The sequence below is a fragment of the Rousettus aegyptiacus genome, unplaced genomic scaffold, assembly GCF_014176215.1.
Source record: "Rousettus aegyptiacus isolate mRouAeg1 unplaced genomic scaffold, mRouAeg1.p scaffold_m13_p_9, whole genome shotgun sequence".
NCBI classification, from domain to species: Eukaryota; Metazoa; Chordata; class Mammalia; order Chiroptera; family Pteropodidae; genus Rousettus; species Rousettus aegyptiacus.
The window spans coordinates 10,257,831-10,329,919 of NW_023416312.1; the positions used below are offsets into that span (position 1 = coordinate 10,257,831).

At 40.8% G+C, this 72,089-nt stretch overlaps 1 protein-coding gene across 1 annotated transcript; it reads left to right on the forward strand.

Annotated features, from left to right (window-relative positions):
* The first annotated feature begins 9,308 nt into the window (after window positions 1-9,308).
* PTCHD1 (patched domain containing 1) lies at window positions 9,309-60,305 on the forward strand. Its single transcript, XM_016136116.2, has 3 exons — window positions 9,309-9,670; window positions 45,889-46,549; window positions 57,944-60,305. Exons 1-3 carry the CDS (start codon window positions 9,320-9,322, stop codon window positions 59,596-59,598), a joined length of 2,667 nt encoding a protein of 888 aa, XP_015991602.1. The 5' UTR covers window positions 9,309-9,319; the 3' UTR covers window positions 59,599-60,305.
* The last annotated feature ends 11,784 nt before the right edge of the window (window positions 60,306-72,089 follow it).

Here is a 72,089-nt window from a genome sequence, read left to right on the forward strand (position 1 = left end):
GCAGTGGGCAACTGGAGGTCAGCTCTGCTGGGAAGCCTTTGAGAGCCTGTGTGGAGCACATCTCTAAGTTGTTCCACAGAGAGGTGAAGTTTAGGTATTTATTTTCCTGTCCCTCATTAATTGAGGGTCACTTCTGGGTATGTTCGCTCCATGGCACTTCCTGCCTGCACCATGGCCAGAGAATATCTCAGAGAGAAAGAGACAGGAAGCCATCAGGGTATGTGGGAACTACCTAGGGTGAACTTCTAGAGTGGCCCAAGAGGATAAAGATAGAGCACTAAACAGCATCACAGTAAATCCTCTTAAAAGCTTTTCCAACCCCTGCCTCTGCCTTATAGGCCAGGCTAGAGGAACCTTTTCACTGGTCCCATAGCATCATGCCCTTGCTACACTACACAATTTTATTGTTTCACTTGTTGGCCTCAATGCACTGCACTTTGGACACCTCACAGGCAAGATCTTTATGTGTTTTCATGTTCCACATTTAGCAAAGTGTTTTGGATATATTAGGCCCAATAACGTGTGTGATTGTTTCAAAGCACTTCACATTCATTACCATGGTTTACATCTGAAAATCTCCTTAACAGGAAGATATCATCACCTTTATTATTCTGATTTTACGGACAGAAATTTGAAATACAGCGATGAGACAGAGCTAGATGAAAGACATGATTTGCTAATGGCCCAGCCAATAACCAAACTACTTTAGTTTCTGTTGCTTGGCACACAGGAGGTAATGGCATTCATCTGAAGCTAAACCTTTCCACCCATGGCAGAACAGACTTTTCCGTATGTAGAATAATCCCCTTTATAATATTCAGAAGATGCCTGGAGGTAGAAGCAAAGCATCCTTATAAATACCAAATCCTGTGCTTTGTCTGAAAAAGGAAACTTCGATTTTGTTTTCTTCTCTCATTTAACCTCTCCTAGCTGCCTCCTGATGTAACTTTCCTACAACTCTAACATATGTGAATACGAAAACCAGATTTTACTATTAATTAATTCACAAACATAATGCCATTCACTAGAAGGAAGTGATCAGCCATGGGGAACAGAATGCCTTGTAGCTCTCTGTTATTTTTTAAGTCAAAGCAATAAGTACACAGTTCTAATAACAGAAGGGATGAAGTGCTTTGTTCTTAGGTTATGCTCTGGAGTATAATTTTTAAAGGGATTAAATATATAAACATCAAAGAAAGACTGCCCTGAAGCTAAGAGTTGTATCAGGAAAGCCCCTGCTATCCTATGTCCCCTATGCTTAAACATAAGACAATGGATCTGGTGTTTATAATGATCTCTGTTCACTTCACACAGCAAAGTTAAGGAAGAAAATTAAAGAATCTTTCCCTTTGCAGTATAGGCACTACCGTTGAACCACTAAAAAAGGGAAGAATTTCAACAGGCACAAGGTCAGAGTCTATTTGGTTGCTTTTTCTGTTATGTATTTTGGAACCACTTGACAGTTTTCAATTTTAACATTTTGAGGAATTTTTTTCATGGTAGAATCCAGACAAGAACTACAGAAGTTTTGCCATCTGCAAAAAGAGTGGGTTGGATTAGATCAGCAAACACGTTGGGTTCCATAACAATATTTTTGTTGGTCCACAGAACTCCTCTAAGGAATACCAACATCAGAAATGAATCCAAACACAGAAAGACTGATTAATGGCTGGGCTACAACATTGCCACTTTACAACACTATTAAATGAATAGCCAATACAGAAATAGCATTAAATTGTTTACAATATTCATGGTATATTGTGTTATATGATTAAGATGTTTTTAACACATTTTGATATCCAGTCTAGGAATCTTAGAAAAGTGATCAAGTAATTTTCTGCTCAAAAGAATGAATGTCAGAAAAACATGGATTTTGATATCAGATAGGCCTGGGTTCTATTTATATTTCCATCATAGTAACCCTACACAAGATATTTAATCTCCTTAATCCTCAGTTTCCTCTCTTTAAAATGGGGTTGGCAATACTTAATAGCCTACAAAGTGATTTTGCAAACAGAGGGTAAAATACATGAAAGTACCTAGGGCTTAATTTAGCAGATAAAACACATAATGTTCTTTCCCCCTTTTTCTGTCATTCCTATAAGTCTTCAGCACTATTACTCCTAAAATTCAAAAGATTATATTTTAGAGTCAGTTCTAACATCTACCTTTAAATGTACCCCTCCCCACACAAACATACCACGAGGGCATAAAAGTATTGGGCACAATTTTAAATATGATCAAATTAGATTTAGTGATCCACCAACTTAAATTTATTTTCACTTTAGTTGGCATTCATTATATAAAGATGATCAACCCCCTAAATTATATTAGCTTAAATAACCTCTTTAGCTCTAAAATTTCTCTAAAACCAACTCAGAAGTGATGGGGGCTGGAAGCCAGAAGAGAAACGTGGCTCTGTCCCTAGTGCTGAAACTGGATAACGTATCTAAACTGTCCTCATTTAGATGCAGTAGAGAGAAATCTAGTTTGACTTAATAATAATAAAAAAACCTCAGTTGCACTTAATTTAATATCAAAAAAGTGGCATTATTCAAGAATTTCCAGAATGAGGAATTATCATTTTCTTTGACCAAGCTCAAAATTTTAGGACTATCCCAAGGGAAGAGAGAATGGGACCTCCACCAGCGCAACCCAGTGATCAAAAGGCTATTAAAAAACTGATATGCAATATTTATGTCATATATTTATAGATGAAGATATTTATAGATACTATAAATAAAACACTAGCTAACAAAGAAGCTCCAAATAGCAGGATACTAACTCGAGGCTAAAGGTATTCTAAGACTAGAGACAAACCAGATATCATCTATGTCTTTTTGAGCTTTCAAACATTGTTGTGACCTCTCCTCTGGCATTTCCTTTCACTTGGGTTTATATTTTAAGCCTTGGCATATTTATTCAACCCTACTAGACTACAAATTCTTTAATAGCACAGAAACCCTTGCTTGATTTCTCCTAGTTTTCAATCACAGTAGGAACTTGCTCGCCAAAATAATTCAAATAAAATTGCTCACTACAGTTAAATTAATCAATGGTGGTGTGACCGTCAGAGAAAGCTTATTAGATATGTGAGCTAGGATTTTAAGAGAACCTTGAATGATGGAAGAATTTTGAAAGGTGGAGAGAAGGTAAAGTCATGCTTTCTGTTAGAAGGGTAAAGCAAAGATTTGGACCTGGCCACCACAACCTACTATAGGCATGGTGAGCACAGACACCAAGATAGTGTGCTCCAAAATGTTTCTCCCTAAATCGATAAATGAAATATCACTGTCTTAGCCCTGAGTTCTATGTTTACTCAGGAAAAAAAAAATGATTTTGCATGACTTTTTTCCTTACGTCATGATGGGCCATTCTTCTAAAAGATTCACAATGATATTGAGAGCTTACTGAGTTGGCAGAATATCCTGAAAGACTCAGATATTCAACCAGCACATTTTTGAGTGATGAATCATGTATACATTGCAGTGTGTCCCTTTACTTTATTAGGACTTGCCACATGTGTTCTCTCTTCAAATGCAAGTTTAAACTTCCTTCAGTAGTCTCCCTTTGGGCAAAATTTCAAAAGTATAGTAGTGCTCTGCATAAAACAGCTTCTTGGTCAAAACAGGGTAGATGTTTCATGGAGCTATCCCCACTCAAGGCAATGCTGATGTTTGCCAGGGAGCTTCCCTACTCTAAAAGGATAATCCTTGTTATACTTTGGCCTTCCCTGTATGTGTTTCCATTCTCCAAGAAATCTTACCTAGATCTTTTACAATGGTAGAAACACCCACCACTCAGACATATGTGGGTGGTATTGAGATCAGAAGAGCATAAGTAATAACAAAATCACTATACTAAGCACCATCCTCAATTGCAGCTGCCCAAATATCCTTTGCATGATCCTGCTACTCATAATGATTTCACAGTTGACACAGACCTATTTAGTTTAAGATACACACATGAAAATACTTTTGTTGTTTCTCAGGCAGAAAATGGTGGTATGATTACCAAAAGCTAATGCTTGACACACCTGCTAGACAAAAGTAGATTCTTGTTTTTAACTTTATCAAACTCTTTTTGAGTCCTCACTCCTTCCACACTCTGATCAATCTCTCTGGCATCTCTGAGCAAAACTGAACTAAGAGACTGATAGAAATCCACCCAACTTGAATACTTGATTTATTTTGTCAATAAATTTAATCCCCGTAAAAGAGTGCCCTTGTCCCTTACACCTGAACAATAATGAGAAAGGCTTCTGACAGGAGTTCATTCAAAATGTAGTGGTGGTTATTTGACCCTAAGAAAATACAGATGCAGTCAGAGGTTCATATACAGGATGTTCATCTCGGTATTATTTATAATAGCTATATTTTTAAAAACCTAATGTCCAACAATATGGTATAAGTTAAGTTTCAGCCATATGATGGAATTCTATACAGCTATTAAATGTTTTATAGCAATATTACTTAACATGAGAAAATGCTCATGATCTACTTAATGGAAAAAATGGTTACCAAACAGAATGTTTATTATGACCCTCAATTTTAGGGGGAAAAATGTGTATTAACATTTCATATACATTGCCAAAGCCCTCCTGCCAAAGACCACCAGAAACACACCAGTAGTTGAACAAACTGGGTGTATTTTTTGTTGCAGTGAGGTTAACATGCACTCTACAGGACTGAGGAATAACTCAGTAAGAAGATGTTAGAAAGTATTTGGCATAGGATTTGGGGTTTGTGCTAAGTGATTCTCAGGAAGGTTTAAGGCAGTGGGGCTCATTCTGAATTGGCTGCTGTCAGGAAGCAAGGGTAGCTTTATAATTGGGTGCCTTCATAAATTTTTATCTAGAGGAAGAAAAAACTAGACCAAGGCTAAAGCTGTATTTTGTTTTTGTTTTTGTTTTTGTTTTTGTTTTAAAAAACACAAGTGTTACTTATATTGGCCAGGATAGGGATCTGTTTGGCCATTTTTGTGGTCTGGAGAAGGTTCATGGTTTGTCTGTGTTCAGACATGATTATGGAATGGGCTTAATTTTGTCTGGATCCATTAGTTACAGAATGACTTTATCTGACATTAGTGCTGTGGGGAATGGTTTTTGTTCAACAGGAGAACACCAAAGCTCAGTTATGAATACCAGGGCAGCTCCTAGCAACACGAAGTCCCAGCTGACAATATTCAGGCGAACAACTTCTGGATGGCATAGACTGATTTTCTTTCACACACACACACACACACACACACACACACACACACTCATAAAAAAGTAGAATTATAACAAATATCATTTACTGGGTGTTTGTGATATTCCAGGCTGAGTTTTCAGTGCCTTACATCTTTCAAGCTATTTAATCCTCACCGCAACTCTATGGAGTCAGTACTATTCTTATTTTTCCAGAAGAGAAAAGTGTGACAATAAAGAGTTTAAGTCACTCACCCAAAGCATCATAGTAAATAGTGGAGCAAGGATTCCACTTACTGGCTATGGAACCAATGCTAACCTCTATACTATGTTGCTTATGTGTGCAATAAATTATCAACGGAAGTTACCCTTGGAAGGTGGTGGGAGTACCAGGATACAGGTATCTTTGTTTCCTTCTTTCTCTTATTTTCTAAATTTTCTACAATTAATATGTATTATTTTTAATCCGAAAAAGTAATAATTTACAAATGTACCAATACAAGCTCCATTCCCAAGATCACTGTCCCAAATGCAAACTCAAGTCTTTGGTGGTGGCAATGCTCCCCTGAGCATATGAATTAAAAGAGACGAAAAATCCAGAAGAGGCTATGTCCTCCTCTCTCCCCTGTCTTCTCCCTCTCCCTCCCTCTCTCAATCTTTCTCTTTCTTTCTTTTCTTTCTTTCTTTCTTTCTTTCTTTCTTTCTTTCTTTCTTTCTTTCTTTCTTTTCGTTCTCTCACTCTCGCTCTCTCTTTCTCTTTCTATTTCTTTCTCTCTTTCTCTCTCTTTCTCCTCCCACCCCCCCCCACCCGCCCCGACTCAATTTACAATACTAAGTGGACTGTCCGCAATAAAACGTGGCAGAAAGATTCATTCTCAGGCCATTCTGTATCTCTGATTTAAAACAGAAGGGTGGAAGTTCCCCCCAAATATGCATAAGAACAATTAGCAGTAGTTGGGAGGACTAGAAGCTAATGCCTTGGTTTCAAGGGAAAGGCCCTTTCCGCGTGGGAGAGCAACACCCCCACCTGGGTCAACTGAGCGACGCCGGGTTTCTCCGGCTCTAAGATTCAGCCCAGGCGGGGAGAAAGGGGATGCCTGTGCTTCAGCCTGCCTCAGCGCTTACATTCAAAGGCCGGAAATTCTAGGGATGAGAGAGAACCAAGGTTAGGAAGGAACTATTTGGAGGGACAAAGACTTCAGAATGAAAAGAGCTTCGCTGAAATGTTAAAGGCTCCCAAAGAGACTTGTCGGCTGGTTTCCCTTCTCTTCTGTAGCTACGCTTGCATCAGGGCACATGAAACATTTCTGTTCACTTTCCGCACAGAGACCGACTTTAGGCCTCCTGAGACGTGCCCACCCACCAGCTGTCTCCCGCTCAGCGGCAAAGAACTGGGCTCGCAGTATTTCCCAATGCCACTCCCCATCCCTTTGGGTCTTTCTGTCTGCCCAACGAGATCCAAGCAGGGCATCCACCCTGCCATTTAGCACCTTAGCTGCGTAGCGGCGGGTGGTTTCCCAAAGCGTGTGCCCTCGCAGCCACTCACGCTCGCCTCACCACTTGCAGGTCTACAAGTCAATGAGGCTTTTCCCTCCGCGATCACCGTGAATCAGCAAAGCGCTGCAGAGCAGCGGCGTCTCCGCAATCAGAAATTAAGATGCTGGGGGAAGGGCACAAGTGGAGTGGTGCAAGGGAATTTCTAGCCCCTCTCAATATGTACCTCCCGGGGAAGGTAATACAGAGTGGTGGGGGGAGGCGTCCGGTGCAAGCTGCTGGAGCACCTAGGCACCCAGGGGGAGCCTTTGGAAGCAGTGAGCAGTGTGGGGAATAGCGAGGGTGAGCAGAGAAAGTGAACGAGAGTACAATGGACCGAAGGATCTAGGGAGTGCAAGCAGAACAGAGCAGGTGCACCCCTGGGCTGCGCAGCACAGCAGTTGCAGGTGTTGCTGAGAGAATATAGGAAGGAGGGTCTGGTGTGGGGGAAGGGAGGAGAGAAACCAAAAAAAAAGGAGGATTTCCCGGCCCATGACTTCTTGTCTCCAACGTGCAAGTTCCCAAGTTCAGTTTGAGAAGTGCAGGGCCGCTTGGCGTTGGGGAGTCTGGGGTGGGAACATTCAGGAAATACCTGAGTCGCGTCCTCCCACCCATTTCCCTCTCCCTCTCTTCTTCCCCTCGCTTCCTCCTCCTTCTCCTCCTCCTCCCCTTCTTCCCTTCCTCCTCCTCGCCCCATTCCATCTTCCTTCAGTTTTGATTAATATGTACGTCCATGCTCAGTAGTGCGGGCCACACTCCGGGGACCGCGCCTCCATTCGAGGCCACCTCTCGCTTGACCATTGGCACTAGGAGGCCAAGCAGGAGCTACTGGAGGCGTGGGATGGGAAGGCCGAGCGCTCAGAGTGCGAAGCCTGGGGACCCCCCCCCCTCACCACGCCCTGGTCCCCACCCCCATAGCCGGACAGAGCACCTCAGTGGCCCCGACTCTGATATTCCGCTCCTTCTCCTTTGCAATGGATGGACCCCGAGGCTTGGAGCGCGCCACGAAACACGCTAAATTGTACCTGTGCGTGGCCGTTCCCGCCGCCGCCGCAGGTCTATCCCGGGCCCGAAGCCGGCGCCCGCCTTCTCGGGGAATTCTCTGGAGGGGGAGTGCGAGGGGAACCACAGTGGCTGCCTGCTAGCTCACGGCTGGCGCGCACACGTACACGCCCAACTTTGCTGAGCAGTCGGCGCCCCCCGGGCTCCCCCGCGCCCCCTGCGGCTCGGCACGCTCAGAGACCGGTATCTCTCCAGGTCCGAGATAAGGTGTCCCCCACTCCCACGCATGTGAGGAGGAGAGGGCGGGGTGGAGAAGAGAAGGGGAGTAACGCTACCGACTCCCTGACCAGCTGTTCACAAACACTCTACGGCCGCAGGGGCGCCCGCTCCAGCCCCGCCGCACCAGGTCCCCCAGACCCGCGTGTGACGACAGAGAGGGAGGGAGGAGGAGGCAGAGGAGGCAGCGGCAGCGGCAGGGCGGAGAGCTGGGAGTCCAGGAGCACCGGAGCCCTGGCGACTGAATGACAGTCATTATCAGCACTTTTAGTACTGGGGGACGGGGTGAGGAGGTTGAGGGGCGCGTAGCACAACTGCCAAATCGCAATCCACTCTGGAGCGACCCTAAATGAGGGCGAGAAGAAAGATTCTCCACAGCCGCCTTTTGGGTGGACGTGCCCCAGACGCACACCCGGACCCTGTGGTCCCGCGGAAGCTGCAGTGTTGGGGATATTTTAAATGGCTCTTACTTGAAAGGAGGCGTGATTTCCACGTTCGAGCGTCTTCGCTCCCCACCCCCTCTCCGCACCAGCCAGTGCGCGCCACCACCTGAGCCTGGCGAGAGCCGGGGCGCACGCAGTCTTCGGCCTCCTCCGTTCCGCCTCTGGGGGCACTCAGCTCTGAGTGCGTCCGCCCGACGCCCCCTGGGAGAACTCTTTACTTTTTGTTTGGAAAATCGGGGCCATTTCTTTATTCATCTCTGGGTCTCCCCGGAGGAGGACGGGGAGGGGAGGGCGTGAGTGGCGGGCCGGGCCGGGGGAGGGGAGCGCGGGGAGGGGAGGGAACTGGGTGTAGCCTGGAATTCTCCGTCCTCGTGTTCCTAGGCTGGCGCGCAGAGTCTCCCCGCGATAGCGCCGCCGCCGCTCCCCGCGCCACCCCATCGTTGGCCTTGGGGGTCGGGTGAGTGGGGTCATGACGCGCCGTGGGGGCTGCCCCGGGCCCTTCCCGCGCTGAGCCGGGACGCGGCCCCGCTGCGCGAAGCCCCTCGGGCGGGGAGGCGGCGGAGGGTGGGGAGGGCGCACGGGGTAGTGCGGGGTGGGGGCGGCGCGGGGGCCGCCAAGCTGGGGGGCTCTCCGGGTCGGCGCGGCCGCGGGCAGGAGGGCGTGTCTCCGGCCCGAGGGGACCCTCCCGAGGCGCGGCGCGGGACTCCCCGATGGTGGTGCCGCGGCTCCGGGAGAGCTCCGGGTCTCGCCTCCGCCGCCGCCGCCGCCGCCGCCGTCGCCACCGCGGGCGCCGCCACCGCCGCCGCCGCCGCCGTCGCCGCCCGAGCCCGCGCCGAGCGTGCGCCTCGCCCTCCTCCCGCGCCCGCTCTGCTCTAGGATGCTGCGGCAGGTTCTGCACAGGGGCTTGAGGACGTGTTTCTCCCGGCTCGGCCACTTCATTGCCAGTCACCCGGTCTTCTTCGCCTCGGCGCCCGTGCTCATCTCCATCCTGCTCGGCGCCAGCTTCAGCCGCTACCAGGTCGAAGAGAGCGTGGAGCACCTGCTGGCGCCCCAGCACAGCCTCGCCAAGATCGAGCGCAACCTTGTCAACAGCCTCTTCCCGGTCAACCGCTCCAAGCACCGGCTCTACTCGGACCTACAGACCCCCGGGCGCTACGGCCGGGTCATCGTCACCTCCTTCCAGAAAGCAAACATGCTGGACCAGCATCACACCGACCTGATCTTAAAGGTGAGAATGGGGCAGAAGCGGGCAGCCTCCGCGGCTACCGCGGCTGGGCTGGCTGCGCGCGGGGTCCGGGCTGAGAGCGCCGCCTCTCCCATCCCAGGCGGCTGCCGCAGGGGCTCCCCTGAACCGCGCGCCCCTCGAAGGCTGCCTGGAGCCACCCAGCCTCCTGGGTGAGGAGCGTCTGGGTCCGGGCCCGGCCCTGCCCTCGCCGCCACCCCAGCAGCAGCTGCAACAGTTGGGGCGGCGGCAGCCACGGTGCTGTGGTCAGTGCGCTTGTTTTGGTTGCAGTGGTCTTGGGGGCGGGGAAGCTTTGGGGTAACTGGGCCAGGAAAGAGCAGAACAAGAAAAGACCTTTTAGGAAGTCCTGCTAATTGAAAACAAAAGACTATGCTTGTGGGGATTTGGAGACCCCTCTCCCCTTCCTCTCCTTTTCTCTCCTTCCTCTGGCCCCCAGAGTGTTTTGGGAAGGCTGCTCAGAAGGGCTGTGAGGGAGCAGAGGAACATGAGGTGGGATGATGAGGAAAATGCCTCCCACCCACCCAGAAAGAAGTATGGTCCCTGGTGAGGACAGGGGCTGCCCTCTTCCCCAGAGCCAGGAAGCCATCTCTGTCTTCTAGAGTGGGAAATGATGCTTGTAATTCGCAGTTATTTCATCTTTCACATAGCTTCTCTCCTCTGAAATGCAAAAACTTATTTGGCAAAAGAGGGTTTCAGTTGATCCACTTTTATTTGGGTACATTCGGGCGTGAGGGTGAGGGGCAGAGCCAGAAGGGTGAGGACAGAAGCCAGGCTGCATGGCCTCGAAAAGAGCACAGGAAATCAAGCAGGCTGGTTAGAGGGTGACACTCCAAGAAACAGGTTGTGCCCTCAGCCTGCGGTGGGAATTTGATGTGAAAAGTGAGGTTAATGGTGATAACTTTCAGGAAGTTTGTAAGAAAAGTAGAGAAGTGAAGATTAGAGATGGAAAAGGGAGACCTTGGGAGAGAAAAGCAAAAATAGGTGAGATTGTTCCATCCAAGTCCCTGGTGGGGATTATGGGGCTTGTTTACTTAAGGTGCTCCTCTGGGAGGGCAGGAAGGAACCAGTCCCAGGCTGGGGCTCTGGGACAGAGGGGTGGAAGGTGCTGCTTTTGTGTGGGTCTCTGGTCTAGATCAGGGATTAGAGGCTAGTTAGATCTCTAGTCTTCTTATCCCAAGAGGAGTCTGCCAGTGAATCTAGGGAACTCTTTCCTTCTCTTTTTCTGTACAGGTAACCTTTTATCCCTAGAGACAAGCTTATTTTCCTACATTATTTCCTTCTCTCTATTTGTTGACATGTTATCAATCAGTGATTAATCATGAGAACCTGACTAGGGACTCAATGGAATTAGAACCTTCCCTCATTGGGTGGCTCATGATATTTTTAATGGCACACACATGTCACACATACTCACTCATCACAGAACCTTAGTATCATTATCCCAAGATGTTCACTTTTCTCATGATTATACATCTAACACCGAAGTGTTCCCCCCCCCAATACTTCAGTGAACATGTTGACACACAAATATTGCTCCAAATACTTTCTCAAAAAAACACATAGTAGTCTCATCACGGGCTTAAGGAAACTATAACTCAGCCAGTCCTAACAGTTGATCTGTTTTGATAGATGATCTACTAAATGATATTTCTCTTTGTATTTCTCCCCCTTACCCACCCCAGGTGATGTTTCCACTGGCTTTTTTTTCCATAACAAATCCTCACACCACTGTGACGGTAGTCACCAGTTACATTCACTCTCAAGGTTAATGAGACATCAACAGGAACACTGGATCTCTTTTCCATTGGATTGTGTCTCTCCTATTTAATTGTGCTCTGTTCGAGAGAGAAGACCATATTATAAGAGAACGTTGGAGAGAGAGAGGGGCTGGCTTTGCCACCATGTCTAAAGGGCAATTTTAAAGGACAGCGGTCTTGTCGATGAACTGTTTTAAGAAGTGGGATGGTTTTTCATTTTCTAGGTAATCTAGAGAAAATCAAAACCAAGTTGAACAGTGGTCAGAATTCATTTCTAGCTGACAGCTTTCTGGTTAAATTCACACAGCTTATAAAAACTCAGATTTATAAAACTGAGGGTGTTGCCCTTGATTTTATATACCTATTTTCTTTCTCTTTCTACATCCAACCCCTATATTTGGTAGGTATGGAGCCAGGAGACAGAAAAATGGACCATCAGTGGTCATGGTAATGTAAAGTGTGGGAACAAGCACTTATTATTTTTTCTTTTATTCCTTTAGAGATTGATGAAGACTTGTCCTTTACAAAAGGTGTTAGGAGTGAGAGCCACTGTTTCTGCCCTCACTAGTGTTATTCAGATACTTTGTTGCTGGCATCAGGAATAGCACTGACAGTTAACATTGTACACAATACCAGCCAGCCCCTGCCCATTTTATGGCATCACATTGGAAGTGAAGTGGACAAAGCATAAGCAGGGTTTGAGTGTTTCTCAGGCCCCACTAGGAATCTGGAGGAAGTAACTTGCTGGGCTGTGTGGTTTACTCATCATAGTGCTCTTGATCATACCTATTCGATGAAGGCAATCCTTCTTGGGATATTAGTCCAGCTACTTTCTGATCAAAAATAGACTGGGAAAGGATGATGACAAAAAATAAAAAGCTAGGTTGATTTTTTAAATATAATTGAGAGTATCACAGAAAAATATAATCCATGTTTGAAAATCCAGCTGATCTGGTTTGGAGGAGCTTTCTCAAATCTGTACAAGGGAGATGATTGCCTTACTCTGCTGCATAGAATTTGACCCCAAACTATGAGAGGGGTGACTCCCCTTCTCAATAGATGCTCTAAAGGCTGCGTGACAAAGATGTAATTTGGGGTGAAAGTAGGTGCGGCCTGATGGTTCTGATAGGAGTCAACATTGATTTCTGAACTTCTTTAAATGTTGATCTTCAAAAGTCTTCATTTCACTAGGTTAAATTTAGCTCATTATCATAGTTTAACAGAAAATCCATGATGTATCTTTCAAAGCAAATTTCCGGGCAGTGCCTCACAAGCTTTTATAGATGTTTCTTCTTAATCACCTAAAATGAAGTGTAAGAAGGTCTTGTTTATAATTGATCTGGGCTGTGACCAAGACAATACTTGATTTATTCTGGAATCATCCATGTAAAGAACCAGTTTCGCCCAGTCCTTATAATAATGCTATCACCTTTGTAGCACTTTGGAAAATATAAACATATATTATGTTTAAATACATTAAATACCTCAAGTAGGCAGGAAAATATTGTGTTCCCATTTTACAGATGAGAAAACTGCTCTGTAGAAATTAACTAACTTGTCCATGGAAAAAAGACAAGGACAGAACCAGAACTAAAACCCATGGTTTTTGACTCCCAGCACAGTGCTCTAATCACTATAATTTACTGCCTCCCATATGATAAACTACTTGAATGATTTAAAAGTACATGTTTGTTATCCAAATGAAGTATATTTGACCAAAGTCTCATACCCATCCCATACCGTTGTTCTAACTGTGGTAATTGGATAAGAACATTCTCTTGACTGATTCTTCCTGGTGTCAATAAAAATCCATATATAGAAACTCTAAATGACCAAAGTAAAGCATAAAATATTAGTAATTAGCAATATACAAAGATAGATCAAATATTTTACTGGGAAAAAAATCTCTGGATCACGTTTGAACGCTGTTCATTAGCCAGGTTCAGGTGGATTCAGTTCCAGCGCCTCACACAGTCCCTGGCACACAGTGGACCCTCAATAAATACTTGTCAAATGGACCCGTCCTGATTTACTCAGACATTTATGCCATAGACTACTTTAAAATACATTTTCAAAATGGCAATTTTATTTTTACAAATTTACAGGCAGTTTCTAGGCTTCTCATTTTCCAAGATGCCATTTTTTCCTTCCTCGTTAACCTCTGTAGTCACATCAAAACATATTACAGTTCTAAAATGGGTAGGGGCATCTCCTTTGCACAATGTCCTCTTCAGGAGAACCTCATATAGTATTTTATCCCAAACCCAGGGAAGGACACACCCTTGCCATTCAGACCTTCTTCCACTTACTGGGGTATTTCATTTTGTTCAAATATTGAGTTTCTATTTTATTTAAACTTTTTACGTTGAAATACATTAAGTAGAATGAAGTTGCAAAATGGGATTGATAGAATTTAACTTGGAATCATTTAATTCAGGGTTTCCAAGAAGGGCAGCATAATTGCTAGCTCAGGGTCACAAAAACCTGGTAGCTGGATCAAGATCCCAGTTTTTCCAAATGCTGTCTCAGCACTTTCAATCATTACGGGAATCACCATTATTCCTTCTCTACAATATAAGGATCAGCAAATTCCAGCCTATTTTCAAGCTTAGAAGGAAATTTAACAGTTTTAAAAAATTGTAACAGAATGAAACAAAAACAAGAAAATGAGGCAAAGACAGCATGTGTCATTCAAAGGAAAAAATATTTACTCTGTACTTTTACATAACGAAATTCCTACACTGTATTCCAAAACTTCTTTTTCTTTTTCCAAAACTTTACTAGAGCAATTTCAGGAAATTAATACTATTAACTTCTAAGGCAGTGGTTCTCAACCCGGATGATTGCACCCCCCCCCACCCCCAGGGTCCATTTGGCAATGGTTAGAGACATTTTTGATTGTCGTAACTGGCAGTGGGTTGCTACTGGCATCTAGTGGGTGGAGATCATGGATGCTGTTAAACATCCTGTGTGCACAGGACAGCCCCCCACAGCAAAGAATTACCTCGCCCCAAACACTGCTTGAAGGGGTTCATTTGTATTTTTCTTCTGTTTTATTGGGACTTTTGTTTTGCAGCCGCATTGATTATGTAAAATGAAAAAATGCCAAGATCTTATTGAACTTCGAGGACAAAAACTATGACCTCTGAGGAAATGCTCTTAGGAGCAATTGGGCAGAGACAAGATCTTCCAGTGTAACCTTCCCCAAGATGCAGTTATCTTGCTTTCTCCTACTGTTCTGTCCTTTATGGTCTAAATCTCACTGTAGAGAACTCAAGAAACTGAATGCAGTCTTAACTGCTTGAATGGCAAAGCTGCTGAATTGACCCTGGCCTTGAGACTTTGTGGAGTGACCATTATTGGTAGGCCTGACCCTCAATCTGTAGCAGTCACCCACTATGCCGAGCTTCTCCTGACAGTGTGTAAGACCCCACTGTGAGTGGTGACCTGCCAAGGAGACAGGAGGCAGTGCTTTGTTGCCTAGTCCGGCTGCTTTGCCTTCCTGAACATAAAATGACAAAAGAAGAGCTTGTATCCAAGGAACAGAGGATCAAAGACCCTTGGGTTTGGAAGGTAGTTTAAAGGTCATCTCCACAGATGCTGATGCTGGAATCTGCTCTTAGCATCTCAGAGTACTTTGTCCAGTGACAGGTGCTATGACACCTTATGCAGTGCAATCCATTCAGTGAGTTTTCTGAGTGGCAGATACTCTTAGAAAATATTGAGCCTAGGCCTAAAAAGGCAGCATTCATGCATCTACTGGGCCAGTCAATTGCATTTGCACTTTATTTTTGCACTAGGGGAAAATTAAAAAGATCAAGATTGCTTTTAATTTTCCTTTCATTTCATAGGGCATATATCCAAATAATCCAAGTATAATATTATTCTAGGGTTGTCTGATTCTAAGCACATTTCATTTATATGACTAATATCCTTAAATGCTCACCCTGCTTCTCTCATTTAGATTTGGGGAAAAAAATCTTTTACTTCCCTGTGCAGATCAGGGACAAACTTGAGTAAACTGCTAATTTAAAATGAAATTTAAATATAAAGCTGTAGTGTGAGAGAAAGTCTACCTTTTTAATGATTCATAGTATCTTGATAGATGCTAAATTAGAGCTAGAGAAGGATGATTTTTTTTTAAATTAAGACCAAAACAACCTATTAGAATTCACTAAACTTACAAACCTCACAGAACAGCTGAGCATTTCACTGGTGACTCCTTATGATAACCAAGAGAAGAAGTAAGCTAAATGTAATTATTCATTTCCTGTCTAAGAGATTGCAGCATCCTTTGGCACAGGAGCTAGAGAGATACGAGGTGCTGGGGATATGATCAACTTTGACTTTGTGAGATGCGCCATCTGGTACCTGACTTTGGGGCTCAGTGTGAGCCCCAACTGATACTTGAGATAGGCTTGAAGCAGACCTTTGAAGTCACCTGCTTGGTACCATATCACAGCAAGCAGGCCTGTCTGCAGCACTGCCTGTGCTACCACCACATGCCCGGAAGGCCACAGAACTTCCGAGGAATCCTGCCAGACTGATTTAATGACCAGCAGGGGAGGTGAGTAATCTCTAACCTTTAAAAGACAAAAAAAGAAAGAAAGAAAAAAAAAGAAAATCAACACCAGGTGTTATTTTATATGGGAAGCCCTGAAAAATATGTCGTGCCTTCAACTTCAGAATTCATATTTTGAACAAAAGGAGATAATGAGGGGATTGTGAAGCTATTTTTATCTTCTTGCTCTCTAAGAAATCCTCTTGAGAATATTGTTTCTGGTATTTTGAAAGATCCCCATTGCTAGGTCTTCCACTTTAACTTGTGAGCTCCATGTAAAGTCAAGATGAGAATTTGAGTGCAGTTATCTTGGGAGGTAATATCCAAAAACACTGGTAAAGAAGGGAGGACATGAAAGAGAGGGTAGCAGGAAGCCAGTCAAGTGAGTATTCTCAAGCAAGCGTCCACTGTGGGTACCCAGGACTCAGTCTCACTGGAGAACTCTGGGAGACACTATAGAACATGTGTCCAAGTTCTCCCAACTGTGGGTGAAGAAGCCAGATATTTATCCCCCAACCTTCCAGCCACCGTTAATTCATCCAGCTGCATCCGGTGCATTAAATAAATCTCATGATTCCATGGTGCTATATGTATCCCTATAACCAGAATTGTTGTTGTTGTTTTATAAAAGCCTCAGGCAGAGCTGTAGAGGTTTGCAGGAAGTGGCCTTGGCACATAGAGGTGTGAGCTGAGAGCACCTGCACTAAAGGTATTGCACCCATCTGGAGTTATGCATGTTAAGAGTTGAGGGCCCAGATTCCTAGAGGACATTCATCCCTTGACTCAACAAGATGGCCATGACCCCATCTCCAAGAAGCTTACAGGCAAGAGTGATCCAGCATAGCTGTTTAGTTTATTCTTGAATTTGATAAGCAACTGACATTTTCAGTTTTGTCACTGGATAGTGGTTCCAAAGATTATTCCAAACAGGGCCTGGACCCACAAGTATCCAGCCCCTCTTTTCCTTATGAAAACAAGAGAAGTCTGCAGGTCCCCATCTTCACACAACTACTTTTGTTGCTCTCCTCCCTAGAAATGCACTCACTCTTTACTTTGAGGTCATGATCACATGCCTCCTACTTTATGAGGGCTTCCCAGATTCCTGGCTCCTTCCCTCCTTTAAATCTATCTGGCTTTTAGTTCTTTAATGCTTAACTATACACTTGTATATCATTTGCTGTTCTGTCACGTGATAGTTTTTCTTGTGTGAGATCATAAGCTCTTCAAGTGCAGGAACAATGTCTCATACTCTCAAATCTCTTAGAACCTACCATAATGTGGAGTGTACAGCAGGTGCTTAATAAAATTGTTGCTGGTCGATGCCTTATAGGATGGAAAATGTGCTCTCCTTTTCCTATTGATTTATTTTGGTCAAATACAATTTTGCCTGGTTGCATGACCATGCGATTTCTTTAGATCTGCTTTCATTTTTCATCCTTGATAAATCTTGCTTCCAAACCTGACGATAAGCATAAGTATCCATTCTGTTTCCAAATCATCTGACATTTACTTTATATGAGAAGAAATTCTTAGGAAACCAAACACCTGACCACCTCCTCTGGTCCACGTACAGTTTGGAAAGGTGTAAACTTGACCTCAGTCTCCAGTGGTCCATTCCCGTGTGAGAGGGCAGAGCACTCTGCGGTTCCCAGGGAGCACCCTGGAAGTTAGCTCTCCAATACACATATCCTTATTTGCCCTTATTTGCATGAAGTAAAATTTCAAAACACTGACCACAACCATACTCAAATATAAACATGAAACACATTTCAAGTGGTTTTCCCAGCTGTAGCATCAATATTCCAGATATCACCATCCTATGTTATTTAACACCCCTCTTCTTAAGAGGGAGCCTATGGTAACAGAAAGATTTGTTCTAAGAGGTAAACTTAAAAATGATACTGGCACAAAATCAGTGTTTCTCCAGTAAGATTAACAGAAGCACTAGACCTACTAATTTCTCAGCATTGAAGGTCAGATTCTTTTGCCCATTCTTTCATGGACTCCAGAAATTTATCAAATAACACAGCCTTGTCAACCTAATTGTCAAGAAAAAGGGCATCTCTGGTATATGGAAATGTTTTAATTGCTCAAAAAAATTGTTGTGATGTTCAATATCTTAATTTTAATTTTGTGAGGTTTGTATCGTTGCCTTTTGTTTTTGTTCTCATTTTGGTATAACATCTAGGCAAGCAATCATACTGAGTAAAGATCAATTGCTCTTAGTCTCTTTAAGGTACCCATACATCACCTGAGCATCTTGTGAAACTATACTCTAATTAAGCCTAAGATGGGACCTGCAATTCTGAATTTATAACAAGGTCTCAGGTGATGCTGATGCTGCTGGTCAGTGGAACACACTTTGAGTAGCAAGGCTCGTATTTAGCTACTGTGAACAGAACACTGGATTTGTAGTCAGGAAAGCCAAGCTCAAGTCCCAGTTCTCCTAAGTATGTGACTGGGTAAGACGCCTAACCTCCCTGAGAATCAGGGTCCTCATCTGCACTGAGTGTAACAGCATCTGCTGCACCCACTACGGTAAAGATGCAATGAAATAAGGTATGTGAAGGCACTGTGTGACTATATCCTTCGGCATTCTGTAAGGTGTGTTATTGCTATTTGCTTTGAAACTGGATGTTACTTCCTCATATGTGCCAGCTCTTTCAGAGCCATTATTGCTTGTTGAGTAAATACACATGTAGGCATTTTTTTTCCTTTAATCCAACAGGCAATAATGGGTGCTCAATCTGCATTCTCAACACTCAGATTGGCAATTTGTTGGTCTTTAATGACTCCATCTGAGTCATTACAGACGATAGGATTCATCCTACTGCTGAGCATGCAGCTCCTAAATTCTTAGCCAGGCAGAGCTGTCAGTGGGGATAGGCAGATTGCATTCCAGCTCATTAAGGTGGTTTCTCAGGGCTCAGAACCTCATCTTACTCTTGACAGTGCTTTGCACACAAAGGAAGCCTTCACTTCCTGCCCAGGGAAGTGTCTGGAATTAAAAGCTCTGGGAGTCTGTGGGCGCCTGTTTCAAGGTTCTCTTCACCACTCCTCACAGCAGGGCATCCAGAAAGGGATTCTCTGGCAATTTAGGTGAGAGAGTTGATAACTCTCCACTCTCACTTAATTTACATGACTGCCGAGTTTCCCTGGGGAATCTTGCCTGCCCAAAGTAGATCTGCAAGCACTTCAAAGAAAGAACGTCCTCGGAATTGCCAGAGATCAGGAAGACCAGGCAAAGTGATAATTGTAAAGCCCCTTGAAACTGTGAAATGTAAAATTTTGCTTAATTGGGGTTTTAATCATTTAGGTCAGTGCTTTCCCTTCTCCTTTCTAAAATTTCTTTTTTATAGGGTATAAAGGAAATCTATAATTATTTAGGATCAAAACGAAACCCACCAAAGAAAATTTCTTTGCCTACCTGGTTCTCTATGCCTAAACTCTTCAAACAAAACTACCCTCACTGTGAGGATTAGCAGTTCTCAAATTTCAGTGTGCTTTCGAATTCCCTGGGAATTCTATTAACATGCATATTCCGATTCAGTAGGTCTGGGAGAGCAGGCCTGAGATTCTGCACTTCTAACAAGCTCCCAGGGCTACTGCTGCTATTGCTGCTGCTGGTCTGAGGAGCACACTGACAAGAGCAGTGGATTTGTGGACCTAAGGAACCTTTGTGTGTCCTAATTACTCAGTAACGTATCATTGCCTCCATACTCTAAAGCAGTGCTCTCCAACTTGAACAGATATTCTCTGAAGGGCTTATCCAAACACAGATTTCAGGTCTTATAGAAGAGTTTCTGATTCTGTAGTCTGGGGTGGGTGCTGAGAATTTGCATTTCTAATAGGTTCCCAAGGTGATGCAGTTCATGCTGGTCCAGGGACCACATTTTGAGAGACACTGCTATAAAGCATCCTAGTAATTGGCTGCCAGGACTAATTCCAAAAATGCAGCCTCTCTCTCTGTAGAACCTGGCCAACAGACACAAGCAGGGTGCAAAAGTTATTTGTTCAGCAGTTAATCATGAATGATGCTGCAATAGTGAGTGTGCCAAGGGTACTATGTAGGTCTGAACCTCTTAAGTTTGCAGTTTCAGGCAAGTGTATTACACAGAGGAGTCTGCTCCACTGCCTGTCTCCAGGTGCTGGAGTTTAGGAGAAAGGGGCTGAATAGAAGAAAGTACACTCTGAGATGAAGGGAAGAGGGGGAAGCCCCACTCACACACACATACACTGTGGATGTTGCTACCATCACTGTGTGATTGCCAAAGCTGTCTTTCTTCTAAAGACTCCCCACACAGGGTCACCTGCCATTTGCCTTTACAGAACCTTTCTTTACATCAAACCAGAAGGCACAGCAGTTACAAATAGGAGCTACATGTTGTGTTTCTGAGACAAGAACCCAGCTCTGTGGATGCCAGAGGTGAGGTGTCCACAGAGAGGGCCCTGACAACTAATGTTCAGTTTCAACTACTGTCTAAAGTCAGTGCTGTTAGAGAGAGATGAAGTGGAACTGGAGTGAAGTGCAGTAAGTACCAGTTTTGACATAGTGCAATAAGCATTGTTTCAGAGCCCCAACATTCTGTGCTTGAGGCTGTGAACCATTAACATGCCATTGATCAAGTTACTTAACCTCTCTGGGGTCTTCATTTCCTTACCCATAAAGTGGGATCAACAATATCATCACCATGGGGCTGGCCAATAAAAGGAGATGATGTGTGTGGACAAACTTTATAAAGCGCAACATGCCAAAAGCCACACAAATCTCATGGTATCAATGCACTGGACAGACACATGTTTGTCTGGGGCAAGGACTCCCAGGGGAGAAGAATAAACACCTAGTCACTCAGTTGACGTATTTCACATCACCATCTCCTTTAATGAAAAAGTGGCTGTAGAGTCAGGAACTACCTTTCACTAACTAGAAGCTTTGCTGACATGGCCTTATGTTCCCAGATGATGTAATATTACATCACTCTATACTTTTACTTTGAATGACCCAAGGAGAATAAAAAAATAGCATATCTGATCATCCACTGTGTACACTTCTAAAACCTTAGACCTGCACTGTCCAATTCAGAAGGCACTAGCCACATGTAGCTATATGATTTATATTTAAATTAATTAAAATTATAAATTCATTTCCTCAGTTGTAGAAGCCATTTTTCAAGTGCTTAATAGCCACATGTGCCTTTAATGAACAGGACATTTAGAGTTCTATTCAACGGTGTTTTTACAGATAACTGATACATCATATAGCTTAACTAATAAGCAGTGGGATCAAGATTCAAACACAGGTCTGGTTTCTAAAGCATCATTAAAAAGTAAATAGACCAGATTGCCTCCATGAAATACAGAAATAGATGGCTAAGGCATGGCCCCTGCTGTCAAATGGTCTTGAAGTAGTATTTCAATCACTAATAGAATAAGGAGGAACTTTCAGTTTCACCTTTGACATGTAAAGAGCTTGGAAGTTATCACTCCTACCTTTACAACAAGAGAAATCTAGATAAACTGAAAACCAATGACTTGTACACATCAGCGAACTGAGGTCACAGGACAAACTGCCATCCTTAAATCTGTAGAGACAGACAGGGGTCCCCAGCCCCTGTAAGGAACGGGGCCGCACAGCAGGAGGTGAGCGGCAGGCTGGCAAACAAGCGAAGCTTCGTCTGTATTTGCAACCGCTCCCTCAGATCATCAGGCATTAGCTTCTCATAGGAACACCAGTCCCTGGTGCCAAAAAGGTTGGGGACCAGGCACCTCTACAGAGACATAGACACAACTGCTTACCTGGAGCAGAAGCCTCAGGTAGAAACACTTAACTGGTAATTTTGACAAACTGCCAGAGGATAAGTATTGAGTAGCGTAAGAGTGCAAAACTGCCCGAGGCCGCAGTCACTGTCTTTGCAGGAGAAGGGTCAGAGGGCTCACTCTTTCTTGGGCATCCCCTCCAGAAACCCCACCAGATTCCCAAAGTAAAGATCTGGCACAGAGAAGTGGAAAAGTAATCATCGTAAAATCTATCCAGTCCTCTCTATAACAAAGTCCTACTCTCAAGGGAAGAGGACTTTGCCAGAACACAATTCTGAATCTATCCTAGGTTCCTCCTCCACTGAAACCCCCTTCAGCTTTTCTGTCTCACCAAAGGGTGTGGGGTGGGGGAGGGAAGAGTCCACAAGTGGCAGGGCTTCAAGAAAATAGATTAGGAGTGCTGTAGCCAAGGGAGGGATTGGGGAGGGGGGACTATATCGTTGGAGAAATGCTTGTGGTCATAGCCTGAAGACACAGGCTGACTTAAAGACTGAGATTTCATCATAAGGTCATATAGTATTTCTTCTCCCTACCCCTTACCACCACATCAATGGGGCACCAGTATAATGATAGTGGATTATAGCTGAAAAAGCTGCAAAACACAGACTCTCTCTGAGGAGTACTTAGAGAAGTCTAAAGTCAAGAAGACAAAAACAGTGACAGGAGAGAAATTTGAAACCTCTGGTACCTATAGCCACAACAAACAGTCAATACATCCAGACTCCTAGATTAACATAAGTCCTCACTGTAAGGCCTATTTACCTCAGTTCCTATTAACTGATAAAACATGTCCCAGTTTGGGGGGTGTGGGGAATTACAAGGCATGCCAAAAGAAAAAATATATAGTCTGAAAAGACAAAGGAAGTATCAGAAACATACTCAGAAATGAAACAGATGTTAGAATTATCAGACAGGAAACTTTAAATAATTATGATTAATATGTTACAGACTTTAATGGAAAAAGTAGATGTCAATAACATACAAATAATGTAAGGAGAGAGACAAAACTCTCAGGATGAATCAAAAGGAAATGTTAGAAAAACTAGCAGAAATGAAGAATGGTTTTGATGGGCTCATCAGTAGATTCAACACAGCCCAGGAAACAATCATGGAACTTAAAATACAGGGAAATAGAAATTTTTAATAGAAACACAAAGTGATAAAAGAGAGAAAACACTCTGAAACATCCAAGAATTGTGGAACAATATCAAAAGGTATACACCTAATGAGAATGCTAGAAGAAAGAATGTTGCAGAAGAAATATTTGAAGTAATAATGGCCAAGAACTTTCCAAAATTAGTCACAGACACAAAACTACAGATCCAGGTAGCTCACAGAACACCAAAGAGGATAAGTACCCCCAAAACCACACTTAGCCATATCACATTCAAACTACAGAAAACTAAAGACAAAGCAAATCTCAAAAGAAGTCAGGGAGTCGGTGGACGAGATGGGGAGGCACCATGTATATAGAGGAACAAGGATAAGAATTGTATCAGACTTCTCATCAGAAACAATATAAAAAGGAAGAGAGTGGAGTGGAATATTTAAAGAGCTGAAAGGAAAAACACACCAACCTACAAACTTCTATATTCAGCAAAATTATGCTTCAAAGTGAAGGAGATATAAAAACTTTCTCAGATAAACAAAAATGGAGAGAATTCATTGTCAGTAGACTTTTCCTGCAAGAAATGTTCTTCAAACAGAAGGAAAATCATACAGGTTAAAAACTCAAATCTATATAAAGAAGAGTCTTAGAGAAGAAATAAATGTAGGTAAAGTACAATCTTTTTAGTTTTTTCATTTTTTTCTCAATTACAGTTCACATTCAGTATTTTATATTAGTTTCTGGTGTACAGCAAAGTGGTTAGGCATTTATATAATTTACAAAATTTTCTCATTCTTAACTGACCTAAAATATAAATGTTTAAAGCAAATAATAGTAACGGTATATTGAGTGATTATAACATATGGAGAAGTAGAATGAATGTCTGCCATGTCACCAGAGACAGGAGGAGGAATTGGCAATACTCAATTATAACACAACTGTACTAAATATGAAGCATTACAGTATTATTTAAAGGCGAACTTAGACTAGTTGTAAATTTATATTTTAAGTTCTAAGGAAACCATTAATTTTTTAAAAGAAGTCTAATTGATATATCAAGAGAAAAAACAAAATGGAATAATATAAAATTCTCAATTAAAACCAGACAAGGCAGAAGAAGAGGGAGAGAAAGAAACAAAGAACAAATACAACAAATAGAGAACAGTTACAATCATGGTAGATATTAATCCAACTATATCAATAAGTTCTTTAAGTGTGAATGATGTAAATATGACAAAAGACGCCGAATGTCAGAAATCCTCTTTAAAGACTCAGATAGATTAAAAATAAAGGGACAGAGAAAGATATACCACACTAACACTAATCAAAAGAAAGTTAGCTATGGCTGACTTCAGAACAAGGAAAATTAAGAATAAAGAAGGGCAAAAGGTTTCAGTTCTCCAAGAGGACATAACAATCATAAACATGTATGCACCTAATAACAGAGCATTAAAATACATGAAGCAAGAACTGATATAACTGAAAGGAGAAATAGACAAACCTACTATTATAGTTGGAGACATCAAATTCCTCTGTCAGTAATTGATAGGGCAAGCAGGCAGGAAATCAGTAAAGATATAGATGACTTAGGAGAGAGGTAAGGGACAAGATATCTAATATTCTGAAGAGAATCATGACCCAGCTTTTATAAGGACAGCTCTTATAGAAATCTAGAGGTTAAGTTGGAGAGGCAAGACATTAGAGATAGGGAGATCCCCTCTTCCACCCAGGGAACTGATATAAGTCTGTAAGCAAGAAGCTTTGAATAGGATAGCTACAGGAGAAGGAGATAGATTAGATAACATTTTCCAAAATGTGTTTTAGGAATGTTTCCTTTAATGCTATACAAAAATTAGGTTCATTGGCCAAATAACTGGGAAACAACGCACGCAGTATCTCCATATCAGATTTCAATATTGAATGTATATTAGCATATCGAAAGCTTTAAAAAGTTCCTCTGCAAAGAAATCTATTTAATTCTGTCCAGTTCAGCATTTCTTAAATTTGATCGTGGATACTTTTTACTTTTTTGGTAACATCCCAAAGAACCAATGTGCTTCAGAACATGCGCTGAAAATACTAACCCCAAAATAGAGAAATGGAATCAACAAGATTTGAGGTTTATTGGATATGAGCAAACAAAGTAAAAAACAAGAATTGAGGTTTATTGGATATGACTAAAGAAAGAGGTGATACTGACTTAGTAATTTCCCACCTGGGTTAGTAGAAAGAGGATGATGCTATTAATCATAACAGGAAACAGGTAGAAAAACAAGTTTGGAGGAAAAGATTCAGCTGCTGGATATATATCAGTTGAAATATTGCCATAATATATACTTGAAAACCTTCAGGAGTCAGATAGAAATTCAGATTAGGAGATTGTAAGAGAGGTGAGGTACTGATATGAACTGGGGATTGGTCAACATAAAGATAACAAGCTAAACCATGAAAGTGGAATTCATTGCCCAAGAAGAGCTCTTTTTTAAAATGTGACAAGATCGGAAGTGCCAGAGACAGAATCTTGAATAATATCAAATTTACAAGGTAGGCAAAGGTAGAGGGGTCAGTTAGTCAGACACTGGAAAGCCAAGTTGAGAGGTAGAAGGAGAAGATAAAGTCATGTCATGGACTTCATCATGGGAGAGAAGGAGAGTTTCAGTCAAACTATACATTTATTGAGCACCTTTTTTTGCCAGGTACATAGTAGAGGGTACAGCAGTGAAGAAACCACACCCATGCCTTAATAGAGTCTACTGGTTTCCCATGAATATCTCAATGTGCTTAACCATGTGATATATTTTTAAAGTACTACTTTGACCCCACATTATTGACTTAACTGTGTGTATCTGCTGAAAGTTTAAGAAAATGAGGACTGAAAAGTAGCCAGTGGACTTACCTGCTTAGAAGTCATTGTTGACTGTTGGTTGATGATAGGATAGAGTCTAGACTCAAGTGGTTTGGAAAGTAAGTGGGAGGTGAGGAAATGAAGTCAGCAAGCATGAATCTCTCTTTGAAGTATAATCGGAGAGAGCCAATGTAAAGAGCTCCCTAAAGAAGGGGAGATAATGGCAGAACTCGGAAGGAGGGCCAATGAGGCCTTTTTTAATATGGGAGGGACATAAGCATATTTCAAAGCTGATAGGAAGGAACTATTAGAAGTTAAAGGACATGAGAGAAGAGAGAATAAACAATTCTAGAAAGAAGGGAAGGAAAGCCAGAACCAAATAGAAGGAATTGATCTTAGAGACTAGGTCATGGCCCTGATTTTCACAAGAGAGAAGGACTGAACAGATAGATACAGATATTTTTATGGATATGGTGGCAGTAAGTGTAAGTAAGTTCCATCTGATGGCTTGAATGTTTTCTCTGTAAGATAGCAAACAAGGTCAGTAGCCGAAAGTGAATCTTGTCAAGTGCTTAAGAAAGCGAGCATTTGTCTAATATCCAAGAGCTTGGATGCCAGTTGACAAGGTAATGAAAAGAGGCTAGTAAGCTGAAGCTATCTTTGGCAGAATTGCGTGTGAAAGCAAAGAGACAATCTCTCCTTTGCTTTTGGGTCAGGATTAGCAAAAGTATAAAGAAGAAATTAAAGTGAAAGTGAGACAAGTTGAGAGAGTTCACACTGGATATATTTAAATTTCAGAATAATATGGATTATATAGAAGGAAGGGTTTCTTTACTCCAGGAGTTGTTTGGCATTTGAATGGTACATCAAAAGAGACAGAAATGAACTAGAATGGCTGAAATAATCATTGGGATGGTGTGACACAGACTTGGAATTCTGTCACCTCTTTCTGTGGTTCTCAATCCTGGCTACATGTAGAATTACTGGAGGAATTCAAACATGCCATGTCTAGGTCTCACACCAATAGATTATCATTCCATTGGTCTGAAACAGCCTGGCCTACTCCACATGTGGCCCACAGACTGACAGTGGCGGCAGCAGCAACAGCAGCAGCAGCAGCAGCACCATCCTCTGAGACCCTGTTACAACTACAGAATCCCAGGATCCACCCAGACCTACTCACTATATCAAAATTTGTATTGTTACAAGATCCCCAGTTGACTTGTGACCACATTAATAGTCTGAGAAATGCTGGACTAAAGCATGGTCTAGAGTGAGACCAGACATGGTTACTTTTTTAAAGCTTCCCTAGGAAATTCTAATGTGCAACCAGAGTTGAGAACCATCCTACATAGAAAAAGAGATACTTTTAAAACTGTATTAAGCTCATGTGATAAAATGTCATAGTATTTACATGGATACACACACATAGAGTGCATGCCCAAACTGGTGAAATCCAAACAAGGCATGTCGTTGAGTTAATAGTAGTATACTGAAGTGAGTTTCATAGTTTTGATCATGAAATATGGTTACGTAAGATATTATCCTTAGGGGAATTCTGAACTATATTTACAAATCTTAAATTATTTTAAAATAAAAAGTCAAAAAGAAAACATTTTAAACTAAGAGAGATCCTGCCTAAGATGAGGAGTAGCTGTTCTCATCACTATATAAGAAGTAAACAGGCTCCATCATTCATTTGGAGGGAAGCCATTGGAGGATTTAAAGCAGAGAAGTGACAGGTTTGGATTTGTGTTTTAGAAAAATAAATTTGGTGGCAGTTTGGAAGATTGACTTAAAAAAAAAGATGTATTAGGAAGCTGTTTCTGTCATCCAGATAGATTACAGGGGCTAGAACCAAATCAGGAGCAATGGAAATGGAGCACAAGAGGATGGATTTAAGAGATTTTGGAGGTAAAATCAACAGTATTAGATGAATGTTTCACGGATTGTCAACCTTGGCTGTGTGGAAGCTTTTAAAAATACAGATGCCTGAGCCCTCTCCAAGAGATTCTGATTTAGAGGTATAAGGGTGGGCTTAGGCATCTGAGTATGTAGAGTTCTGTGGGTGGTTCCTGTGGGCAAGGTTCAGAGCAGCTGGCTCAGGCTAAGGAAGCAAGAAGTACAAGGTAAACCTCACTGGTTTTTATATAGTCATGCCAGGAACCAGCGGAGGATGAGGAGGCAGTAAAGAGACAGCAGGATAAATTTGGGAGGTAGCCCTTCCTCTTCTGCTCATTCTATGTTGAGTGAAATTGTAAAACTTTGTAGTAAAAATGTATAAATCCATAATCCTTGCAACCTGGCTATGTTCCCATGGCTTATCTAAACAAATATATTTTTTAAATGAAAGTAAAGCAGTTTAATTGTGTCATCTAAACATAACCTCAGCTTATTAAAACACTAGCACCGTTCTATTAACTCTAAATTTTGAAGTATTTACACAAAGAAATTTTCAGGAGGCTGGGCTGAATGCTTTGGGACAAGGTGACATTCTTCGTTTTTACTGCTGTTAGCCCCTATGCATTCTGGAAAGCCCCTCCCAACCTTTCTCCTAAATCTGCCGAGATAAGGTTTCCATCTTCCTCAGCATACAAGTCTTTCATTTTGGGTTGGTTGCTTTTTGCTCCTGGAAGGCTGTTTTTTGGAATCCATCCAAATGCTACAACAGGTACAGAGTGGGCTCACTCCTGCCCTTGCTCTCCTGGGTCAGCAGGACAGGAGACACATCGAAGCCTCTGTGGTCAGCATTCACTGCTAATAAGTCCCCAGATACTATGCGAGGTGTTCTGGGAGCATGCACCAAGCCCTCAGAGCCTTGAGTGGGAAGTGGCCAATGGCTAATAGGTTGTCTTTTACAGGGTGACCTGCCAAAGCCACCAGTCTCTGCCTCATAAGAATAATCTAGGCTTTCCCCACTGAGAGTTGCTTGCTACCTATTTTAATTTCTCTTTGTAAAGTTGTATCCAAAGCACCATGAAAATGTTTCCATTTTGAAATGGTCTGCTCTTTAGCATTTCAATCTTCCCCTTTAAAGACATTTTTGCCCCCTTTTAAAACTTAAAGTAGTAACAAAGCCGACTAGTATCCATTATAATAATGCACAAGCACCTCATAATATAATCCATTATAATAATGCACGAGCACCTCATAACATAATAAGCGCATTGCAGAGTTTAACAATTATTTAAATGGTTAATGTGAGACAGAAAACATTAAGATGCCACTTACAGAGATATTGCTGTGTTCCAGGTTCTTCTATTACATTATGTCTCAGCTTTCTATGTTATTTACAAGGTTATTTACAAGGTAACAGAGTTAACACCTATGCTCATCCATTTCTTAAATGAACTCAAACTTACTTTGAGATCTACAGGCTAGTTTATATTGATTCTGATAAAGCTACTTCACCTTGGAAAAGGAGAGGGGAAATGATAGACTGATAATTTAGAAACCTCTTTATTTCTAATTCCAATTTCCTATTCTTTCTGGAACTGCATATATTAATATATGTCTGTGTACTCCCTGGAGAGCTGGGCTAGAAAAGCATTGCTTTGCTGTTTTGTTTTGTGTTTAAATTACCACAGTATCTTTACTTTTAGACATAAAAGTACGTATTCTCATTGTAACATCATCTTATCTCACATATTCTGGTTCCTCTTATTTGTTCTGCTTTTCTCCCCCCTGAGTCTTTGAGAATTAGCCAGTACTTTTGCTTGATCACTTCTCAATATTTAACTAGGCTTCAGGACATGCAGGTGGAAACTGTTTGATGCATGCTGGTGATGCCAAGACAGTCAGACAAGAGTGTGTTGGCTTATCCAGAATATTTCTGTCTTGAGTATCGTGTGCCTGCACTGAGCTAAGAGTGGAGATATAACAGAGAATAAGACTCAAAGAGCTAAAATAATATGTCCTAGAATATAGCAAGTGATGAGACAGATGTGTTCACACACACACGGAACCAGAGAGGACCTCATCTGCATGTCCAGGGCAGGCTTCCCAGAGGAAGTAATGTTGGAGTTGAGCCCATCAATCCTCACAAGTCCTAACTCCTAGAAGGGAGGACTGTGGACTGCAACTTGGCTGCTCACTCTGCAGCCCCTTCAGTTTCTTATTTCTTCAATAAGAAACTGAAGCAGCCCCAGTTTCTTATTAGTGCCGATCTGCAGCACCTTCTCCCCTATAAAACAGAGGACAGGCCTCCAAAAACTACCCTGCAGATCCTTCCTGCCTCATATCAAATAAGACACTGCAGAATAGCATGTTTCGTAAACCTCACCATCTTGCCTCGCACAAAAGAGAAATGCTGTTCTCACAAAGAATAAAACACTAGCATCATGAGACATGCAGTTGCTTTATGACAATAACATCACCAGACAGCCGGGAAAATATGGAGTTTCTAGGCATTAGATTCAAAGCATCATGTGCCTCATAAATAGAAACTCATAGACACAGATACCAGCCACACTTTCTGATAGAAATGAGACAGTTTCTAACATTTACTAAAAGCCTGTGATATGCTCCTTTGCCAGGCACTGTATCTACATTGCCTTCATTCAGAAATCAACAACAGTTCTAGACAGCACTCCCATTTCGATGATGAGGAAACTGAGGTTCAAGAAGGGATTTGCTTAAGGTGATCATGTGGTTACTTAGTCTCATATAAACACAAGTTTATATGACCCAAATGTCAGGCTCTTTCTAGCATGACATGCAGCCCTCTTTTCTTGCAGTCTTTGCAGCAATCTCACTTGTCCTGAATTTAGATATTTTGCTACAAATCAATAAAAGACAGAACAACTCAATAATCAGAGGGGCAAATGGTTTAAATAGGCACTTCAGAAAAGAGGATAGCCATATGGCTAACGAGCATTTGCAAAGGTGCTTAGCTTCAGGCATCATGAAAATATACATTAAAACCAAAATGTAATGCCAGCACACAGCCACCACCAATGGTCAAAATTTTAAGATTGATATGGAGCAAGTGTTGGTGAGGATATGGGGCAACTGGAACTGTCATACATTGCTGGTGGGTATATAAATTGGTGAAATCACTCTGAAAAACTTAAACTAAATGTATTCCTCTTCTCTGACCCAAAATTCCATTCGTGGGTCTGTATACCCAGTGCATATACTCAGACTGGCTCCCACTGGCTCCCAAGAGCTGAACGGGCACATCTCTACCTAACGCTCATCCTCCAATAGTTTGAAATTGGCCATGGTTGGCATATTTATACATGCTAACAAATCAGAACTACGTTTGTTAGAGAACTTGTTAAACATTAACCAACATGCCACTATATATACCTGAGAGAAATGAGTGCATATGTCCACAAAGAATACAGTTTTATAAAACTATAACAGTTTTATTTATAAAAACCCCTAACTGGAAACGACCTAAAATGTCCACCAAAAGAATGAAAAAAAATGTGATATCTTCATGCAGTGAAATACTACATGGCAAAATAAATAAAAATAGCAAACTATTGATAAACATATGTACGAATCTCACAGGCCATGGGCTGAGTAAAAGCAGGCAGACATGAAAGAGTACATACTGCATAGTTCCATTTATTGGAAGCCCAAGAATAAGCAAATCTAATCAGCGTTGATGGAAGTCAGAATAATTTTCTTTTAGGGGTTTTGGGGTATTAACTGGGGAGGGACATGAGGGGCTTTCCTGGTGCTGTAGATTTCTGTGTCTTGATCTGAGCAACATTTATATGTATATATACATATAAAATTCACTGAGCTATACACTTCAGATTTGTGTGGTTTACCATGTACATGTTATATGTCAATAATGAAGAGTATACACATACACATATTCTATTCAGTAAGGCTGTTAATAAGGTGGAAGAATCAGACTACCATCCCAACAGTGCAGAGCATCCAGCAATGGTTGGTACTGATGAGAAGAAAGGCAGCCTGAATCTTGGCAGACAAATCAGCTCAGTTTTACTGACATCTGACACAATGCCATCATGGAGACTTTCGACACCTGTACTGGCAGCAGTGCCGATGCATGAGGAATTTGCCTCCACCAGCACATGCTCCCCAGGCACATCACTGCCTGGGAAGGAATCCAGTGAACACATCAGCTGTCTCTCCCACACACCTACCACCATAACAGCAGAAATCCAGAAATGTAAAGGCAAGAGACTCTCATCCAATTTAGGCAATATTCTAGCATTTGCTGTCCACAGAGAACACTGAAGCCTGATACCTTACCTACCTGCTGAGATGCTCCAGAAGGATACAAAGAGGCTGCTAACTGTCTCTAAGCATTTTTTGAAATAAAGTAACAGCCAAAGAAATGCCTGCTTCCTTTATCATTAGCAAGAAGAAAGATGAGAGGTCATGTCATCTCACAGTTCTCTATTCCTGGCAGGAGGCAGGCCCAAGCCCTTCTTGAGGAGTTATAGTGCATTCTTGTCATCAGTATAACCTGGACCCAACATGTGATTAGCTTTAAACTTTAATGAAAAGACAGGACTATGCCCCAAATGAGGGAAGAGTACAGTTGATAGCATCTGGCCATTTACATTCATGAACTCATCAGAACCACTTGAGAAATATTGGTTGCAAGTTGGCCTCATCAAAAAAAAATGTGTCTACCATCAAACCACTAGGTCTGAAAAGAAGCTCAAAGATCCTAACTTTGCTCCCTAAGGGGTTGAGTTTTGTTTTGTTTGGATATACCATAACAGAAGAAACTGCGGAGTCGGTTTTAAAATGGTTTAGTGTTTTGAGAACAGTAGGAAACTCTTCACTCTAGAGGCTTTGAGTATTATTAGACATCTTAGTTTGGGCTCCCCCAGAAGCAGACCTTGAAACAAGAAACCAAATAAAGGTAGTTTATTTGGGAAGTGACAGGCAACCAGAAGGGGAGCAGGCCAGTGAGCCAGAAAAGTGAAAGAGCCACGGCTGTGGGCAGCTGGAGCACAACCCATTGGGGAAGCTCTGAGAACCAGTTTAAAACACACTCACTCATGAGTAATCCCACTCAGGGGGAGGGAGCTGGGTGTTTATATGCCAACTCCCATCTGTCATTGGTTGAGGTCTGCTCCCAGGGGATGTTAATTCCACAGAAATTCTGGCCTGCCAAGCAGATGGCAAAGTGGGCTTTCTGACAAAGAAGTGTGGGTGCTGGCATTCGATCTCAGGCAGGTGTGCTCTCAAGAGGTAAGAGCTAGAGGACATGAGCAGGGTGCCAACTGCATCTGCTACAGAGGAATTTGAAGCAATTGGCCAAGAACTACTGTACTTCTATATTCCATGACTGCATTAGAAATGTACATAAAGAAAAGTGAAAGGCCAGACATTGGCTAGATCTGCACATCTATAAATCTACAATTGATAGATGACACATTAAAATCCAAATCTGAGAAATGCATTTCAAATGTTTAATTGGTAACACGTATCTAAAAGTTTTCATCAAATTCTACCTGGCTTACTGGGCTAAGCTGTCAGATCTGTAAAAAGACAGAGATGTCAACTTTCTGCCTCCATCAAGCCAGTATGACCACCATGGTTCAAATCTTCACTTCACCAATGAACTAGTTACTGCATTAGTGTTTTAATCCATCTCCCTGCCCCTGATCTCCAGCCTTTCCAATCCAACTACCACACTACAGAGTGATTTTCCCTAGACACAGTTCTGATCATCTCATCCCCTGTTGGAAACTCTTCATTGGCTCCCAGTTCCCCACAGGACAAACCCTGTCTTCTAAGTTCAGCACACAGGCCTTGTGTGATTTGGATCTTGCTTGCCTCTTTAGCTTTCTTCTCGGTTCTCCCACTAGCCTGAATCATTTCCATTTTGCCTAACATCTGTTCTGTGCCTCTGGGACTTTGCTTATGCTGTAGCCTGTACCTGATATACTCTATACACCAGTTCTATACCCCCATGCCAAACCTCTTCTTGTGGTTAATTTCTCCTCCTTCTTCAGGTACTAATTTAGAAGTGACTTTCTCCAAGAAGTCTTCCCTGGTGCCTGCAAGGTTGGCATAGGTACCCTTCTCTTAATATCCAATACGTCTCCCATCTTAAAACTCCACACAGATTTTGTAATTGCCTTGTTGCTTATCTGTATCTCCCAAAGTTTGCGCTGTGAGGGAAAAGCCATATCTGTCTTGTTCACAGAGCTTGATGTAAGATTTAATAATAGTTACTAATAAATAATTCATCGAATGGCTGAATGGGAAGATCCTCACGCATCTGGCCCTGGTCTCCTCTCCAATTTTGTATTTTGTTGCACCCCCCCCCCACTGCTACATGCATGTGTATGTGTGCACACACTTACACCCCAACCTACTAGACTCCCTGTACACCCACTATACCCTTTAGCTACTGCTATCAGAACTGTAACCCTTCTTGTTTCATCTGTGCTAACCAATTCTGAGAATCTGACTAAAGTCCACTAGACTAAGTTTCTTGAGGGTAAAACTATGTCATAATATTCTTTACCTCTCCAGGGCTTATATTAATGTCCAATAGGATGTAGACACTTAATACATGTTGAGTAAATAGTTTGTTGCTTGAACTGCAGAAGACTTTCTTTGCATGACCTCTAACTTTCAACAAAGCAAAAGTGCTCTAGCATCTTACCTGCCACCTGTCTGAAACCCATCAGATTTCACATCTGCAAACCTTGAAAATTTTCATCAGCCAAGTCTGTGAGCCACTGTCATTATTAAAGCAAGATAGAATCACCCAGAGTGACATCTTTTGGACATGAAAGCAATCTATGCTCCTGGCTAGGTGAAGCCACATGTCAGTGAGACAAGCAAGTGGGAGCTATCTGTCAGTTCCAGAAGGACCTGGAACTGGTGTGCTCAGGTAAATGGAAAGTTCTAAGGGTACTATGGAAACACTCAACCTCTGCAATGGTGAACAGAACTGGGCTACATGAGAGCTGAATTCTGAAAAACAACAGAGCCTTGACATGGAAGGAAGCTGCGGTGGCAGGAGGGTTGGAAATAGAGATGGAAGGAATTTTCCCAGGTTCCTTTCCTGGAGGCCTGTCTGATGACAGGATAGGGTATCATCATCACCTGCAACAGTCAAGGTCCCATCAGCAGTCTGCAAACCAAAGGATTGCCATCTCATGCCCACTGTGAGGCATAAATGGATGAAGTCCATCAGTGTTCCCATCCTCTGAGACACTAATAAATAAGGAGAACATCTGCTTTGCTTGTGATGGTCCCACTTTATCCTGGTGTTCCCGTGGAATTAAGAATGCCCTCTTACACTCTCAAAAGTTTTCCAGTTTGGATGATAAATTATATGGCCACCCTACCAACCAACAGCATTAAAAGCAGGGAGAAAATCTTCAAATAGACATGATATTGGATATAGCTACATAGGAGTTTTTATATTAGTTTCTAAACTTTTCTACATTTTTTTAAAAAAACTTTTTCCTTCTGAAAAAAAAATCTAACAAATATATAAGAAAAGTCAAAGTACTCTATAATTAAGCATAACACATAATTATTTCAGTACCCAATCTCCTACCTAAATTCTTTTTCTGCTCTTATATCTGGTAGATTATAGTCTAACCATATCAGTTTCTCTAATGAGATCAGCCATTTTGCAGTATGTAAACGACAGGGCTAAATTCAATGTCACCTGTATATTTAAGATGGAAATGATATGCATGTAGCACAGTAGCATTTGGGTACAAATGAAGTATCATTCAATGTCACCAGAGAAAATATAAATCAGCAAGAAGGAATAAACACTGAAGGTTCAGTCAGCACATCTTTGTTGGGTTTCTTCTATGTGCCAGGGGTACAGGATAGAGCGAACAAGTCTCTGCCTTCATGGAGCATATATATTCTAGTTTAAACTGCCTTTGTGGAGGAGTGATACCCAAATCCTGTGGCACCCTCAAATTCAATCCTATATTTTAAAATGATTCCCCAAATTGCCAGCCCTTTTCACTAATATGTTCTATACAGTATTTCTTTTTCTTTTCCCATGTGTGTGGGGGGAGTCATACATGAAACATACAAAATGCAAAGGATGCTATTTGGACTGATGGAAATCTTGTCTCTTCGCACATCTGTTTTCCTCATCTCTAGCTGGTTGTACATGCTTGTCATTGGTAACAAGGTCGAAGCTTTCTCTGAAGTCTCTGTCATAGATATCTGGCATTTGCTGAGCCTCACTAATTCGGTACAGGTCAGTCTGGCTACTTCTCCTGGGCTACTTTGTCATGTTTGACCCCTTGACTTTGTGACATCATCACCACTTTTAATTCATAACTGCTGCTAACTATCTCATGCTGTGGCTTAATCATGCTTAAGCCTAATACCCAAAAAACAAGTTTATCAATATCCAGATGGCCAAAGCAGAGAGATTAGGGGATAAAGTCTTTACTTTGCCAAAGGAACTCCCATTAGGGGACAATCTTATGAACCCAGGATTTAAATCTGGCCTGATCCACTTAAGAAATCTGTGACCGTGGGTAAGTTATTTAAGCTCCTTGAGGCTCAGCTTCCTCACCTGTAAATGTGGTATAATATCCACCTCCCTGAGTTGCTTTGAAGATTAAGTGAGATGATAGATGCAGCATTCTTTGCACAAAGCCCAACACTTTGTAGGTCCTTAAGACCTTTTAGTTTCCTTCTTTTGCCCCCAGCATAGTTCCCTACCTAGTCTAATGTGCATGGTAATCTAACTGGGCAGCTAACCTGAAAAAGGTCGGATGGTTTTGGGCTGGGTGCTTATCCTGGAATTAGGGAGTGCCAACTTTTAAACACATGCTAGCCAGTTGTTCTCTTCAAATATTTATATTAATGCATACTATTAACTCCATTTACTCTTTAGTCTCTCAGTAAAGATGTGAATGACAATCTGTCACCTTTACATGTCATTGAATATACTTTTCAAAAGCAAGTGAGGAAGTTCCATCAGAGAAAAAAAAAGTTAAAGGAAACAAAGCAAAACAGGAGAGAAATGGGGGGTTTTGTCCATCCATTTCGTTTTTGCTAACAAGCTTTTACTCGGTACCACTTGTGTGTCAGAGACTATATTGAGCAGTTTACATTCAATTTCTCATTTATCTTCCAACAATACTAATGAGATAAATACTATTATTTTCTACATTTTACAGATGAGGAAACTGAGGTATAGAGAGAGCTGTTAAGTAACAACTTAGTGCCCAGGGTCACACTTCTACTAACTGCCGAAGCTGGCAGTTGAGCCCAGGCAGTCTCTCTTTTTCACAAGACACTATGCCGTCAACATTAGCACTTTCAAGAAGGTTCAAGTTTCTAGCAAGCTGAATCACAGGAGCTATTGTAACCTTGACCATTTGCTCTATAAGACCTCTTTTCAGATCTGGAGGAGGGTAGCAGCTAAGACACTCCTGTGGTTTTTAAGGTCAGTAACTTTGTGTGAAAACCTTGAGAACAGGAAAAATTATTTCCTGGGAGAAAATGCACTATCAGGCAATAAATACACTCTTTCATGAATTATGTCAAGTACTCGTACTTATAAAGCTTGTGGTCCATCATTTAGGAGTGCTGTTACCATATCATTAGGTGGAACTTTTTCTTGTTTCTTCTTTCATCAGTCTTAATTTTCATTGTTCGCAAGCTCAGTGCCCATTAGAAACTTAGGAAATCCATTGAAGTAAAAATAATTGCCAAAGAGCTCTTCTGATGGAGACATTTGTTCATAATTTTGTAGATTTAACACTGTTATTAATTATTTATATTTTCAAATATTTTGGGGATGTGGGCTCTATGGCATTTCTCTTTTTTCCTTAAGCTGAAACTGCTAAAAGTGTGAATTTGAGTTGGACGAAGGGGCTCATGTCCACAGTATCTGCAGTCTTATTTTTGCTTGAGGAAAAGGGAATGAGTAGATATGTGAGATCTTTCCTAGCCCAAAACTATTGCATTTTTCCTAAAAGCCTGTCATGGTACCTCCAATTTGTCCTTTGGAAACCAAATTAAATTGTCTGCTAACCCCTAGGGAAGTGCTAGTCCTGACAGGACTCTTGGAAAGGAGGAGGGGCTCGGATGGGGAAAGGACAGACCCTTACGGAAGGTCAGTTAGGTGACCCACATCAAATTGTCAGTACTGAAGCATTTTTTTTTACCTATACAAATGTCAATTTCATATGGTTTAACCCAATACTAAATGCCAGACCAGATACCTTATCACACTGGATCCTCGTGATGACCCCATGATGACAGGTTTATCCCCATTTTACAGATAATTAAACTGAATTAAAGTCCTAAAATCATTGTATTAGTTTAGGTTTCCCCAAAAGTTGACCCAGAGTCAAGGGCTCGTTGTGAGTAGTATGTCTGGAAGACAACCCTAGGAAGCACTGGTAAGAGAATGGTAACATGAGGGAAGTAAATTATAGGGACATTGTCAAGCTAGTTACTCTGTGGGCAAATGGAGCCTAATCCCTCTGGGGAACTCTGGAAAACAGTGAGGAACATATTCCTCAGAGTTATCTCACCTTGGGGACAAGGGACATGGGTATTTATGCACAAACTGATTTTAGTCATCAGTCCAGGCCACATAGGATTGAGATAGTAGGTTAATGCCCCAGTATTTCCACATTTGGCTACAAGATTTAGAGCAGAGAAGCGGCATGGTATATGTTTGCTGGCATGCACTGTAGTCGTGAGGAGATTGGTGCAGGGCCCAACTATGTCTGCTATAGTCCCATAGCAAGAACTAACAGAGGCAAGGTTTGAACTTGTGGCATTCTGACCAAATAACCCATGTCCTTCCCACTAAAGCACAGGATGTTGTCAAGTCCTAGGAAAGGGCAGGTGCTCCAGGAGAATCGGGCATCGATTCCAAGGTTCTATCTAGACAGCTATAAGACACTAACCAGATGAGAAACTATTCCATGCTTCCCTACCCTATAACTATAGTTGTGTAGCCCTTTAGTTTACAAAATGTATGCACATCCATTTCCTCATTTGGCCCTTATCATGCCCCTGAAACAGACTAAAATCCATTCACTCACAAGATTATGATATTCATGTTTACTCCATAACTATCAAGTATATGTTCCAGAAACTATTCTATGTAATGGAGATATAGTAGGCCAGACACAGACACCAGCATGATAAAACTCATATTCTAGTGGGGCAGCAAAATAAAGAAACAAAGAGACATATAATGTATGTATAATTGATGCCATGAAAAAACATAAAACAAGCAAAGATGGTGGTGATGCCGAAGGCTGCTATTTTCTTAATTGCGGGTAGGGTCCGGGAAGATGATTACATTTGAGCAGGGAAGTGAAGGAAGTGAGGATATCAGGAGGAAAGACATTCCAGGCAGAATCAAGAGAAAGAAGGGCAGTGTGATTAGGGCACAGTGAGACAAGGGTCCAGAGAGGTCAGCAAGGGCAATGCACCGTCTTGGTGGCTACAGTCAATCTTTAGGTTTTGGCTCTCAGCGCAATGGGGAACCACTGGAAGATTTAGAGCAGGAAGCAGCATGGTATATGTTTTCAAAGGTTCATTTCTATTTATCTCTAACTTGTGGTTAGCAAGACCCAGAACTGATACTCAAATTGAAGTCTTCTGACTCCTGATACAGTCAGTGTTCCTCCCACTCAGTTATTCTCCAGACCCGGAAATCCTTGATAGCATTTTTTATTCTGTTCCTTGCATAATTTTTTATGGTTTTGTGACCAAATCTTAAAATAGCTGTTACCTGTTCCCCAGGCATTTGGCACCTTGGGACCCCTCTTTGCCTCTTGGCCTCTAATATTCTCCCATTTCAGAGAGCATCCTGTCTTCATTATCCAGCAAAACTCATTGAGCAAGCTTGACCATGACAATCAAGTATGGACAGCAGGATAAAAAAGTAACCACTCGAATCAGAAAGTTAAATTTTACATATTTCCAAGGGTCTTCAAGATATCAAGGAATTTTTTTGTATTCAAGACCAAGAGAAAGTTTCTCAAGACTATGGGAAAAAAGAGAGTATTGGGCTGTTGTTCATTGCACGCTTTCTCATCTAGACCAATGTGGAATCAGGCAAAAGTTCCTATGAGATATTGTAGTTGCCTTTTCCTTCATCATTACTATGTCTTGTTTCTAAAATTTCAGATTTATTTGCTTCAAATCCAAAGCTGCTTTTTCAGCCAAGGCTGCAAAGACAAACAGCCTATTTGGGGAATTACAATGTGGCTCTCTGGGCTGCTTTTTAGTGTCAGCAGCCACAAAAAGAGTGTTACCCCCTGGTAAAGCAAGGAGAAAAAGAAATATTCCACTCTCCCAGACCTGCACTGGCACTACAGAATTGACAGAGGTAACCATTTGTCTTTTGTCACTGCAACAGGTCAACATGACAATAGGCACACATGTAGAGAGGAAGCGTGTAGATAGTCACTTGTTTGGCTATATCCACAGCTTAAATTTGGTGTCCTCTGAACATGTAATATTTCAAAGCCAGAATATTTCTGTTCACTTATTAAGGGATGACTAACTTGCTTTTGGCTGCACTACAAATGAATCACGGTAACAATCCCCAACTTGCAACTTCTGGTGTTCTGATGTAATGCATTTCTATTAAAAGAAGAGGAAAGAGAGTGGGTGAGAGTGAGATCATGCAAAGACAGAACATAACACCAAGGGAGCTAGCGTAATTGATGAACTTCAGAGACCAGATCCATTTACTTCAAAGTGTTTTCTTGTATCCTGGGTGAGGCTACCCTGCCAGTCAGTTTCTACGCATTTACAATTGTATAATATAGACCCAGGTCAAGACCTGGAATTTGGAGGGATTCGATGAAGAAAATATTTCATTTGGGGTGTAAAAACCAGACATTCCTTGAAAGCATTTTTAAGCAATTTTGATTTAGTGTAGCTTTGAAGGTAAAAATTGGGGCACATGATAGAGGTTAGAAAGGCAAACTAACAACCTCCCTTTTTAAATTGTTTTAATAATGCAGCTTATTTGGGAGTGACAGAAGGAGGGGTAGGAAGGTGAGACAAGGAAGGGAAGGCAGCCTATAAAGGCAGTATCATCAGACTGACTTCCCCTGGGGAACTGAGGAACCCCCACTTCTACTGAATCTGTCCTCACAGGTGAGGTTGTGGGGGGACATCTTGAGGTGCTAATTACCCTGCCTGGCAGAGTGGTCTTCCTGCCTTCCTTCTCCCCTTTTCAACAAGAAACAAAAAGAGCTGAAAGGTATTGGAAAAGATCCTCTGAATGCACAGGTATTTTTCCCATGTTAATCACCACTCAGAAGCAGATACTTCCTTCCTCCCAGATCCCTTCTGTACTCTCCTCTACAAGGTGCCCCTGCTGTCCTCTGAGAAGATCTGAGTGTGCCAAGGAAAGGCAGAGAGGAAATTAGACTCTGGCCCGTCGTGACCAGCAGCCCACACTGGCTTTGTCCCAGGCTCTGGCAGAAGGGGATTATAAGAGCCAGTGCCTCCCCAGAACGGGAAATCACTCAAAAGAGAATCTTTTTTTCCCCAGTAAACCTATTTTCTCTACCCTATGGTTTTCTTTCTGAGTTTTATCTACTATGAGATCTGTCACTGACCTAAAAAAAAAAGAACTTTAGTATGTTGTAAAAGCATATTTCAAGCAGCAACAATAAATTTCAAAGTGATACTTATGAAGTTAACTTTCTAACACCTAGAATCTGATTGCATAGTTGGTGGGCGTCACTCAGCTTACAGTTATGTCATGTTAGAATCAAAAGGATCTGTCCATAAGATTAGTTAGACCAACTCCTGTTTTTCCTGAAAAATCTGAGACCTAAAGAAGTAGAGTGACATTCCAAGAACCTCCGACACTCCTACCTGAGCAGGAGAAGCCAGACTTGAAGCTAAAACTTCTTATTACTGGATTCCATTGTCCCCACGGCCTCTTTTCTTGATAAGCCTGTCTTTGAAAAGTTTTATTTGACAACTACAGAGGCTAGATAGAGAATAAGAAAACCGAATAAACTCAAAACCCATCCCCTTCATCACCTATTAACATTACCATGTAATATTGATATCTAAAGATGAGGTTTGGTGGTTTGGATTATTTCTGGTCTCTCTTAATGGACCCCAGGCCCCAAATGTGGCCATCCCACAGCTCAGTCATATCCACAGCCAATTATTTGAACCAGGTGGGCTGACGATTACTCCTCCCCAAGTCTTCTTCATCCTCCCTAAAGTTCTCAAGTTGGGCTGGTCAAGGGCTAAGCATCTCATGGGGGAGTAAAGCGTAATTTAGAATCCTGCATTTGCCCTTTCCTTATTAGGTCATCTTGGGTGACTTGTTGATATTATCTAGGCCTCAACTGCTCCAGCTACAAAATAGGAATAATGATATAACCATTTCCACAGAGTCTCATATTGAGTAAATTTTTAAAACTACAGAAAGTACTTAGCAGACTAGTTACTATTACTATCATTCTTAACCTAAAGGGTGATAACGGTAAAGAAGCTAACAAGTTAAACAGTATGTTAAGAGCCTTAGAATGAATCTCAATGTAACATGTAAGTTCTGGCCTCTTTGGCAGCCAACATAATACTAATAAAAATACTATGATCGGGATTGACATTAGATAAGGTTTTACTAGTATCGAGCACTTAGAGTTGTCTGCTGTGAGGCCTTTCCAATTATTTCAGACATTGTATCTCTTATGTGATGTTCCATATGTGAGTGTGAGCACCCTCAACTCAAGGAAATTATCTTATTATTAACAACACAGTAGATTTGATGATTATTTATTGAATATGTGTTGAGTGAATAACCCAAAATCTATACAGTTATAGAAACATGGACTATATGTTGATTTACATGGCAGAGTGAGACTATATTATGGGTTAGGACTATTACTTTGGGTCATTTTCTTTTATGAGAAGAGGATCTCTTACCTAGCCCAAGAATAAGCTTATGTGGATTGAAGGTGTCCATTTTGTGGACTGAGGTATCTTGGTCACCATTTCACTATCATAGTTCAATGTTTTCCTGTCCTTCATTCTCCCTTCTACCTTCAAGAGCAAAGAGTAATTTAAAGGCAAAGATGAAGTCACTGTAAGCAACATCATTTTTACCTTCCTCTTCCTTTCCAGTGCAGAAATTAAAAGTAAGTATAAAGGGAAAAAAATCATAATTGATCTCTGGCTTCCTTTCCCCTGTGAACATATCTAAGAACACCTACTAATGTCTCTACCATCCTGAGTGGGGCTCCTTTAAGAAAGTAAATCAGGGTATTCTAAATCCCTTGCAGGTATATGTCTAGGTAGCATGTGCAGTGTGTCTGCCCATGGCTATGTGGACAGGCAAGAATAAATTGTGTTTGTACTTGATGTGTAGTAATAAGAACTAAAGATCAGAACTGAGTCATTTCAGAACTCACAGAAGGGAATCTCAATTCTCCTTTCCCATGCCTCTTGTTATCCTCTCACCTCTTATCCCACAGTAAATCCCACAGACTCCCACTGCAGGTGGGCGGCCTCAGCCAATACTCTCTCTCTGGATGCTTTGTCACTCAGCATCTCCATGCCACTCAGAAGCAAAAGTGACACATGTTCTACCCACCTCTCCATCGGAAATTCAAAGCAGCCTCATCTCAGAGCAACTTTGGTACTAAGAGTTAAGAAACCTTCCGTCTCAAACGTCAGCAAGGTTCTCATTTTCCAAGTCTCCCTCCAATGATCTGGTAGTACAGGGGTTAACATAGTGTCTGCTTTCTTTGGTCAGTAGTCCCAGGAGTCATAGCAGTAGATCTGCAGAATTGGCAGATCACTAGATAGCAGAGCTTGGTCATCTTAGAGAATGGATGGACAATATCCCCTTGTTATAATTGGGTTCAGCCTTGTGGCTTAACACCATCTTATTTGGCAAGCTTTTTCTCTTGACATATTTAGTAATCACTCTAAAGGAGATTTATTAGACTATTCATGAGAGCAAACAATGCACTAAATATTACACATATGCATGCTTTCAATACCACTCCTTTTCTAAATCTTTCTCCAAAGTCTTTCTTTTAACTCTTTAGCAAAACTCTTTGTCTTTAAATGCCTCTTAGTTCTTCTGTCCTCCAAAATAACCTTTTATATTTTGGAATTTTTTTGTAGTTAGAAGTTCTTTTAATCAAAATTCACTGGGCCATGCTCAGAGAATAGATGAAAAAACACTCTCACAGTTTAAAACACTTAAGATATTTTGCTCATCATTAATCTCAAAGCATCAAAACAAAAAATTTAGCATATGGTTATAGTTTTGTGAAAATAGTCTCTTGGGAATCTCTAGGAGGGGTGTGTGTGTGTGTGTGTGTGTGTGTGTGTGTGTGTGTGAGAGAGAGAGAGAGAGAGAGAGAGAGAGAGAGAGAGAGAGAGAGAATGAATGAATGAGAATGAAAATGAAAATCAAGGACAGAAGTCAAAATATTTCAGCCAAACATAATACAATGTATTGTTTCTTGAACCTGAGGGTTGGTGCCCATGAGGAGATAGGAGGGAGGGCCAGTGAGAACTAGGATCAACAATTTATGCTAATTAAAGGACCTTGATAGCTGGTGCCCCTCAGACATTTTCGAAAGGCATAATCAATATCCCACCCATCCTGGCACATGCACAGTAAACTATCTTAGCAAACAATCCATCTAGAGCAAATTTAAGAGAAAATATATCTGGGTCATGGAGATTCTCAGAAGGTTATGAGTTATAATAGCATAGCCACAGTATGGCAACTCAGGATATTAAGCTTTATTTCCTTTACCTATGAAATGTTCTTCATTCATCAGATATGCAATATGGCTCTCTCTACTCTTGGGAGACCCCACTCAGTGCTAGGCACTGTCCTAGATGCACTCATTTACTTAACACTCAACTACATGTCTACCATCTGCCTCATTTTAAAGACTGGCCACAATTCACAGAGAGAAGACCTTATTTTCTCACCTTAGACTGTAAATTACACATATTCTTACATATCTGAACTTGAGCACTCGTGATTTTTTAGGGGTGGGGCAGTGAAAGCATAAATTCAGGAATTAGTTGCTAGCAAGAACTTTCATTCAGCTGCTAGTATTGCCAACCTAGAGGTATATGGTCAGGAGCCAGGAGCACAGGTCCTGGTGCCATACTGCCTGGTATAGCCCAGCTCTCTCTTACTATGTGTGTAACCTTGGGCAAGTGACTTGGCTTCTCTGTGTCTCAGCTTCCTTGTCTGTAAAATGAGGCTAGTACTTGTACTTCATAGTTTTTCTGTAATGATTAAATAAATTGATCTGTATAAAAGGCCTAGAACTGTGCTTAGCGCATTGTAGGAGCTGTTAAATGAGTGCTCACATTCTCATGTGCACTTCAATCACAGGCATAGACATAGGCATGGCAAATTTGACTGAAGGTGAGGTATATAGAGTAAGTCCCATTGTGCTCCCTTAGAATGATCCCTATGTATCCCAGCCAGGCTCTTGCAGTTATAGCTCCCTTCCCATAAAAGCAGACAAGGAAAGTCAGAAAGTACAAGGGCCCTCAAGGTGAACATCTTGTCTTTTATGGCACAGAGTGATTGAATTGGATGGGGAAATCATTTAGCTGCCCTACAAATCAGCAGCAAGAGATGGGTCAGCTGAGGACCTCTGCACTTAGAACTGCACCTTAGTTCACTTTTTACATTACATTTTCAAGAGGGAAACTGAACGATGGACCTCTCTATAAGATTCTCAGACATTTATAGACCAATTGAGTCTCAAATAAAGAACACAACTTGTAGAAATAATGCTGGTACTTTAACTCAGCACTTCTCAAACTTTAAGCTATATCAGAATCTTCTAGAGGGCTTGTGAAAACATTACCAGGTCCCACCCCAGAGAGTCTGATTAACCGGGTCTGAAGTGGGGCTTGAGAATTCTCATTTCTGACATTTCCCAGGTTGAGCTGATGCTGCTGGTCCAGGGACCACACCTCGAGGACCACTAGTCAAATGTATGTTACTATTTGTGATGTAAGGTTATAACATTTAATTTGAACTCTTTAGATTAGAGATGGCATGAGTGATTCCCTACCCCTCAAATAGATATTTGAATCCACAGAGCTAATGTCACTTATTAATGTCTTATTTTTGGTAATAAACACTGACTTTCATTTTTTTCCCCGTAGTTGCATGCAGCTGTGACCAGGATCCAGGTTCCAAGGCCTGGTTTCAATTACACATTTGCTCACATATGTATCCTGAATAATGATAAGACTTGCATTGTGGACGACATAGTGCATGTTCTGGAGGAGCTAAAGAATGCTCGGGCCACCAACCGGACCAATTTTGCTATCACATACCCGATCACTCACTTAAAGGATGGGAGGGCAGTGTACAATGGGCATCAGCTTGGAGGTGTCACCGTGCACAGCAAGGACCGCGTGAAATCTGCAGAGGCCGTCCAGCTCACCTACTACCTACAGTCAATCAACAGTCTCAATGACATGGTGGCCGAGAGGTGGGAATCCAGCTTCTGCGACACTGTCCGACTTTTCCAGAAATCCAACAGTAAAGTCAAAATGTACCCTTATACATCCTCGTCACTGAGGGAAGATTTCCAGAAGACCAGCCGTGTATCGGAACGTTACCTGGTCACCAGCCTGATCCTGGTGGTCACTATGGCCATCCTCTGCTGCTCTATGCAGGACTGCGTCCGCAGCAAGCCCTGGCTAGGCCTGCTCGGGTTGGTGACCATAAGCCTGGCCACTCTCACTGCGGCTGGGATCATCAATCTTACTGGTGGGAAGTACAATTCCACCTTCCTGGGAGTCCCTTTCGTCATGCTAGGTAATTACCGCCCTTCATTTTTCTGTTTCCTCCTGTTAGTGGTGGTAACTGGGTTCCTAAGAGGCAAGGAAGGAGTAGCCATCTAACAACTTTGTTTCATTTATTAAGTATCTTCTTTTTGCCCAAAGGTCATGGGACCAATACTGTAAAGTACTGGTGATCAATAAGTAGCAACCATATCTGGTAAACATGCCAGAAGTCCAAAGTCCTGGGTTCCAACCCTGGTTCTCCATTAAGTAGCCATGTGGTGTTTAGCAGATAAACTTCTCTATATCCCAGTATCTTAGGTTGGGCATCCCCAGATGCAAACCCTGACACAAGGATTGAGATACAAGTAACTTATTTGGAGGTAAGCCCAGGAAACCCCAGTGTGGGGTTGAGGTCATAAGACAGGGAAGAAAGATAGCTCAGGGCATATTAATGGGCAGGTTACTGCTATGGGCACCTGTGGCTCAATCCCACTGGTGACCTTTGAGAGACCATGGTGAACACTCCTCAGAGAGGTCCTCCTTCAAGAGTGAGGAAGCTTGAAGCCAGACTGTGTACCTGGAAGTCCTGTGTATGATTCAGTGAGGGCTCTCCCCAGGGTCATTAAATACCCCGGCACTTACTAGGGAGGACTGAGCACATTCCTGCAGCTGGAGAAATCCCTCAGGTCACCATTCTGGTTGCAAGAAACCTTCCGTGAGCTCCATAATGGTGAATAGGAGAGCACATGGGTTGGGCGCTGACAGCATCTGCTACCCTCAATCTCCCCACCCTATGGATAGAGTGGATGTGAACATCACATGAAAGGACATAATAAATGTACAAGATCTTTGAAAGCAACAAGTGAGACGTAAATAGGAAGTTAACTTTTTTCTTGTACTTGCTATGAACTCAGGAGAATGTTTCAAAATGATGGTGTGAGAGTCCTGCCATATTCTCTCTCGGGGGCTACAGGAATTTCCTGATAGAGATCATGCTAAAAACAAAGCCACTGCAGTCACAGTATAACTTCAGTTACTCTGCCTATTGGTATTGAAGACGGCATGCCCAGCAAACCTGATGGCAGGGTTCTTACAGGCCAAGGATTCAAATGATTAGCTTTCCCCCTTTTCTGTGGCAACTTCTCATTAATTCCTTTACAAAATTAAAATGTCATTTGGACTCAGATACATAACAAATGAAGTGGCACTTTTCGTTGACTGAGAAATAACTATTGTTGAGTTCATTAGTATGCTTTATGCCCACCCTATTTTGGGGGAGTAGGAAAAAAAAAGAATTTACTTGGGACATCTCAGCTGCATTATGGTTAAATGATAACCAGGGCTGGCAAGGCTAACGGGCCACAGAATTGCATGCTGCCTTTGGTACTCTGTGGCCTGCAGGAATTTAGACCTAAGCAATAAACATATACTAATAGCTTTTGTGTAAAAGTGGGGCACTCACTGTGCAGAGACTGAGCAAGCTCTGAATTTACCAGGTCAGTTTACTCATCACTGCAGAATGCAACAGAAAGAGACTGCTGCATTTTCTCCTGACTTCAATCTGTTAAGAAGGCAATATAACTTGCCTCTTTAAAATAACCCCAAGACTAGTGGGTAGATTGTGGAATACAAGGCGGTTCCTTGAAGAGTGAGTAAGGACTGGGTATTAGTACCTTCCTCAGAGGCTTGAGTCAAGATTTAAATTAAGATGTTTTTTTTTCATGATTAGTCACGGGCTTGGGTTTTTTTTTTTTTTTTTAGCTTTTCATCTTAAAAATACAGTGTTTTTTGTTGGGATTGTTTTTTTTTTTTGGAGGCGGTGCAAGATAAACAGAAATAAAAAGGCGTGGGGAACTAAAGGGAGACAGTAAGGTTCTTAAGGTGAGGAAAAAAGAATGTCACAGCTAGAAAAAGGACTATTGTTCTCAGTTTAATGACGCTGTAGGTAGTAATCAGTGAACTCAAAGTACAATACAATATTTGAAACTCCCTAAAAACTAACTGCACTAAGTAAAATAAATTATATTTAGAGCTTTTTAATATTAATTTTTAAATAATACAAAATCGAAATATTCAAAATTTCTTAAAATTAATTTCACTAAAAATCAGTTTCACTGAGTAAAATAAAATGAAATATTCATAACATCTCTAAATTCATTTTATTAAGTAAAATAAATTATAATATTTAAAATTTCTTACAACTTATTTTTATACTTTTTAGAGAAGTTTTAAATATTATAAGCAAAAGTCAACACAAAAAAAATACACCAGATAGTACTGGTGCAGGGGATGATGTAAGAGATGTGAAGATGCTATTAACAGGAGAGCGTGTTTAAAAAAAACAAATCCTGAAATAGTAGTGCCAAAACTCTGTAGAGACTGAGTATCACAGAACTTTACGTCAGAGTTCAATTCAGAAAAATCTGGCATTTGTGATGAAAGAGACCATGAGCTGCAGGTACCCAATACTCCCTTGTTTGCAATTTGTGAGGAATGTTATAGGCATTGATTTGATGGCAGTTTTCCCTGCTGACAGCCAGTATGCAACATTTCTGTACATTTTCAGTCCAAAGAGATTTCAAATTATTTAGTCACAATAAGAAAGGAAGCTACGCATTTTAGTAGCTAAGGCCCATTTGCAATAAATACTTCGCACCATGTAATGGCTGCTTAATATGCTCATAAAGCCAACAGTGCCTGGATTTAGGTTGGTTGTTACCCTTCTATATTTCTCAGATAAACTCTTCGTTCTCAGAGTTTGATTGTAAAATAAAATGTAAGCAAGAGCACAATTGTAAATGTTGCATTCAGGGCCAATGTTTAATTCTGGTTTTTTGATGACCAGTCTTATGATGCTAATAAATATTTCAAATGACCAAGAAGAATTACAGTGCTAAGGGTTTTGCACTGTGAGTCAATAAACTGTTTGTCCAGTTTTTAAATATACCTGTAACACAAAATGGCTATGCCTAAACGAATCAGATTTAATCAAAATTTCTTGGTTTTCTATGTTCTATGAATACAATATCAAAAAAAAAATTTTTAAATATATTGTCTCATTTAGAAGGAAAAGTACCTTAGAAAAAGTCTCTAATACAGACATTCCTTAGCTGGCAATCGGTCTATAATGTGATAAACATTACAGATTTTAAATTCAACAAACTAAACATTCTCAGTATGTTGCCGGTCACATAAGGCCAGTTCCAGCCAAATGCCAAAATGGCAGTATATTTAGAATGGAAAATTTTAAAACCACGTGTGTCAAATAGTATTACCCTGACAAAATTCCAGGATAGAAAAGAATTTGGATAAACTCTGAGACTTCGCCATAATGAGATGTGACTGTGTGTTTCTAGCCAAGATGATACGTGACATCTCTGGCAATAAGAATATATCCTACACAGATGAATCATTTTGGCAATGATGTAAGCACAGATACATCATGATTTAGAATGTTTTTAATCAGTGTCCTGCATATTAGACCATCTCATTTCTGCCAAAACCCCTGTCCATATGAGTCAGATCAGTTTATTTAGAGCTGAAATTTTTAAAGGTCTACAGTATTATAAATGCTCATTGACATTTTTTAGTTAGTATAACTCGGAAGAGCTTATTTCATCCATACCCATTATGCATAAAGTAATATCCTTTATTTCAAAACTATGTTGACATCAGGTATTCAGATATTTGAATTGCCATTTGTAAACATATGGCAGTCATCATTTTAATCTGCTATGAAATTTCCTTTAAAGGATGAGGATTTACACCATTGTACTACAGTTGGGTATGATTTGAGAAATTGGCATAGGTTTTGTATGTGCAAACTCTCTTTATAGGCTTATATTTCCACAGCTTTGCTGATCAGACATAAATAAGGAAAGGAATGGAATGTTGGAGAATATAGAAGGGAACAGAAGGAAGGTTTTCCTTCCTTCTTCATCTGGAAGGTTTGTTGCTTCATATATATTCTGACCAGCTAAAAGGGGAGAATTGAAGTTGTGGTGATAGTTTGGATATGACTTTATATGTGGTAATCTAATTTATAAAGGTTGTTTTACATTTATCAAGATTGAAGAGAAAAAAAATATTCTTTTAAAGAAATATTCTTCAAGCCCTTTCAAATGTTTGGGATTTTGAGAAGGTCAAATGCCAGATCCAGAATGCTCTCTTTCTTCAGAATTATCCAGCCAGGCCACTAATATTCAAGGATAGGAAAGGAAGAAAGGATGTGATTAAGTGCTAGAAGGAAAATAATAGCAGGGATGGTTGGCTTCTTTCAGGTATATATGTTCTGAGATTATCTGTATTTAGCAGAAACCAGAAGATCAGGTTCAGTTCTCCAAGAATTTGAAACCACCTGGAATGTGATGCAGTATATGGAGCTCTCAGGCATATAAAGGGGTAAAAGCTCTTGCACAAGAAATGTAGTTCTAATTGAGAAATTGGAACTCAGTTATTTTTGCTCTAAACTTAAGCAAACCTGAAAGTATCTGGTGTATTTCTAAAGTCATGAGAAATATGGGGGAAAAAATTATCCAGATAATAATAAAGTTCAAACCATTAGAAATTCCCAATATTCAACCAGTTTTGACCTACAAAATCGGTACCAATATCTGATCGTTTTAAACTACAAAAGCAGTAATTTCTTATGGTTCAACCTAATACATCATTGTAGAAGTCCACTGTTTGCAACAATATGACAATCTACATGATGGAGTAGAAGTATATTCGAATGTTGTGAAAATATTCTGCTTAGTTATAAATCATTAATAGGTTCAATATATTCTAGAAAAAAAACTGGTTTATAGGCATTGTGCTGTTCTCATTTTTGTTTACATCTGATTTCAAATAAGAGAATAATTCCATTCAATATTTTCAGAGGTTTTTTTTCCTGAAAATCTTATTTGTAATGGTCTATGATCATTGTGGGATTAATTTACCAGTAGATTGTGTAATCTAGTTTTGTGGATAGTTCTTAGCCTTTTATTCTTATGTTCCACCAATCATATTACAGTAAGGAGTGGGTGAGGAAAAATAGGTTTGGAGAGATGGAACAAAGCATGTTTTATTGTTTTATTCTTAACCATAAAGAAAACAAGAACAAGACTGGAGTCGCAGGTCCAGGAAGGCAGAGCTCAGTTAGGAAGAGGAATGCAAGAGTGCGTCCTCTTTGACCCAGGTCTCCTAGATATACTCAGGGTGCTCCAGTTACCTAGTTTAGGGAATGAAGGAGTGGCAGATTCCACAAAGGTCAGGGAACAAGAGGCAAAATCAAGACACTGAGCTGGTAAAATTAAACCAGGAGAAACACCTAGTTTGGTGTTATATTTGGAGTGTGTCTCAGAAAGTCACTGCTGGGGCTGGGCAGTCTTGACCAGATGGGTCTGCTGGAGTTCACAAGTTGATTCATAGCCAATGTCAAAGAAACCTGGCATTTCACCTAGGCTACTGCACCAGCCCAGAACCAGAATATGGACGGAACCCAAGAGAGGGATTCTAGCACCTTCTCTACATAGATTTGTGTAGCAGCGCTAGCATTTCTTTTCCTCACCAGTAAAATAAATTTCACATCAGCCTGCTATTCATCATGTTGGAGTGTGTGTGTGTATGTGTAAGTAAGCTGGGTGCATAATATATATATCACATTAGCTATATTATATATCATATGCAATATGATATATTATACAATAAGGTCATGCTGTAATGTTATATGCATTTTATGTGTTTATAACGTAGTATATATTGTTTGCGTGTTTGAATATAAATACTATTTATATATTATATAGTATATATTCACACATTTTATATGTAAATATACAAAATAGTTTTGAATAGGATATGCCTATATACATATATTTATATATTACATATATCTTCTATATGCAAAGGTATTACACAATGACCATAGCATATATTATGGGTCACATTTGTACACACCAATTTTATATAATGCATACACACACACAGTATCTAAAATACCTTATCTTTAAATAAGGAAGAACTAAGACAAATTTATTTCTTGAACTCTTATTTGTAGTTCTCTAGCGAAAAAAAAATATTTCTCAGATTAAAACCCAGTGTTATGATTAGAATTACCAGAATGAGACAAGTCTCTGGTAGAAAGAATAAGATGTGTATATTCACCCTGATATGAACATCCATCTTAACTTAAGCAGAGTACACCTTTACTCTCACTCTTAACTGTGAGACAAAACAGGCTATGTGATAAACCAAACATTTCGGCATAGAAAGTAAATGTTTATAACTGGTAAAGTGTAAATGTAACCCAATTAATGAACTTCCCCCGAAAATAGATATTACTCAATACAGACATATATACACTTTAGATTTCTTCTAAAAAAAAACCCATAAATTTATATGGATGTCAAAGAAAAGCATTTTATAAATGTGAACTACTTAGTAAAGCTTATCTAAGAATAAAATCTGTTTTAAGCAGATTTTATTCATGCATTCATTATACTCTATGGATTTTCTAAAAGGATGTAGTAATTTTATATCCATATATGAAATTTGGCACTGCCCAGCTTTCATCGTCTCCTGGTATTAAATGGGTTCACATTAAAACTGAAAGATCATCCATCAGCAAGCCATCCCATTTCACCTCCTCATCTTCTCAGCTATCCCTTACTTTGAGGAACTCAGGATGAAGAAATTCTGCTGGTAGGGAAGGATTAAAATGTGAGGAGTACCCAAAGCACCTCTGTGCTGTGGCTGTGTATGCTGGAGAAGGCGGGAGAATCTGAGCCTGAAGAAAAATCTGCCTCACAAAATCCAGATGTACAAAGTAGACCAGTTTGCCTATGATTGTTCATTGACAGAAAAATTAACATATCACCCAGACTGCCTCTGATAATAAAACCATTAAATACATTTAAAATATGATTTACTTTATGAACAACTTTCCAGAAGTATATCTACTGGGTAAACTTAGGTTAACTCTCAACTATTTGTTAGTGGATTCCTATGTTAGTAGATTATAAACAACCCTGAAGGCTTTGGTCAGGCCTCAGGAAAGGGTCTGGATGAGAGAGAGATTTAATCTGTGCATGTTCCTGAGGCTCACGCTAAGTGACTGGAGGATTAGCCAGTTGAAATTTTTCCACCATTAGTGTTATTTCTCATCTGTGCTGCTTTTTCTCTTCATTGGCTTCAAAGCCTGAAAGTTAACTGCACATAAAGATATATAATTCTTGGGAAAAGAAGACAAATTATTAGCTTAAATCCTTTAGTATTTGATTTTACTAGATGACAGTCCCAAAGTCTACTGCTAATAAAATTTAAATTGCACTCTTGGTACAAATTGTGTCTGAACACTGGTGAAGAGCTCTACTGTCCTTATCCCAGGGCCTGGCTAAAAGCCTGCGTTGCCTCAAAGCATTCACTTGTGAATAATTAGAACTTGGACCTGTGTGTGTGTGTTGACACATACTGATAGGCATGTAAATATACAGACATGCAATGAATCAAAATAGAAACAAACATCTTGAATGTGCTTTTAAAAGACAAGTGCACACTTTAAAAGCTTCTTTTTCTTCAGAGTTTTATAGAATCAGTATGTGCTTTTTAACAGTTCCCTTTGGCAACTGTTCAGCCTTAAACACTGTGACGGGAAGAGAGGGAGCGGCCTGGGATACTGGTCAGTTCCTGGCATGTTCACTGTGATAGATTCTTTTACTTACAGGTCTCGAGATGTGGAGCTGCCCCTGCGAGGATAAGCCCTGGTTTCCATTACCACCACAGGGTCTCTGGTCACCAAGGGCTTAATGTTTGGAACTTACTGTTTATTTAGGTAGTTCCCCGCATGAGCACAGCTACCAGGGAGTCATCGTGAACAGGCTTAGACCACTGGAGATGGAAATGGTCCCTTGCCAAAGTGATGCTCTGTGCCAATGACATAGGCTCTTTGGTTAGATTTAATAGGGAAGCTTATAGAGTTCTGACTTCATAGAGAAAACTTACTAATGAATGCAAATCAGACAGCAATACTTTTTATTTTAAAGCACCTTTTAAACATGGGGGAAACAACATCCAAACCTCTGAAAATATCTTCGATCCACATGCAGTATCTGTTTGCCTACATCTGCAAGGTTTGGCCTCAGAGTCCTGCTTGCTAGACCCCAGCCCCAAAGTCAAGAGAGCAATGGATGATGGTGATGCTAAAGAAGGGAAGCAACTGGCAAGAGAGGAAAGTGGAGAGGAACAGAACCTGCTTAAATCTTTCTTCCCTGCCTTTCCTTGATTTCCACTGGCCCACTTTCTGAAGCGGCTATAAAAGACAAGGCTGGCTGGAGAAAAAAGTGTGAAAGAGTATGTCCCTGTGAAACCCACCTGCCTATGATTTCCTCTTCACTACTTCCTCATCTCTACTCTCTGTGCCATTCCCTAGACCTAAGGGAAGCTGCTCTGAGGACACGTGTCCCAGAGGGGTTTACACTTAAAAGGACATCTTTGAAAATCAAAATCAAAGGGAATTCAGCTATAAATATGGGCAAAGAAGGCATCCCACAGTATAGGGCATTCCTCATATCCTAAGGCTCTTGGAATATGTCTCCCCTTGAGTCCAGACAAGGAAACAGGGGCTCTACAGTTCAGCTTTCCTTTATGATAATAGACTGACCTCTTCAACATAAATACCCAGCTGTGAATCAGCTACAGGGGCACCTAGGCTCTCTGAGCTGTTAATAATCCCTGGGAGGCACCTGTAGCTATGTTGGCATTTATTCCTCCCTTAACTGAGCCTCCAGAAGGAGGACCAGATATGGTGTAGGCAGTTGTCCCTGAAGTCCAAAGAGTTCTTCAAACACATTAAACAATTCCAATTTGGGGTTTAGGATAGGGGCTTTTGTTATTGAGGTGTGGCTTGAGAAACAACAACCTAGGCCTGTCAAGATTGGGGTGGGGCAGGGTAGCCTTTGGAGGCAAGCAATGATGACTACCAACAAATGCTGAGTGATCAGCAGAACAGATTCTGTCTCAGGGCCTCCTCTCCTAGCCTCTGCGAGTGTCTGCACACACACCCCTGTAACAAGAGGAACAAAGGAAAGGGATGGTTTCCAAAATCTCCTAAGAATAAAATCAGAATTTTCTCTGGAAGTGCCCCCCAAACCAAGAGCATATATGAAAAGTGCCAGGACACAATAAAAATGATCAAATTATAGGACGAGGCATTTGAAATGCAGTAACACAACTCAAGAGACAGGCAAACAGCTTTCCTTGACTTTGATTATTTTCATTCTGGACCCTCAAGCTTTACTCATTTCACCTAATAGCTCTGTTAAATCAAATTCCTTTTCTCAATTAGCTTCTAAGATTATTCAACAGCAAGGTAAGAAATGGATTCTTATTGTATTTTCCAACAAGAGTCAGGGTCAGATAATGTCATTATAAAACACTACACCGATTGAAAAAAAAGGACTGCAAAACATTGCTTTTAAATTCTGTTATATGACTAATTCTAATACTGCTTTATTTTTTACCATATTTAATGATTCAGTACTAAAGCCCTATTTTAAAATTTCTGTTTCTAACAAGTAAATACTGTAAGACATTCTATTTGCCATTTTCAGTGAAACTCTAAATTTTGTTTTGCATATCAGAACTTATTCTACATGGCTCCAGATGCAATGGTCAATATTGTTTCCCCAGGATACAGATGCCTCGGGAATAATAATCCTCCTTTTGCCATCATTGTCAAGGGGTTAGTTACTTTTAACCACAGGTCGGTTGGGCCTTCCTGAAAACACAGCGGAAACAGATTTAATAGTTTTTCCCTCTAGAGACTATATGTTACCTACCTAAAACTCAATTAACAACAGGATGCCAGTCAACAAGGATGCTTTTTATTGCATGTCTGGGGAGTTCAGGTGCCTCCAATTTAATGGGGGGCACAGTGCTAGTAATCAAATTGACAGCCTTGACCTGACCTCTAAAAATGGCTGGAAAACGATGCCCAGTAAATTAAGATAAATGCCAAACCCCTCTGAGGAAACAGGCCTATATAATAACTATAAAATGGGCATTCAGGTTTGAGGCCAAAATTTCACAATAAGGATATAAATACCAGCCTGGACACAAGGGCAGACGTGCGCTCAGTTATTGTATACACAAGATAACAGTGACTCACTTCACTCAGCATTACGCTTGGCTGGAGATTTTAAATTCCTTTTTAAAAACAAGACTATTGTACCACAGGGTAAAGATTTTATTATCCTCAATAATGGGATTGAATAAGGCCAAGGCATAGAGGCAGAAAATTAGATCTGCTCATTCCAGTGCCAAGACAGGGGTTATTGAAACCTACAGTGGGTCACTTTGGTGGGCTTTCCAATGTTGCAGTGGCACTGGAAACCCAGAGAGGTTCATCGGAAAGTATCTGGCTCCAACCAGGAAAGGTGAGAGAAGTCAAAGTAGATCTGGTCTCAGGCAGTAGAATGGAGTCAAAAAATGTACTGTACCTCTGCCATTCCTGTGCTACTGGAATGATAACCCAGGAGTCAAAGGCACTAGTTGAAAGAGGTTACTGACCTGGCTCTCTCCCTCAGAGGCCATTGCCAAATAGTGAATAGAAGCCAGCAGAGTCACCACCTGCTTGATACATCATCTCTGAACAACCAAAATTGGTCAAACAGATCCCTGAAGACAAAATCCAAGCCATAAACCTTCGACCTGAATTTTAATTTTAATCAATTGCAGGGAGAGTTCATATGCATCTTGTTCCTCCTTTCGTTTTTCCTATTCACTCAAACTTGTTCCTCCTTATTCTGCTTCAGTCTGTTTCTCAGATTTATTGCTTCCTGCACTGATACTTAGGGAAGAAAAAAAGAGGCTGTGATTTAGGTTCCTGTCAAGGCTCAAATTAAATACAGTGTGTCTTTCTCCCTAAAGCCCTCCACTTGGCCTGACTTAAATGAGGTGATGAGACGTAACTCAGAACCCTCTACCCACTGCCTTCCTCTGAGCTGACCTCCAGCCAGACTTGTGGGGATGACAAGCAAAATGATGAGTGGCCAGGCATCTTTTCTGGAGTTTTCTACCAACCAAGATACTCTGCAAACTGCACCAACGACTCTAAATTATTGACGTACATAATCCCCAAGAGACATAGGCACACGTCTACTCAGCTTTCTATAGGCAAAAGTCCACCCAGCTTTCTTCAGCCAGAAGAAAGTATGAAGATCTTAGCTCTTCTAGCTGCCCTTTCACTATCCATTAACATTTCTGATTCACCAAAACATGGGCCTCTCTCTCCACAGGAGAAATCACTGTCATTTACCTGTCACCTGTCACCACTAGGGCTAGTTGTATTTCCCTTGACTCAGTAAGTTTCTCCTGACAAAGTTGATTCCTCTCTCTAAAGAGATTAGTCTTTTTAAACTTTCAATCTGGTCTTTTTCTGCCCCCTCAGGTCATGGATTATATGGGACTTTTGAAATGTTATCCTCCTGGAGGAAAACTAGAGAAGACCAACATGTTAAAGAGAGAACTGCAGCAGTCTATGCAGACTCCATGCTCTCCTTTTCTCTCACCACTGCCATGTACCTGGTCACCTTTGGCATAGGGGCCAGCCCTTTCACGAACATTGAGGCAGCCAGGATTTTCTGCTGCAATTCCTGTATTGCGATCTTCTTCAACTACCTCTATGTACTCTCGTTTTACGGTTCCAGCCTGGTATTCACTGGCTACATAGAAAACAATTACCAGCATAGTATCTTCTGTAGAAAAGTCCCAAAGCCTGAGGCATTGCAGGAGAAGCCGGCATGGTACAGGTTTCTCCTGACAGCCAGATTCAGTGAGGACACAACTGACGGTGAGGAAGCGAACACTTACGAGAGTCACCTATTGGTATGTTTCCTCAAACGCTATTACTGTGACTGGATAACCAACACCTATGTCAAGCCTTTTGTAGTTCTCTTTTACCTTATTTATATTTCCTTTGCCTTAATGGGCTATCTACAGGTCAGTGAAGGGTCAGACCTAAGTAACATCGTAGCAACTGCGACACAAACCATTGAGTACACTACTGCCCAGCAAAAGTACTTTAGCAACTACAGTCCGGTGATTGGGTTTTACATATATGAGTCCATAGAATACTGGAACACTAGTGTCCAAGAAGATGTGCTAGAATACACCAAGGGGTTTGTGCGGATATCCTGGTTTGAGAGCTATTTAAATTACCTTCGGAAACTCAATGTGTCCACTGGCTTGCCTAAGAAAAATTTCACAGACATGTTGAGGAATTCCTTTCTGAAAGCCCCCCAATTTTCACATTTTCAAGAAGACATCATATTCTCTAAAAAGTACAATGATGAGGTCGATGTAGTGGCCTCCAGAATGTTTTTGGTGGCCAAGACCATGGAAACTAACAGAGAAGAACTCTATGATCTCCTGGAGACCCTGAGGAGACTTTCTGTCACCTCCAAGGTGAAGTTTATTGTCTTCAACCCATCCTTCGTGTACATGGATCGATATGCCTCCTCTCTGGGAGCCCCCCTGCACAACTCCTGCATCAGTGCTTTGTTCCTGCTCTTCTTCTCGGCATTCCTGGTGGCGGATTCTCTGATTAATGTCTGGCTCACTCTAACGGTTGTGTCCGTGGAGTTTGGAGTTATAGGTTTCATGACATTATGGAAAGTAGAACTAGACTGCATTTCTGTGCTATGCTTAATTTATGGAATTAACTACACAATTGACAATTGTGCTCCACTGTTATCCACATTTGTTCTGGGCAAGGACTTCACAAGAACTAAATGGGTAAAAAATGCCCTGGAAGTGCACGGGGTAGCTATTTTACAGAGTTACCTCTGCTATATTGTTGGTCTGATTCCTCTCGCAGCTGTGCCTTCAAATCTGACCTGTACACTGTTCAGGTGCTTGTTTTTAATAGCATTTGTCACCTTCTTTCACTGCTTTGCCATTTTACCTGTGATACTGACTTTCCTGCCACCCTCTAAGAAAAAAAGGAAAGAAAAGAAAAATCCTGAAAACCGGGAGGAAATTGAGTGTGTAGAAATGGTGGATATTGATAGTACCCGAGTGGTTGACCAAATTACAACAGTGTGATAGTGTCTGCTTGTTACATTTTCACCCTAGGTCTTATTAAGAGCAAAGAGATTATGTTAGTGAAACAAATTTCAAGTTTTTCTTTCTTTTTAAAGGATAAGAAACAGGCATTGCCAAAAAAGTAAAGGACAAGGGGGGGAAATGGGCATTACATATTTTCAGTCTTTAAAACAAAATGTTATCAGAAAGAACACACACACACACACACACACACACGCACGCACACACACACGCACACACCCTAGTTTTCCAGTCTCTTAAACTAAGATCAAATAGAAAAAAGCCTATTAGCAAGCAGAATCCTATTTTATTCACACTGCAGATGTTGCTGGTATTGTGACAAAAACCTACTGATTGAAAGGTCAGCTGCCAAGGCAGAAATAGCTTTAGGCAGTGTTCAAACAATAAGGCTTCCATAACTTCTGCAGAGCAGTAGCTCCAGGCAGGGTCTCATCTAGATTCCCAACACTCCAAGGAGATGCTTGTCAATGTTCTGGCTGGTAAAAGCAAGCGAGAACCTCAGAAGCAGACACATGGTGGAGCAGCCATCACCCATAAACTGAAATCAAGTCACCCCTAAATTGACCTAGGTGAGGCATTTTTGTTGTCTAGAATGAATTTATCATATACCCTCTTCAAAACAGTTTTAACATTTATATGGTTTGGTTAATATACCTTTAAACTAATGAGAGCTTCAGCAATGCAGAGTTGGGCGATTCTATTTTGGAATATCTTGTTGCTTGTCACCAAATGGATCTGCTTTATTAGTTACAGCTCTTGGCAGGAGGCTCTGAGTACTGAAATTCACAGAGCCAAACCCAAATACCTGGCATGATGGAGGAAAAGCAGGTGTCTACTTGAACCCAGAGACAGTGTTTCCATTTTAAAAAAAAATGGCCAACTGGTACAGCTGTTTGTGGTTTGGCCCTACGTACATTTTTTGCATAGATGCCCAGAAACAAAATCTGCCCATGCCTAGCCGAAGAAGGAGAAACGAACACTGAAATGGTTATTTGCCGTAGCTTCCAACTTGTAGTGCCAATCTGCCTTCGCTATGAGACATGCCTGCTCAGAGACACAGAGGAGAAAAGAATGTTCTTTGGTGGGCACAGTCCTTTCATCAAAATGAGATACAGGCCTGAAAGAGAAATAGATGGAATGGGTGGAAGATGTAATCACCAATACAAATCTATCAATGATGATGGTCAAACTTTCCTGCTAAGCTGGCTGCACTTCTGTCTTCCTGGTCCCACCCCCTACACACGCGCGCACACACACACACACACACACACACACACACACACACACCTTCCTTGGTGACCCTCTACTTCACTGCATGGCCCTTCTGCACGTCAACGAGCCTTGATGTTTATACTGTTGACTTGCAGTACTACAGGATCTAAACAAATGGTTTGATCTGAAGAGGCTGTGTATGTTGTCCCAGACCCCTGCATTTCTTTAAGTCTATAAAAATGAAGCTAAAGCTGGTCACATTTGAGGCAAATGTCTACAGTAATTTCTCTTTTAGATATGTAGCTTATTTAGACATCTATAGTAGTAAGCGTTTCCCAAAAGCACCTTACCTTTCTGAACCTTAGCGGATGTACTGTGCAACTTCCCCATCCTCCGCACAGGAGGAAACCGAGACCTAGGAGAATAAAAGCAACTCACCTAGGGTCACACCACTAGAGGGTTTCCATCATTTTAGCATGCCTAAGACAGGGCAGGCCAATTTTAGATTTTTCTCATAAGAGGGCTATTACTCCCTTCAAAGTACATTACCAAGGAAGGAACATAGGACTTTATTGGCCAAAAGGCAGACTTTTTTTTTTAATGTCTGGATAATTGTTTGGGATTTAGGTTTGCCATTGTCTTTCCAAACAGCAAACGTGCCCAAATGATTCAGATGTAACCACACCAAGTGCAAACCTGTGCTTTCTATTTCATGTACTGTTGTTCACACAGTTCTAAACACATATGCAGGGGATCATAGCTAGTGCATTACACACTTGTTCAATCTCTCCTGCAGACACACTAAGTGATCATACTAATGTGTTATGCACTCAACTAGAAGATAATGAGCTTTAATCTAAGAACATGTACAGTCCTCGAAAAAGGGCAAGTTCGCATAATAGACCTGCGATCAATTCTCTCTCCAGGGAGCCTACAACTAGGCTATTATTTATAAAACATAGCTGAAGAGGGGATTGGTTTTATTCTTAAATCATATGTTGCTAAATCATTTTCTGAACAGTGTGTTCTAAATCAGCCATTGATTTAGTGTCGGCCACGTGGACCACCTCCGGTTAAAGTGACTCCACAAAACTGATACGACATGCACACCAATTAAATGGATTTTGTTGAGAATTTAATCATTCAATTTGGTCAACTAGAATGACTTACTGTGGAATTTTGTTTTATGACAGATAGTTTTCCAACTTGATTGAGTCTCTGTATTCCTTGGGATATTGTATTTTTAAATGAAGGGCATTTTCAACCTTGTCAACTTCTCTTTTCAACACTTGAAATCAAGGCTTATGGAATTCTGACTGTGGAATGATTTTTTTTACTGGGGGACTCTGCATGCCAAGGATTATTACTTATTATTTATTGTTAGATCATTATTTATTTGTTACTATTGATTAATTATTATTGCTCTGACAGCATTGGTTTAGCCCGTTTAGCCCCACCACAGAGAAGACACTTTAGAATTAACTCAGAATCACTTCCCTATAAAATGTGTCTTTACTTCATGAAGTTTTACTTTTCAAATGCTATACAGAGGGAAGCAATGATCCTAGCAAACACTTGCAAAAGTTTTATTTTTCAATTAATTCCAAGCAAGACATTAATGTTCACTTTACCAAAGAAACTTTTGGGTTGGTTTTGAGTTGGTACTTGTTCTTTGTTTACCAAAGAAAATATTCCATTCATCAAAAACATTTCTCCTGGTCAATTTTAAAACAAAAACTGTGATATGTGGGCTTTTTTGGCCATTTATAAGGGGGAAAAAGCCTGGATAAGGGTGGTATTCTCTCACTGAATGAAACTCAGTGAGAAACTTGGGGTTTGCAAGAAAGAAAATGATACTTGAAATGGGGCATTGTTGTTTAGTCCTACAGCAATGGTCCAACAAGCAGCATAAGGGCTCCTCAGGCTAAAAGGAGTACATTTGTTACACACACACACACACACAACAAACCCTCATGAAACTCCCTCTCTACTGTTACAGCTCATAAGTTCTGGTTTGGTTTGGTCTGGTTTGGCATTTTGGGGTTTTTGGCTTTTATTTTGCTATGGTTTGATTTGTAGTGTTTGTGTTTACTTCTTTTGCTCCTGCCTTTCCTACCATTTTTAGTCCTTCAATTTTCAGTCAAAAGTGAGAGAATCTGAAGCCATCCTCCATGGCTAGTTATTTATGCAATATACTGCTCTAAACAAGGCCCTTGATTATATTAACTAACCACCACCCAAACTGTTCTAAGTTGTTTTCTGGGACCATAACACCCCTTTCCTCCAGCCCCAGCAGTGGAGTTTGGCTGTGTCTATCACAAGAAAAGGTGGGCTGGGCAGCTGCCTTGGGGATATGACATGAGGCAGAGCCTTTTGGACACAAATAGTATCCTTCTCATAATGGCTTTACTCCTTCAGATACTATTAAAGTAGCCCTGCAGCTTGTGCTAGTGTTTGACCTCTGAATCTATGCTTTCTCATCTGTGAAATTGGGGTAATAACAGTAACTATCTTTGAATTCAGCAAATACTTACTGAGTGCCTAATATCACACAGATACTATTCTAGAGACTGGGGGAAACAGTGAACAAATCAGATAAAAAAATATTTGCCCTTGGAGAGCTTACACTTGAGTGATGTTGCAGATTTACTGTAAAGATTAAGCATGATGATGTTTGGAAAGCACTTGTAGCAAGGCCTGGCGTAGAAAAGGAACTCAAGACGTTATTATTTGTAATTTGTCTATCTCACCTGAGGGTTCATGATATACAGCTACAGAGTAAATTTTTGCAGATTTGGGCCCAGGATTAAGGCTATATATAAATGACCGGGCAATGAGTTGTTCCAGTCATTTTAGCACATACAAAATTTGGTGAGATCACCACTTAGTAGGGTAATTGTAAAGGGGGCACAAGCCCTGGACATTGAAGTTGGATAGCAATCCTTGAAAGAATGGGATACAGGCACCTGGAGATAAGAGAGGGGAGGGGAAGGCACTTACTATTTAATTACTATGCCTGGCTTGTCCAAAGACATTTGAACATTCCTTATGGGTAATTTGCTTTTAAGTTCCTGTTTTTTTTAAAGCATAGTAAAGCTGCAACACAACAGAAAGTACCGAATTAGTAATACTAGAATCTCTGGCAAAGAACTGAGAATGCCTTCAGCTAGCACATTGCAGAGTTGTTTCTCCCCGTGGTGGTTAAAATTGTTTATTTCTGTGTCATGCCAGTCCAGAAGGAAGCAGAGGAAAGTGAATGAACTAAAATCCATTCACCTGAATAGGTAGTGTCACAATGTCCTCCCCAGCCAGCCTCTCACATGCCCCCCTTCTGCCCAGGTGATCTGTGGGAAGTCCTCTTTGACATCTTTGAGGGTGTCATACAAAGAAGAGGAAGTGAGATGATCAGACAGCTATGACTCCTGTGCAGATTTTCAAGTTAGATTAAAATTAGCACCACAAGAGTTCAGAGTTGCCTACCTCCGAAAGAAAGCTTCTTTTCAAAGAAAAAAAATGTGTACCAAGGAGGCAACCCACAGAGAAACCTTGGTGGAGGAAATGCTGTTCCTATGGAATATGCCAGCCTCTTTTCCTTCCATAATGTTGACACCAGATGAATCTCTGAATAGAATTAAGCTTACCCCGACATTTTTCACGTAAGAAAACTGCAACCTGGAGAACTGAAATTATATGCACAGAGCTAGATAGAAGCAGATATGGGACTATAATTGAAATCTCCTAGTTCTTAGCCTCAGTCCTTTCTCCATTTTGCCACTTTACTGCCAAATTCTATGTATCTAAATTATGGTGGTCTTAACCTGGGTGCCATGAATGAGTTGGTGGGAGGCTGGGACTCTGAACTCCCTAAAATTAAATTATACGCAAAAATGTATGTATATATTCGATATGTGCATTTTCCTGAAGAGAGAGTTCACAGTCATTATCAGATTCCAAAAGAGGTCTGTCACCCAGAAAGGGTGAAGAACCACTGTCCTAAATTAATAAAGACCCCATTGGGAGTGTGATCCTGGTGTCCTCATTTTGGCTAATGGGCAATCAGGAATTTCTCAACCATCTTTAAGGAGTCAAAGATGCTTCCAAATACTGGTCTCTTCATGCCCAGTCAAGTGCCTACTTCCATTCATTTATTCCTCATTCATGCGTTTATTTGGCAAAAATATTTTTATTGTTCACTTCATGTTCCAGCACCAGCTAAACACACTCTACAGGCCAGGACTGGGGAAAGGACCCCTCTGCACTATGCTCTTGTTTACAGTAAGAATACCAGGTTGCTACCACAAAGTATATACAGCCTCAAAATTACAGTAACTACACCCTACACATATACACATGGTGGGGAAGTGGGGGTGGTGGGGGTTGGGGGACCCAGCAAAGCCAATGTATAGAAGTGGGCCTTGTTAAAGAACCAGAGGCAGAGCAGCCTACTTCCAAGTTATATGGCAGGAGCACACCACATCCTTGGAAGGGCTGCTCCCAGGTGAGCCCTATTCCGAGATGTCTATACCAGGCATGCACACACAGCAGCTGACTCTCCAACAAACGGGGAGAAGATATGTCTCATTCATCTTAATAATATTTGCAGTGGGCAAAGAGGAAATTATGGCCATGGACACATGGTTACATTTAAGGACAGGTGTGTCTTGGACACAGATATGCAAATAGAAGCCCAGTTCTCTTAACTCCTAGCCGTAAGCTAGAAACAGGCACATTGATGGAGGAAGATGGAGAATAAATGACTCTGTGTGTACATGTTAGTTGTGCTTTTTCTGGTATAACATTATGCAGAATGGAATGCTCCTGGTTTGTCCTAAGGGCAAGGCTCGCAGAATCAATGCTTGGCCTTCCCTGAAGCACAAGGGAGGCAATGGCTGCTGCACAGTGCTATCTATATAACACTCTGCCCAAGCATGACAAGGCAAACCTTCTACTGAGATGAAGACCATTAGTCCTACTTTGTAGCATCGATGTGAAGTTTGAAGACGTTGTTCACTGAGATCTATAAAGTGCTTTGTTTAATTCCTACAAAACCACAAAGACTTGGCCCATTTCCATTACCCACTAAAGGCCCACCCCTGGGAAAACCCATACGGCTCTCTTTGGGAAAACAGTGTACCTAATATCCAGAGTGAACCGTCAACATGTTGGGCTCGCACTTACAGATCTTTATTCTTTAAATTAATATCCTGACAAAATTGCCCTTGCCCCCTGTCCAGACTGACCAAGGCACATCCCATGATGTCTCCTAGGACCCTTGGTGACTGATTGAAACTAATAACAACCTATCATCTCTGCATCACACACATACATACACACATGTACATAATGCATGTACACTCAACACAGCTATAACACATGTATACATATAAACATATGCATACACATAACACACACATATACACACTGCCTTTTACAACATACCTGACACATCTGAGGCACATTTAAAATGCTTTAGCAAGCCCAGCTCTGTGGTTCTGTGGTGTTTGGCAGGCCAGAGCTTCAACTCTCTGCAGGAAACCATAATAAATATTATCTTCCCTTTCTATATGTTTCCTGTGAGCACATCTGAGACAATCCAAACAGTACACTTTAAAAAAAAACCTAGGGTAGTAAATGTTTCTTGGAATTTACAAATTACTATTTTATAGTGGGAAACTGCATTTTATGAAATTTTCTAAAACAAAGGTGAAAATAGCTAAGACCCAAAACCACAGAGATCTCTCTATATAAATCTCTCTATATAAACTATAGAGATTTATCTAGAATGTTTTGCTTTGTGATCCAGACTAAGGAAAAAAGAGTAGGGAGGAAGGAGGGAAGACATATTGGATGATCACTCCATCTTGTCAACCTCCAGTCTTAAGGAGTTGGCAGTTTTTGTTTATCTCTAGCATTAGTCTGATGCAAAAGCCAGTGCCTTTCATCTGCCTCAAGGAAAGAAGATGCCATCCAAGGAAGCCTGGTAATAGGAAACATAAGTTTGGGAGAAAAGTTACACAAGTAACAGAAAGAACTATCCAAGACCAGAAACATAACATTAACTAACTCTCTCTCTTTCTCTCTCTCTCTTTCTCTCTTTCTTTCTCTCTCTCTCTCTCTCTCTCTCTCTCTCTCTCTCTCTCTCTCTCTCTCACCCCCCCACCCCAGCACAGTTCCTAAAATTTAGAAAGTGTAGAAGGAAAAAAGTAATTAATGGGAAGGTGAAACATTAAATATGTGTGGAATGACTGAAAATATGAGCTGAGAATAATGGAGTTGTTCAGGAATCTCTATAAGATAAAGATGTGGAGCCTGAATCCGTACTGCTTTGAATAAAGTAAAAGGAGCCCACATTTTCTTTTGAATTCTCAACCCATAATCCCTCCTCATTAGCTTGGAGAGAACACACTCAAGTTCTGTTCTTGTTGTCTATGATCCTGCTCTTGGTTGTATTTATACTGAGAAGCTGTGTGTGAGCAGAATTATTGAATGCTAGGCCCAAAGAAGAGAAGTTTCAGCTTTGGTTTACTAGTCCCTTAGTCAAATTACTCTCATTCCTCTAAACGTACAAATGTCTCAAAGCTGTAAAAAGTGTGTCCAGATAGCCAAAGCATTGTTTTTTCAACATCAAAGATAACCCTTGTCAATAATTAACAGTGAAACAGTCATAACAGTTAAAGGTTCCTTTAGTAGTCTAATTTTAGTGGATGACAAAAGGGAAGAGAGTCCAAATATTTAGTGATGTTAGGAAAGATCCTCGCCCTAGTCATAAAATACTTTAAATAGCAAAACATGGTCCCTTTCTTATTGTCATTGCTAACAAAAGAAGTTTCTGAAATTGCCATTGTTTTATAAAGTTTGGGGCTAAATAAAAGTGAATTTTTAAGTTGTAGTCATGGCAACTGATCATAAGATCACATCTTGTCAATCAGATTAATCACTAATACAACATTCAGAAATCTTATCTCTATCTTCAAAAGGGACCCTAATGTTATGTTGTTTCCCAGTATTTTAGTTGGGTTTCTTCACACTAGCAAATAGGTGATTTTGGGAGTCATAAATTCTTTCTAAAGTAAGAAAGAATATACAGATCCTAGAACACATAATTAGTTCGGCTTGGTCAGTTTTGAGACAGATAAGCGTCAAACTCTACTAGAGAAAGTATTACAGTTGCACCCAGAGCTTGAGAAAGTGTGAATCACACCACTTGAATTCATAATAAGCAAAACCTGCCCAGGTGGAATTAATCACAAACTTGCCCAGAAAATTTTTCCACAAAGAGTTAAAAGATTTTCCCATCAGGAAGCATTAATGAACTATACTTTTTACCTAAGGTCAAGACATTTTAAAGATGTTTAAGGAAAATCGACGTAATAAAAAATGACTCAGGAAAAAATGATGTCCTATATTTTGTACCACTCGAGTTTCTCTGACACCTAAAATATGTATTTACGTCATCCCACTCCTATACAAAACCAGAATCAGAAGGGAAAACCATCCCACTGATGACTGGCAATCCCATAGTTCCTCTCCATCTGACTAGTGTTCAGCAGGGGGCAATATTTCAAGCTCATGCATGGAATTTATAGACTGTGGAAGCTCCCAAGCCACTTAAGCACACTAGACCTGGGAGATTTCAAACTTATTGCTTCCACTTTTTCATACAGGTTTCTAATCTTCTGATAGACACACACCAAAGAGTGAAACAAATGTGGGCCAGGGGAATAGCTTCAATTTTACTTTTTTTTCCTTTTCTTTCTTTTTTTACATCCAGATATCTCAATACTCGTTAACAGCAATTATTATGTGTTTTTTTGTTGTTGTTTATTTTTTTCCAGATGAGCAATCAAAAAGGTTTATATGAGTTCATGTCTTACTGGTAGAAGTTTGGGTATCTGTTAAGCAGCAAATGTCTTTTTACAAAACCTTGCATATGGTGCATTCTTTAGCTTAATAGTCACAATGTTATACTACCTTTGTCTCTGAAGAAAAAAAAGAAAAATCCATTTCCTCGCCTCAGTTTAATACATAATCACAAACAGGGAAATAAAAAATGTAGCAGGAAGCACCCCTTGTACCAATATGCCTGGGCTTAAGGAAAGTCAAAGGAGGCCTATGAAAAACATGTTTGGCCTCTCTGTAGAACTCAGGTCTTCCACAGGCATTTAGGGTTGAAGAGAGGAAATGCTGGGTGTGTTAGTCATAAGTCAATACTTGTATGGAGAGGAAGTAGAAAAGCTTGAGAGGGGAGTTAGAAAGCTGTACATATGCAGGTGGTATCAAATCAATTGTTGGGAAGTGGTGGGTGGGTTCTTAGTTTATTTCACAGGGCTAACTGAATGGATGGATGTGTGATTATTACTGTCACAAAGAAAGTCTGAATCCAAAATTATATGTCACAGGTACCAAATTACAATATTGATCTTGTAAAGTAAAGGACTGAAATGATTTCAGATTTTGTCTCAGTAATTCTGAGCTGGGAATGAATAGCAAAGAAGTTGCACTCATAGTGCTGTCTGTTAAAGTCCTTATTTAGCCCATTTCCATGGAAACTGAAGTCAGATTTCTCTCTCTCTCTCTCTCTCTCTCTCTCTCTCTCACACACACACACACACACACACACACACACATACAGAGGAGAAAAAACTCTAGAGTGTGGGGTGTCTGTGTATGTGTGCATCCACAAGTTAATTTCTGTGTAGACATTCTGTAATCAGTGATAACTCTCCAACAAATGGAAGAAAGGCAAGGCTGACTTTATTGTGCAGAAGCCAACCCATAATGCAGATGAAAATCCAGCTCAAGAAAGTAAACATATCAGACCAGGCCTTCACTACCAATTCCTTGGAGAATTCCATTTCATAACTGCATGTTCAATTAATTTAGTTAACTAACTTAGAAATATTTTATGGTAGGAAGACATCCACAGGAACTAAATTTAATTCCTTGGATTTCTGCCCACTTTGCTTTACTCTCAAGCACTGACATTTCCCTAAATAGCCCAGAAAATAAAAGCCAAGGGAAAAGTGAAAATGAATGAGTTCATTTTAATATTTCATCATATACTTCGTTAAGTTTCCATCCCAATGGCAAAATAACATGAGCACATTCCAGAATTATTGAGCTACTTAGTAAATTATTCTTAGTCTATGCCTCTCTTAAAGATAGACCAACACTCAAGTTGCTGCCTATAAAAGGGCACTGATAAAATCTACATAAGTTTGGAAAAAGAATACTATCTTCCCCTCTCCCTATCCCTCCAAGGATATCATCAGGCAACCTGGATATCTTCTACACATAGAGAATTTTTGTTATGGGGAAATCCTTCACTTTCCAATTCTGTTCCCTTTTTCCATAAAAAAAAAAGATAAAAATGAGATTTCTTTTAAAATAATTTCACTTTAAAATGGATTATAGATGATGATTTTAGATCTTAAATTAGTTTCTCTTCTCTTACTATATCCCTCAGCAAAGTTGATGAGTTTTACAACTCATGAAGTATACAGCTTTTCCTGGAATCCAAGATGGATGAAGAACTGTATGTTTCAGCTGGCAAAGATCAACAGGGCAGCAGGACAAACTCATGTTTGATCTTAAACATGAGATTTTTGTTTTAAACCTTAATGCAGCATATTTTCATTTGTGTTTCATACTTGCATGGGCAGTCTTATATAGGGATAGGTCGCTGACAGTCTGTATTCAAATCATGGGGTTGGGAGAGTAATGATTTTACTTTATAAAAAGAAAAAGTCATTTCTTAGGATTAAGACATTAATCAAGAGTGAAGAGTTACACAAATATAGAGGACAATCTGATGATGGCCAGAGGGGAGGGGGATTGGGGAGCTGGGAGAAAGGGGTGAAGGGTTAAAAAAATACAAATTAGTAGTTGATAGTTGGTCACGGGGATGGGGAGCATGGCATAGGGAATGCAGTGAGCATTAATGCATTGGCTAGATGTAGAGCCAGAGGAGAGAAAGAGCAATCAGGAGGATTGTTTCATAAACTATATAAATGTCTAACCAATGTACTGTATTCTTGAAATTAACAATAAAATAACTTTTTTTAAAGTGAAGAGTTAGGGGTAGAAAAACTAAAATTTCTCATCACCAAGACATGGCTCAGAATGCCAGGCCTCTCTCTCTTGGAGGCAAGTGTTATCTTCCCCAGGGTATTACATTGTGATGACATTTCATCATCTACATGAAAATCTTCCTTTCTACAGTAAGCATCACTGATTCACAAGAATATAAAAAAATTCCTGAGTCACATCACTGAAATCACTAAATTCAAAAACATTCATTGAGAGAGAGTCCTAAAAGAATATGCAATAAACACCGATTACAACAGCTTGAACTTAGTAATACAGATGTTGAATTTATAAGAATGTTGACTCCTGTTAACTGAAAGCCATCAAATAAAAGATCTCAGGCTGTTATATTTGTCTGCATTTATATGAATTAAGAAATGTTAGGTCGTTAGCAAAGGGGTCCACTTAAATTTTCATTTCAGTTGACTTTGTATTGTAGAAAAATGACAAAAAAAAACCCTGAAAGTAGTACTGAATGTTGTCAACAGGTCTTGGCAATTGACCTTTCATGGTTAAAAAGTAAATTTTAGAAAGAATCAGTATATACATACTGAGTCTGATGCTTATACTTGAAAATTAACTATAGCTGTGGTATTCTAGATGTATACTCCTGCATGTCTTTTATGAATGTGAAAAGAAAATCCTCTCCATCCCTTCTTCTTTTATCGTTATAGATGTTTCGAAAATATCCCTAGATTTCAGCTAGTGTGGCTCAAATGTTCTCCAAACTTTTGCAAGTGTAAGCACTCAGGGGTTCCACTAAAGCAGTGGTCCCCAACCTTTTTGGCACTAAGGACCGGAGCGCCTATGAGAATCTAATGCCTGATGATCTGAGGTGGGGCTGAAGCGGTGATGCCAGTGCTAGGGGCAGCTGCAAATACAGATGAAGCTTTGCTTGCTCATCTGCCACTCACCTCCTGCTGTGTGGCCTGATTCCAGTCCGCAACCCCAGGGCTGGGGACCCCTGCACTAAAGGGTGGTTGCTGAACTGCATCCTAAAGTTATAGAATTACGTACCAACAGCTAAAGGACGCGATTACAGGCTGAAATATTGTGACACACTGTGTAATATCATACAACCAAATGCAATGTTTAGTAAACATACACCTTTTTGTCATTTTGTACTTATTTATACAGAATTAAGAATAAAGCACAGAACTAAAAACAAATAT

Excerpts from the sequence above, each read along its gene's own strand:
- PTCHD1 (XM_016136116.2), top strand. The coding sequence starts at position 9,320 with ATGCTGCGGCAGGTTCTGCACAGGGGCTTGAGGACGTGTTTCTCCCGG. Across the intron at positions 9,671-45,888 it reads ACACCGACCTGATCTTAAAG|TTGCATGCAGCTGTGACCAG; the intron begins GTGAGAATGGGG and ends TTTTCCCCGTAG. Across the intron at positions 46,550-57,943 it reads AGTCCCTTTCGTCATGCTAG|GTCATGGATTATATGGGACT; the intron begins GTAATTACCGCC and ends CTGCCCCCTCAG.